This window comes from Zootermopsis nevadensis, unplaced genomic scaffold, assembly GCF_977971745.1.
Source record: "Zootermopsis nevadensis isolate Lab colony 2312 unplaced genomic scaffold, Znev_1.0 Znev_ptg000094l, whole genome shotgun sequence".
Taxonomy (NCBI): Eukaryota; Metazoa; Arthropoda; class Insecta; order Blattodea; family Termopsidae; genus Zootermopsis; species Zootermopsis nevadensis.
In genome coordinates this window covers 3,648-75,736 of record NW_028259225.1, presented here as the reverse complement: position 1 = coordinate 75,736, position 72,089 = coordinate 3,648, and the positions used below count along the sequence as shown (strand labels likewise).

The window sequence follows — 72,089 nt, the reverse complement described above, 5'->3', positions numbered from 1 at the left end:
CTAGATGTCCATTTTGTGTTTTCATTTGAAGCGTTGGAAATTTGTTGCAGCATGTCTGGCTGTGTACAAGAAATGAGAAAGATTCATATAAGATGAAACTTATTTTAAAATAATTTTTAAATACATAACCTATAATTGTAATGTCCCTCCCATACCTTTGAAGAAAGGAAATTATCGTAAATTTAGTCATTTCCTATTTAGTATACTTGTGATTAGAATGTTAATAATAAAATAGTTCTGTGTTTATGCAAATGTATCATATATTCGTTAAATATTTAAGTGACATCATTTAGTTCTTATAGCAGACTTTAAAATCCATAATTCCTTGAAATGTTAGTTTATCTTCAGCTGTATTAATAACAAAACATTTTCAAAGTAGCCGCCACACTGGTGGAAGGAATTGAATAATAATACTTGTAGTTTAATAAATATGCTGAAGGAATCCATTTAGTTTTACTTATCATATTGTACATTATCTACACAGCAAGATATTTTATACTTAGGTACAAGCAATATTGCCATTGATTAATGAAAAGTAGACTTTAATAATGCCTTAACAACATACAGTTATTCAGTTCAGTGGATCTCCAAGTGGTGAATTAGACAGTTATAATATCCATGCACTAAGTAATTGTAAAGACAACACAAATTGAATGTTTACTGCATTTGTGGAATATTGTACCTGAGCATGTTCTTTTTTCTTATGAAAGCTGCATATACTTAAGTATTTTATGTTGAAATTACATATATTGATGCATTTTATTGATTTAGAACAGCACATATTCAAAATTGTATAAATGTTTTGGTGTGTAAAGTGAAGCTTTTGCAGCGACTGAAGTTAATGAAAGACTCTTGGGTTATGAGCCATGTCAGGTGGCTGAATGGTGAATAAACCATATCTTCTCCCAACATTTCGAGAGCAATCCCTGCTCTTATCCTCAGGACTGCTGCGTAACAAATCTGGTCCCTTTGGCGGTCTCGCTGATGGGAGATTGCTCTGGAAACATTGGCAGAGGATATGGTTTGTTCACCATTCAGCTACCTGGCGAGGCTTGTAACCTGAGAGTCTTTCATCAATTTATGTTTTCTTGAAGAATGTATACTTCAGTTGCACTCATTCTTATATTGTATTAAGGATGGATCACACTTGAATTTTTTTTGGTAAAATGATTTTCAATAACTTTTAACACTTTTCCACAATGTTTTTGTAGCAATATTTTGGGGGAAAGTTGTAAATCTTTGTGTTATTTGTGTCATAAAATTATAAACGTTAATAATTTACCTGTGAACTGTGGTAAGTTTTTGTCTAGTGTTGGTGCCGTGTACCATGCACGGAAAGAAATGCAGTATATAACAAATTATTTACCAAAGGCTGGTCATATTTCCTTCTGACTTTCAGAATAATTATTATAGTTTTTCTGTTGAGTGATTTAACATTATGAAATAAGTAATATTGAGGAATTTGTATATTGTATTGTCTACACTGTTAAACTGAATGGAAAAGTTAAAATAAATAAGATTTCATAATAAAATTAAATATGTTAATGTTAAAAATCTGAGGTATATGACATTCCAGGATCATGGGATTCTTTAAACCTTATGCTGTAGAACATAGTAAAATTAGAAGGTCCCTGTCTCTTCTAACATAGTAAAATGTAATAAAATTGAATTTAAAATATAATTACCTGGAATAAATTTGGCTGATGGTGCCATGCACTAGTGTTTTAAATGCAAATGGTGAAGTAGCAGAGTCAGATTACACATATATATTCTATGCATCCAACACTAGGGTGGTATTACTCTTTTAACCCTTTGATGCCAAACTCAGTAAGCCATGCTGTCTTTCTAGTCTGCAATGTGCCACTGTCAACAGTAAGGCATACTCGCTTATGAACCATCTCACTTAACCCTGTTCTTGCACATGTGCTACTGCTGTTGTTCAGAATGCAATGATGTAGCTGTGTAGGTAAGGTTTTGTTCTTGCTCTCAGAGTGTTTATATGTCTATTTAATGCATTATATTTATTTACTTGTGTATAAGTAATAAGCATGAATGAAGAAAGTTTACCATATTCTTCCATAAGTCTGCTGAAAGTAATAATTTCTTGGATGCTTCTAAAAGCACTTCATGCTTCTGTTTGGAATGACGGTGTGTTAGTCTTGTGCATAAAAATGTTACTTGCTGCTACCTCAGGGTTTCTCATAATATCATTATGAGCTATGAGATTCTGCTGTCTGGAGAACTAGGTTGGACTGTGAATTTCTGCAATTGATTTTGCAACAGTTTTACTAAAGTATTGCATTTGTAGGGTCTGAATATTTAAATACTTTCCCCCCCTCCCGTCACTTCCAGTAAGGTTTCTTTTAAATGTTTTACATCATCAAAGAGTTTAATATGAATATGTATACTGTTGTTCAAAACATACTTTGAAATTAAAGATCTTATTTTTTGCGCTGTTATACTTCATATATTTTTAAGGGAACAGATAGTCTTGTAAAATTGTTTTATTGTCAGCACATTTCAGTAAAGTATGTCTTATTTCACTAAATTGTATAGTAGTTTGGTGACCCTTTTTAGGTTTATGGCATATAATCAAATGTTTATAAAGTGTATAGAAACATTAAACAACAGACATTAGGCACTTAATTTATACATACACAATGAGAAGATTTTGAATTGGAAATTAAGACTATAAAATTATCACTTTTCTTATAACTTATACAAACTGTTTGTTCTCTGGATCATATGTTGGGAATTTCTTTTTTGATAAACTGCTGTTTTAAAAGATGAGCCTTAATTCCATTTTGTTTAAAAAAATTTCATGAGTTTTTAAAAATAATCTTTAAGTGTTGTTCCCTAGAATCTGATACAAGTTTCTGTTCTTTCTTCAAATGTGATCAGTACTGATTCCATTATGTATAATATATTTATCTTTAAGTCAAGTTTTTACAGTTCTCACTGTGTTTTTAACATTTGGTAATGTCATTATGTCCAAATTTCTTCCTAATTATATTACTGGTGCAAGCTTAAGTCTTTTTTCACGTCTCTATTTTGTTGGACACCGTATCTTTAATGATAGCTGCAACAGTTAAATACTTTTTCATGTTACAAAAATACTGTTAAAATGTTTCACAAGTGCTTCCTGATCTTTCATGTGATTCTGAGTATAGCCTGAGAACATAATACAATCTGGGAGTGTTACCTTTGTTGTATCATGAATTATCAGGCAGAATATAATGAGCCATGATGAAATACAGTGAGAGTACAGTAATTGTAATTAGATGTTAATGTGAACTAAGATTTGTGTTTAGTGTGAAAACTATGGGAAATGCTTGTTGAAATCAAAGGGATATAAAAATATTAGTACTGGTCTCATATCAGTAACATCTGATTACAGAGAAAGTCACCCCTTGTTCTAAAATTATTAGTACAACTTGGAGAAAGAAATTATGTGGTCTCAGAGTTCTCAACCAGTGGTCTGGTTACATCTTTTTAAATACTGATCATCCTGTATGATGATGAAATAGTTAAATATTTACTTTTAAGAGAATAGTTAATAAAAATAATATTTCAACAGATTCTTTAAAGGAAACAACTGAATGCTATGTGAACCTGTTTGTCTATTATTTTGAATAAATTGCCATGAAGTTTCAGTAAATTGTCTTGGTAATAACTTCATGGCCCACAAATTGATAAGAAAGTGTGAACATGGTTCCAGATCCTGAATTTTTAGAAGTTTTTAAAGATAAATTGCTGTTTAGCTAATGCATATTTAGGCATAAATTTAATTTCTGTTTCAGAACTCATGTCAAAAATTAAAGAAATGTCTCGAGAGAGCCTGTTTGTAATTTATTCTAAACATTACAGTGGTAACAGAAATAATGATAACTGACCATATCAGTTAAGAATTCTAAACAGTCTTGCCAGAGAGTTTAGAACTTACCTAAGTATGAACTTCACAGAATTTTCAAAATGAACAGCAAGAAAAAATGTCCCAGTGGAATAAATATAATATGTATTGTTGCTGAAAGAACAAATGGCTTGTATGGACATTGTTTGCTGAATATAGCTTGTGACATTCCTGGGGATGCAAATTCAAGCAGTTTTTAAATGTTAATGGCATTTCCATGGTAATATGTTCATACCCAGAGTAAAATTGAGTTACCTGGTTTGTATAAAATGTGAAGATGCTTTGATGTAGCATGTACTGATTTTCTGTTAATTTTGAGTATAGTGTTATAGGCCTAAATATCAGTATTTTAAATTATAGTACTTTGATACAAGTTCACTTAGTTGGTCTACATGGACATATTGTAGGTTTCTGTTCTGAAGAAAATCTTTTGAAAATTCATTCTCATTCAAAGATGGCTGTCTTTTGGGTTGTAGTGACATGTAGTCTGGTGACTTCCACCATACTACATGACACTTCAACCCAGAAGACAGCCATCTTTGTACTGATTACCATGAGAACCTAAAATCCTATGATTAGTACCACTTGCTGAATTGAAGTTCATTGTGAGAAGTTAAGTTTGTAGCATATAATTTACATAATTTTGCATCTTTTGTAAGGATCAGGGAAATGTTAGCTTCCAAATGAGTGATGTTGCACCTCCGTAGGTGCTTCCATTCAGTCACAATTTTAGTTAATGGAAGACGTATAGAATTCAATATAAAGAAGTGATAAATATGGTAGCAGTAAATTTGAGAGTCCATAAGACAATATTAACTAGATGATTTTAGGTGCAACTTGGGATATAATTTTCTTACTGACTTTATGATCTGTATCAGTTTTTTTAAATAAAAGAAAGATAATACAAAAACATGTATCTTAACTGCTACAAGTGTTGGTGGTGGTGGTGCTTATGATTATTTTGATGATAATTCATAAATATTTTACTTAAACAGGTAAGTGCAAAAAAGTGTAAAGAGTGATTATAAAAAGTACAAAACCCCTAATGAGCATTGCATGCATTCTAGAAATAATAGCTTCAGTTTTCTTTCATCTTACATGCTGATAAAGTCTATCATATTTAATTATAAAACATGAAAAATTGAGTAGTTATGTGAATCTAGAAGCATTTAACATTGCAGACTAGCGTTCTGTACAGGCATAGATAAACATGAATTACACTATGTCTGTGAGATTTGAGGTTCTCATGGCAAGTAGACAACAACATTCCACATGATGTTTCAGTTCAGGAGATAAGTATCTGTCTATAAGTCTATTTGTGAAGGATTATTACATAATATAAAATCAGGGTGGAACTTGGTCACATGAAATGTCAATATTGGGTCTGTGATATCATAATTTAACCAAAAATATGCAAGTTTTGTTAAAATAGAATGGCATGGATGGAATTTCAGCCTACCCAGAGTGAACTTACTGTTTTTGTTCATGAAAACTGCATTATAGATTCAATCCCCAAATTTTACTCTTAGGACCAAATTTGTAGGTTCATCTTATGAGCTGACAAACAGTAGTACAGTATTATCCAAGCTACAACATGAGTTGATTTGATTCTGAGCCCAGTGACTGACTGTTTTCCCTCCCTCAGTCCCTCCAGGCAGATATTAATATCTGAAAACATACAACGATAATGTCAATATTTACAATTTAGAGCATCCTTTTCTTTGATGTTATATAACTAATGCAATTAAAATGGTGTCAATAAATAAACCATAACTCTGATATAACTGGAGTTTCACTGTAAGGACAAAAGTTAAATACAAAATTTGGGTTTTGTTCATGTTGCTCCTTGTTGTCACTTTTTGTATGAGTTATTGAAATGTTTCAATAATAGCAAAATTCTGTAGGCAACAATAAGTCACTTTAATCACAATAATTTTATCTTTGCATTCATTTCTTATGGCTGCAGTAGGACCTGAATGTACAGAAAATTTAAACAGATACTAGAGTGTCATATAACCTCTCATTTTATGGTTGTGATGTAAACAAAAAATTAATCATGTGTGTTACAAATCAGCATCATAATTTCTGTATGTACATAAAAAGTGTTTTTAAACATTACTAATATTTCTTTTGTATACGTAATAAATGTTGGTGCAAGAAAATAATATACAGTGCTAGACATGTAAAACTATTTCTTTTTACAGTTAGTAAAATATTCACATTCAAAGATACAGATTTGAAAAGGAATTTGTAAATTATTATAGGTGGGAGGAAACAATGTTGTTGCATGAATGACATTTTTTAATTTAATGCAACTTCTATTGTGTGACGTGAAACAGCAGAATTTAATCTAATTTTATGGAAAGAACATACCCAGTGCACATAGGAAGGGATACTGAGCTTTTGTTTATGTGAATTAATTTCATCTCTATGCTTGTGTTTGGAAAAATTATGCCTTGTGCCTTCCTTAGTAATAAATGACTTCATGTTATCTTAGTTTTACACCATCATTATTTATAATAGAGTATTTATGGTACCAATCTATAGATACTAACAGTACCAGTTCCCAATGTATGTCCTATCCAGGGCATTAATATTTACATGTGTAATAGGTTTTATCATTCCATAGTTTTATACTCTTAACAGAGTATTTTATTAAGTGTCATTTTGTTCAGAAAAGTTATTTTTATTTGCTTCATCCTACTTAAGGATATTCTTTACCAGTATTCTGTAGCAAAGTAAACATAGTATTTTGCCAAAAGTCTTTGGATTTCAATAGCTCTTAAGCAAGTGTGTTGTTATTGAGCTATGAAGCTATGGCATTGTCTTGTGAATGTGACGTGTTTGTTATGAAATATTAACATCATATCTACAGCACTGCAAGGGAGAAAAATGGATGATGAGAAATGAGTGTAAGGTGAAGGATGTTGCAGTACCTCAATAGCAATACTGTTCGTAAGGCAAGGGTCTAAAATTAACCTTTAAAGTACCGAGCCTTTAAAGCACTGTATCCTGTGCTGGCCCAAATTAAATCCTACAGTTATACTATGCTCTGCTTGTTTTTTTAAAAAACAGTGAATTTGTTTCACCCACATACAACAATGAAATAAATTATACTTTGTTCAGAAGAATTTACCTTACCTTAATATTTTATAAATTGTGTGATATTAATGTATTTACCTTAAAATGTTAATGCAGCATGTAAACATTTATTTTCCATCAAACAGCTGTAGAATTTTTCTTCCCGCTATACATGCACACAAAGATAAGTTCCAACAGCTTTTCTCTCCCATAATACAGCCATTTGAGGGTCAACTTTGCTTGGTAGTTTCTAACACATAGAAGTGCATAGTCCATCACCATTGGCCTCAGAACAGTATTCACTAATGCTTAGTGGTTCATGTACATTTTCTCCAGATGGGACAAATGGGATGATTTTGGACCGATTTTTTCTGCCTTGTATTTCCATTCTATTTACACCCTGTCTTCCACTGCAAGAAAAAGGTCACAAACAAATTGTTTCGTAATTGCAAATAGGTCATTTCTCTTCATACCGCTTCTGTGTTATAAAATAATTTGTGACAATTAAAAAGTTTTTTTGTTCATTTTAAGTTATGCAAATTATGCCGCACCTCTTGCCCATCCTGTTACTTATAATAACATAGCTCCTGTGTGTTGGTAGTTTGCTTCAGAGGATTGAGTATTCAAACCAAAAATTCCCCTTGGTTACAGCTGTACCTGCCTGTGTTGTCTTTCCAACATACTGCTGTGACATTTCTGTGATCTCTACATACAGTATCTCGTTTATTTCTATTCAGGGTCCTACAACCCAAGTTTTAAGGCATTCCTTCTGTTATGCCAAACTGTCACAATAAGGAATTTTCCAGTTGTAGAGGTTATCAATTGTAGTGCACCTCAAAGTATCATGAATTAAGTACATAATCTCAGCTTTCACAGAAAGTCATGCTTTTCTTTCTAGGTGACATATAGGGGCAGGGAATGGTTGTATTATCAGCATAATATTAAAATATGAACAGAAGTGTTTTGAATAATTCCATACTAACAGCAGTACAGATTTGATTTCCCCAATAATGTGACCAGAAACTATATGAGGAAAAGTTTTTGGTATTCAGTGGAATAAGAATAAACCTTGATGCCCAACACTGCAGCTTATAAATCATTCTACCTGTCTAATATTATTACTACTGCTCTCCATGTATCACCATCTGAAAGCTATTATGATAATTTCTCTTTTGAATCAGATAAAATTTATATTTCAAAAAGTTCACTTTTCATGTACAAGCTTCTCTCCTGAATCCTGATCTAGATACAGTCTTTGTACTGTATTTTCTTCACTCAGAGACTTTACAAGGTACCTGCTCCTTTTATATTGTTAATTCATTTTGTTATGTAAATACGAAACTAATGCAAATACACAGCAGACATTTGTCCATAACAGTAGACCACACACCAATGACAAAGGTACGGTGAAATAAACCACTAACTTAGAACAGGCACATACTAGCATGCCAGTAAAGGACATGAACCCTTACAGAGTTTGTTGCTTCGATGAAATCATAAATTATACAGAAAATTAATAACAAAGTATTTAAAGAATCCCTAAGTGAAGCACACAAATGTGTGTCTTTGGAACTGCATTGTAAAAATAATGTTATAATCAGCCTACAAGTAAATAAAAAATATATTGAAATGTTTCAGTACTGCTTATCAGTGCAAAATCAGTAGTACAGTTATACCCTTTCAGATCAAGTTACTGAAACTCTTTGCAAACTTGTGCTCAGTGTTTTTTTTTTTTAAAGTTACAGAGCATAGCCAAATGTGATATAATTTCAACACTTAGCTGTTAATTGTTAAGGGAGGTTATGTAAAAAAAATTATAAAAGAAGAGAAAGGGGTCCTTTTGACATCAAAATTTATCAACATTGTACAGTCATTCTTTCAGAGTACACTGACATTACTTTCATGGATAACTCAATAGAAGATCACAATCTCATGTTACATGATGGAATGTACACCATGAATTCAAGTGTGTGGTGGGCCAACTAGGGATACCAGAGCCATTTCTTAAAAGATGCTAGGCCTTTAAAGGTTAACCATCAGTTACAGTTGGTACTATCCAGATAAAATGTAAGTTGTTTTGCCTATTACAAAATAGATTAGAACCCATATGTAAGATGAGCCTCACAGGACACATGCACACTGTTTTCAGCTCCCATTTGCTGGAGTGACATGTCAGAAGCTGAAATAGCTTTGAACGGAGAGATAAGGAAGGAATTGAAGATTTATAATGTATCCAAATGGTGATGTTAATGTTATGTAAGATCATAGTATAAATTGTTTTATTTTAAGTGTGTAAGTAACAAACTCTGGTAAATAAGTATCCTTCTGAGTTTCATCATCAGATGCACTTCTGTAGTTTAATTTCTTGTTTATATTTAATAGTAATTAGTTGCTCAGTTTCTGGAAAATACAGTTGAGTAGCTGTAGTCAGTTAAGAAGTGAACAGTTTGCAACGTAAGCCACCAAGGATCTTAATTCCTGTTTTTCTATGCAGTTTCTTATGTTATGCTTTGAAGGTGTTAAACTGTTAAACAAAAACATACGGAAAATTTGGCCTTTCAATCACGGGTATATAAAATTATGTAATTATGACTGTTCAGTAGTAATCTAGAAATGTGGACAAGTTTCCTGTTTAAAATAGACCTGTATTGTAAAAATGTTAAAATGGTACATTTGCATAAGTACAATGATTGATAAAAGTAAATTAAAAGCTGGAATTGTCTTTTACAGCAGTGTCATAGTTTTTCAGTTTGTCACTCATGATTAAAGCATTTCCAGTTTTCTCCATACATACAGTATTATTATAATAATTCATTACATTGTTGTGCTGAAATAAAATTCTTTGTTGGCATTGTGTTTCTTAATTGTAGTAAAGTTTCTAAAAGAAGATAAGGCTCATAGGATATAGTAGGCAGATTGATGATACTTGAAAGTAAAAGGATTGATCCTGATTCCATAACATTCAAATGTTTTGTTACAATCTTAATATATACCAAGAATAAATTCCTGAAATCCTGTTTTACATTTTTCCATCATTGATTGCCAGGCATGAAAACTTCCCACGGACATGCACCCTATGGCAAGTTAAAATTTAAGACCTGACTTCAATTTTGTACCATAGTTTGTGATTGTGGTCAGGTTGCATTTTAAATGGTTCTTGCTTGTAGGTATCTCAGCTTACAGATAAAGAATCCCTGCCTCAACATTATGGATGGTCATGTTAAGGGGGTAATTCATTCTACAGAACCTTAAAATATAAATATCTAAATAAAAGTGGATGATGTAATATATATATCAGTTTTTTTAAAATATGTTGTCTAAGAAATGCAGTTACAGTATCTCAGTGCAAGTGTTGACAAGGCCTTTTTTCTCACAAAGGACATCTGAATTAAGGAGTTACATAGTGTCTTATGGGAAGATTAAAATTATGGAAAAATGGAAATTGTCACTTGGTACAGGCAAAGCACTGGAAACCAGTCAGTGGAACTATTACCCACTCATGTTGATAAGGTGTTTATAATTGGCAGAAAAGTGGAAACTACTGAGTGCTAGGGAAATTTTACTTACTCAAAAATTGCTGTACAAAACTCAGCAAACTTCTCATTGTGATAGCAGCATTATCTACTCAGTTGTCTCGTTTGAGAGGGGTTTCAGAGCATTGAATATTGCAGAGAAAGAACTTTAAATTGCCATTGCAAACAAAATGTGAATAACCTAATTATGATGTGATTTTCAGCCTGCAGAAATATGTGTAACCATTGTTTTCATAGCTCATAGGAATATTCAGTACCATTAAGGGGATAACAAACTTGAATTTGGCTGAGAAGACAAGTTTACAATCAAGATCAGATACAATTATATTATATGTGGTTGGTTCTTAAATTTGTACACTTCACCTCACCTGATTACCATTGCAGTTATAGTTAGATGTGATGCAGGTAATTCCATTTTCAGATCTCTGCAATTAGAGTAGAGTAGAGTAGAGTTTATTTACATTCCATAGATCCTTCTTAGGACTCAACCAAAGGATGTAGAACATGTCATTTCATACAATATACATACACTTCAGAACTTTCAACACAAGTACAAGAACGTATTTCACATATCAATGTACATAAATTTCAGATTCTGCAATACAAGTATGAAAAATAATTTTACAAATTAATATACATAAACCTCAGAATTTTAAATATAAATACAAAACTTGCTTTACATATACATAGATTATGGATATAAAGCTTAAACATTTTCAGCAGAGATGAAATCATCTACAGAATAGAAGGAGTGAGTAAAGAGGTAATCTTTCAATGCAGGCTTGAATACCTTTATATCATAATTTAGACTTTTAATTGTTGGTGGAAGATTATTAAACAACTTGATACCTGTATAGTACACTCCTTTCTGATATTTAGTAAAGTTAGCATTTGGTACATATAGATCATGTTTACGTTTTGTATTTAAATTATGTACATCTGTATTTCTTTTAAATTTATCCATATTTTCCACCACAAATGATAGCAAGCAGAGTATAAATTCACTTGCAAGTGGAAGTATATTAAATTTACGAAATAATTTTCTACAAGATGCCCTGCTTTTGACACCGGCCATTATTCTAATTATTTTCTTTTGCATGTAAAAAACTTTATTACTGTCTGTTGAATTTCCCCAAAAGATTAATCCATATGACAATACAGAGTGAAAGTAAGCAAAGTAAACTAGCTTTAAAGTATCTATTGTCATGAGTGGTACGACTGTTCTCAAAGCAAAGCATGCAGAGCTTAATTTGGGAATAATATACTCAATGTGTTTCTTCCAATTTAAGGTACTGTTGACTTGTAAGCCAAGGAATTTGTTTGTTTCAACTTCCACAATTAATTTTTCTTCAAAACCTATATTTAATCTAGGATATGTCTTGTGCTTAGTAACAAATTTTATGAAGTTTGTTTTTTCAAAATTTAGTTCCAGTTTGTTAGCTCTAAACCATTTGTTTATGTTGGCAAAGACATCATTCATGATATTTTCAAGATAGATCAATTCTTGGTGTGCAATAATGATACTTGTATCATCAGCAAAAAGAATAGGTTTGAATATAGAGTTTATAGTTGCCGGCAGGTCATTTATATATATATGAGGAAAAGTAAGGGTCCAAGAACTGAACCTTGTGGCACTCCGTGATTTACGATACCCCAACCTGAATAGGTATTATGATTGGTATGGGGGCTTTTAATTTCTACTTTCTGCCTTCTATTATTTAGGTAGGATTTAAACCATTGTCCTGCTATACCTCAAATTCCATAAAATTTCAGTTTCATTAGTAATATTTCATGGTTAACACAATCAAATGCCTTGGCTAGGTCAGAAGATATATTACCCATGATTTAAACGCACACTGAACTAATAGACACACACTCTGTTCAAAGGACCAACTAGAGTAGCCGCCCTTTTCTCCAAACTTATATCTGATGATGGAGGCATATCCAGCCTTCGAAACATTATGGATTTTAACAAATAATGAAGATGGGCAATGCCGAAAGTAACAGTCAAGTAGATTTTTTTGTGCGTAATATAGTTTACTTGAAAAATTGACCAGTACATTTCAGGTAGGAAATGTTTGATTGATTTATTTTTATGGAAGTATTTCAGGTTATCTGCGTTTGTGTGAAAAATATTTGGGTACCAATTCGTGGTAATTCACGGGGGTTGTATCTATAATGGACGCGCGCGACATCTGTTGAAGCCGAAGGAATTGCTTGAAGAACACACTAATCACGAAAGATGTCGGTAGTCGCCTAGACCGTCGTAGACCACTTTCGCTGCCAACATTTAAAGTTGAGTTTACCGACGTATTTGTATGTTTTGGTGTTATCAGTTGGAGATGTTCTTCATTCTTTGTACTGCTGGGTAGAAGACTGTGCATATGGTACTGGTATATATGTAAAAGGAAAGTTTATGATTTATGTTTTGTAAGTTTCATCCCTTCCATAGCTTTCATTTGTCAGTACCTTCTGAATCAGTGCTTGTTATGAAATAAAATTACAGGTGTAGGAAGTCTGTCTTTGGAAAGCGTGTTCTTTCTTTTGAACTATGGTTTATTCAGCTTACTGTTCAGTAATTACAGAAGAAATCATACCTGATGCAGACAAGCCGCTAAATGTTAATTCTGAATCACCGCCAGTGAAGTCAACGAATGAGAAGAATAATGTATCGGATCCAGCAAATTGGGGTTATGATTTGTATCCAGAAAGACGTGGGGAAAAGTACAAACCAAGTTGGGCAAAAGTGATATTTCGTGGTGAAGGCAAAGAAAATTTAGACAAATTGAGATGTGAAGAAAATGTCTACAATTGTGTGAAAAACAGTACGTAATTCTCTTGTCGGTACAGTTAGGCTACCCATGTTTTTTAATATATTCACAGTTGAAACTTGCTTCAGAAGTGTGTTGTCTCAATTGCTGACATTTGAGAAATTCTCTTCCAGTCTCACATGAATAGTTAAATAATTAGAATTTTTTTACCACTGGGATGACAGTTTACAAGGAGGCACCTGCCTTCTCTCCGGACTTGAGAATATAATTTGTATATAATGCCCAGTGTTATCTGGTGCCTACTTCTGAAGTCTGGTATAATTATAATTTTACTTTCAAACTAAAATTATTTTTTTATATTTGGACAGAATTAGATATTTCCATTCTTAAAATGGTAAAGAAAGTGACAAACATGGGTAGCAAACCTTCAGTTGCTCAGTTTATTGCATCTTTGTACACAATTATAGATGTACAACAAAGAAGTTATAACATTTTTCCATTTTTGAGTAATTACACTGTTATGGTGCTTTGATTTCTTAGTGTTTTAAAGAATTTAACAGCATTCTTATTATATAATATATTTGCATATGATCCCACCACAAAATGATGCAGTGACTCAGAAATGGAAATTAAGTCCCAGCAAACCTCTCTTAGAGCCTAAAATTTAGATAAATTGTTATTTTGTTAAATAGTATTTTTGTTTAAGATTTTAATGCTTTCACAGCAATTGAATGCAGTGAAGTGGGTGATGAGCCCTATGGGAATGGAGTTAATATCCAGTTATTAACTCTGTCCTCACGTGAGTGATCACCCAAGAAGTTCTCATCTTGGGTTTGTGTTGTTACGTGTAACTTGCATGGGTTGTTAAATTGTATCAGTTATTTTCTTGGTTATCAGGAAGAATATTGTGTAATGAGATGGAGCGGTAAGGAGAACAACAGTCTGCTGTTTATGTCTGTTCACCAATGTTTAAAATACACTGGGTTTTGGCAACTTCTTTTCATGTGTCAGGAAATTATAAGAAGCTTATAACTTGCAGTGTGTACCATATGAGTCTAAAAAGATGTGAAATGAAGTAATCAAATTATGAATAGATTTGTGTCTTGTACCTTGTTCTCTCACATTACTACATTTTGGATAACACTGTTTTGGCGCTTATGTCTCACAAGAGATATCTACTAAAAATTATTTTCTTAGAAATTGTCAGTTATGAATATTTTAAAATTCTTGCAGGTATCAAGAAAGCTTTCTGGGGCACCAAAATGTCTGAGGGTTTATGGCTTGGTGATCTTTGCTACACAGTCATGTTAGTTTGGTACAGTTTGACCAGCTACTTATTTGCATTTCTAGAAATCATTTTGGTACTGGTATATTCATGTTATATTTATTCATGTGGAAATTGTTTTATTAGGTCATATCACTAAGTCACAGAATAGTACTGGGTCAACAATTTATGAGGCTGCGGTCGTGCTTGGATTGCGTGGTTGGCTGGCGCTGTGTTGATGTGGGTGGGAGTTGCGCGCGTTCTTCCGGTGGGTGACTGGAAAATCAGTTTCAGTGCCGCTAGTAACAGTGAACTACAAATATTTCTCGTCACTAATATACATGTCATTACATTAATTGTTCTTACCTTAAATCATAAAAGATGTTCAAAGTGACTTCCTTGTGCTTGCAGGCAAGCTTCACATCTCGTTAACATGTTTCAAAATACTCGACGAAGCTCTTCTGGGGTAATTGCCGAAATCAGTTGTCGAATATTTTCTTTAAGTTCTTCTTCAGTGTGCTTATTGTTTACATAAGCTTTGTTCTTCAGCATGCCTCACAGGTAAAAATCGCACGGGTTTAAGTCTGGGGAACGCGGAGGCCACTGATCGATAACTTGTTCACCAAGCACTTCTCTTAATGCTAACATCGACCGATCAGCTGTGTGAGCTGTAGCATTGTCTTGCATGAAGAAACCGTAAGTCTTTTCTTCCTCGGTCATTTCTTGGAAAAAGGGTCTAAGTATTAAATTTACATAATGTTCACAATTTATGGTTTCATTATAAAATATTGGCCCTATTATTTTCTTGGAGGTAACTGCACACCAGACTCCAACATAATATCATGAAGAAGATGTTCATGCAACTGATGTGGATTTTTGGAACTGTAGTAGCGGTTGTTTTGAGTGTTGACATATCCACTTAAATGCAGCCATGCTTCATCACTAAAAAACAATAGCTCTGAATAAACAATCCCATCATGCACTGATGCCAACAACCAATTGCAGAAATGAATCCTAACACCACTGTTAGGGTTTGTGAGTGGTCGCAATTTCAGTAGTCTCGTTGCTGTGTGAGCAGATCCCAATGACTCGCCAGATTGTGTTGCTAAACATGCCAAAGATTTCCTTGGACTTTTTTTCTAAGAAATCCCCAATTTCTCGTCCAATAATACACTCTGTTTCCTGTTCTTCTTTTCATCCAAGACTGATCCCATACTACAAAATTTTTTTACTAATCTCTCTATCATGGACTTGCTAGGAACACTTACACCAGGAAAATGTCTGCGAAATTTACGGCGGCATCTTCCATAGGATGAATATTTGGCATATGTTTCAACTAAGAACACACGTTGCTTAATACTATACATCATATTATCATCGTCAATCCGCTACGAGAGACGCAATGAAACTGATTCGCCTGTGACTCATGGGAAGAACGCGCAAATCTCCTGCCCACATCAACAGAGCGCCGTACGACCACACAATCCAAGCATGACCGCAGCCTCATAAATTGTAGACGCGGTATAAGGGAAAGTAAGTGTGTTGATTTGCTGTATCCATTACTGAAGAGCTGCCAGTTTCTGTGCATTCTTGTTGTCATTCAGATACCATTTGCTGTTACAGTCCGTAAATATTAGAATGAGCAACAGACTAACTGAATTTTGTGGTGCTGACATAAAGTAACCCATCCCTGGAAATTTTTTCAGAGATCATGTGTAGCTATAAGGCAGACAGTATTGGTAGTTGTGTTTCAGCAGCTGATTGCCTTGTGCAGTTCTGTATACCGAACTTGTTTTACTACAACATTTTGAGATAAAATACTGTGCTAGTAAATACTACAATAATTCTTTGTCTCATTGCTACCAAGTGGACACTTGTTGATATGCATGACATAAGTGGTAAGACCCTGTTCTCATAATTCCTTTGCTTTTGAGTTGATTAAGTGTTCTTCATGCTTCACCTTATGGACCCATCCATGTCTTTCCGTCTGTGGCAGTTTTCCAAGGAGGTAGGCAACCCACATGATTAATGCCATTATTATACACCAGTGGGAACTGGTCTTTTGATTGGGGCATGGGGAACAGATCTCTGTTGGAACACATTGCAATGTCATCAAACTGCATCAATGCAACCGAAATACAATGTTACACAACAGTGGGGGCCAAGGTGATTGTTGGAACATATTGTTGACAAACAGTAACCTCTGATCACAGTGCAATAGTGATCTGAGTGTTGTGGCATGAAGAACACCTTTTTAATGTCAGTATTCCAAAAAGTACACCTTTACAGTTTTTTATACATATTTTACAGTGTTAGTCTCTGTATAAAGTAGTCTGTGTTTTATTTTTCTGGTTGACCATTTACATAGTTCGGAGATTTGTGTGTTTTAAATTTCTTACATAATCAGAGTTAGTCACGAGGGGCTAAATGAGATTTAATTTCAAGTCTATTGTTATGTCAGTTCTTGTGCTCACTTGTTTGCCGGATATTTCAGCCTCTGGCACATGGCAGATAATTGGTACAGCACCCCTGTCTTATCTGTATTTCTGTGACTTCTAAGTCATTCCATGATTCTTTTGGTTTGTCATGTAAAGAAAACTTGAGGTGAATGGGTATAAATTTTTCTTTAAGTTTTGTTTATGTAAGAACACAAACATTGGCTACTCCTTATTTGTAGAATTTGAGGTTTTCATGGTGGTGAATTTGAAGATGGCTGCCTTCTGGGTTGTTGTGCCATGTAGTCAGGTTCTAAATGAGATAATAACTGGAACTCTGGAATTAAAATTCAAATGAAATACCTATTTCTCTTTGTTCAGTTGTGAATTGTTAAATTTAAAATGAAATGTAATTGAGGGAATTGTACTTTCTTGAACCAGCATGAAACTGTTACATGTCAACTGTACAGGTCAAGTGAAGACAAGGCTGATTTGTGCAGGACTTTGAAATAATAATCAGTCACTTTATTAGAATACTGTTCCTGACTCTGTTAATCTTTTATGCCACTTTTATTGATGTCAAAGGTGAATTTCAACTTTGTGGGGAATGTATGTGTTTCATTTGTAACACCAGATGACTTGTTTTCAGGTCCACTTGTGAAGTTGATGCTTGTTGCTTTGAAGAGTTCAGGATGGTAAGTTTGTGAACAAACTCTTTATCAGCATTATGTGATAGTGATGTTACCTTTCTGTGTGATATGTATGTTTCTAGATAGCCATTACATTCTGAGACAAATACAAATTTTTTTATGTTTTTAGTGATGAATAATAATAAAATAAGAAAAATTAAATCAGTGTTTCCTTGCTGAGTGAACCAAAACCTTTCCATCCATTTGTGTCTTGGCATATCTCCTAACCTGTGGTTCCATCTTCATCTTGGTCACTCTTGGACATTTTCCTTCACTTTCGTGTTTAAAGCTGCCTTTGAATTTTCTCTTCATTCATTCTTAAAACATGCCCATATAATCTTGTTCTGTTCTTGTTAGTCTTTCAGAGTGTTTAATTTTTGGCTTTCTGTAATTCTTTAGTTTTTTTTATTATATGTCATTTGGTATTTCCTTCTGTACATATTAAAAATTACATCTTGCTGCCATTAATCTACTAGCATCTGCCTTGTTCCCTATTCAAGTTTGTGCTTCACATGTGCAAGGAATACCTTTAAAATGGGCATATTTTCCCCTTAGGCATTTTCCATTTCTAAAGTATGTCCCCGTTCTCCTAAAGCCTAATCACTCATCCATCATGGGAGGTGAACAACATAAAAGTAGAGGAAAGCTTGTCAGAGCAGTATGCAGTTGGTTCCAGTCTGTGGCACCTTCATGGTTCAGTAGTTGAGTGTGTCTGAAAATGGCTGTCTTCTGGTAGAAGTTTATCAGTGTTTCAGAGGTTCTTGCTACCTCCATCATCAGGGCAATGAGTATTTATTTACTTTCTTTGCAGTGCAGTTGATTTGAGGCGACATATAGCCTGTGAAGTATGTGATCCTTCAGTTAGTGGAGGCTATGATCCGTTACTCAATCAGGTAGCTGTTTTTGAAGTTTTGTTTTTCACAGCTTTATCATTGCTTTTGTACTAAACTCATTTTAATTATTTTTATTTATTTCCCCATATAAGGCTGCATATTATCATCAGTATCCTGTTGTAATTACCAGGTGGTGGTGTGTCAGAATGTGGCCAGAAGCAAGGGAATGGTACAGGGTGTTCTGACACATGAAATGATTCATATGTTTGACTACTGCCGCAATACACTTGACTTCAGGAATGTTGATCACTTGGCATGTACAGAAATACGAGCTGCAAATCTGACTCATTGCAGTTTTCTTAGTGCATGGCATCAGGGAGATGCATCTCCATTCAGAATACAGCAACAGCATCAGGTATGATTGTAAAATATACATTTAAGTATACTTTTACCTATCTGTGTGACAAATACAATTCTCATGATTTCTGTGCTGGTTGAATACTTGAATTTTTTGTTTGGAAATAGTTTTGCAACATAAACATAAATAACAAACACTTATTCTGTTAAAACAGTTTTGATTCAGTGGATTAACTTTTTCTGTAAAAGATATCTTGGTAATTTGTCTTTATGCCACATATGTTGTCAGCCATATTTGAACTCTGCTCTCTGTTTCTTTACACCATGAAAACTGCTTTGCATATTTAGGAACGTGGTCTTTTTCACTGAAGGCTACTTGTGTTTTATTTGATGCAACTGATTTTCACTACTATGTTGTGTTCTGTGTTGTGATTTGATGGACAGAATGAAGTTGTCCTAATGGTGAAACAATCTTTGACGGTAGAGAGAGGGGCAAGAATTAAGCTAAATGTGTATTATGATATTAACTGTTTGAAATATAATGATTTTCATGCTCTAATGCTGATTTGTTTTCAAATTTATTTTCTGTTAAAAGCAGTTTATGAGTGTCCATAGTTTTATTTAGGTGTTTTGCTGTACCTTTTATACCGAAACTGAAATGTTCTCTTTGACTTCTGTAACTTTGCATGTGCCATGTTCTTTGTTGTCACTTTGAGAGTGTGATATATTGAATGTTTTTAAAGCTACCTTCCTTTAACTTTCTTGTAATTACACGAGACAGAACAGCAGAATTTCTGCTTGAAGGCACTGTAGCTGTAACTGGGTGACTAACTTTGTGCTTGGATGGCTGACCTGATTATATTCACAATGGTGGAACCATTCTTCTAAAAGTGTTCTTTTCTCTTCCAGTCTTATAGGTCAAATTACTTTATTATAATGCTGGAGAAGTTTGGATCAACGTAAGATCTGAAGTCATAATTATAGTGGTAATCACCTGTATCAAAGCAGCACTTTCTGAATGTGCATGCAGCATAGTGCACCCCCTTAAAATCAGTAAATTTTATTGACCCATGTACAGAATTATGTACATTTAGTCTGTTTTGATACCTTTTTGAATTTGTTTGGTTAGCAGGAATACTATGGGAATAAGAAACATGACTGTAAGTTAATATAGCCAGTGCTAGGCTATAGAACTTATTTGCTGTGTACTTTGAGAATTTAAAAGTGCATGAGCTATAACTTTATAGTGTTTCCTCTTCTTGCTATTAAAGGAATTAATATTTATAAATGCTGAACTGCAAGAGATCAACTGTTTGTTACCATTGTGTTGTCGTTATAAGAATTGGATGGTGATTCATAATATGTACGTGATCTTGTCAGTGTTCATATTTTGTGAGATTATCGCACTTATTTGGACTGGGCATAATTCTGTGTCATCTGATAGTTAAAATGGAGATATTTTAATATAGAATTTATGTAACAATGATGAAGTTTGTGATGGCTTATTTCTATAGTAGATACATAACAAAACATAACTGAATATGCTTTTGAAAGATAGTCCTTGAAATAATGTTATTGTTACAGGAGTGTGTGAAAACAAAGGCTGTTCAGTCAGTACTAGCTGTTCGCAATGTGACGGAGGAGGAGGCTGCGGCTGCTGTGAATCGTGTTTTTAGCAGATGTTACGATGATCTGGAACCCATTGGACGCCGCATTCGTAGGAATTCAATGGACATGTATAAAGCATACTTGGAAGCTCCTTTTTATGGTTATGATTAGTGTCACCAGAATGTCAATTGGGTCGTAAAAATTAAGTCTCCTATTGGTGCTCAGCCAAATGTTATTTATGTAAATTTTGTAAACAAAAACCATATTAAATTAGAGCAACTATTGCCCTGAGGCTTGATGTGGCCTGTGAAGAAATCACTTCAGCTAGTGACATTCAGTTTTTAATAGTAATATAACATATTGCTAATTTGTACTTTTTTGTTCATATTATATATCCTAATTTGTAATAAATTGTAATTGAAAGGAAATTGAGATTTTTGTAAACATTTATGTTTTGTTGTTTTATCAGTTACACATGTTTACTATTGTAATACTGTGTTTGTGTGAATGTTAGCCACATGCATATGTAGCTGCACCTGAATTTCAAGAAGAAATTAAAACATTGCTAGAATCTCATTTGTAGGTTACATCATGGTAACCAATCTGAGCCGACTACATTCGGCTCTGATGTTGCAACGGCGAAACTTTGAAAGGGGTGCACATGCATGTGGGGAGGTTAGGCCAGTTTAGGAGAGGGGGCTGATTTGGGGAGACCTCTTCTCGCCAGCACTCAGACGCTCACTCAGGCTGTAGCTACGGATCCGGTTGGCAACATCTCTCCGACTGGGCCCCCCCTTCGAGACGACCGTGGTTTGTATTTTATTTTCACATTGTAGTTGCCCATCCAGAAGGTATTGATTTTGTTATGTTGGTGGACGGGGCAACCACCGTGTGTTTGGGTTATTATTTTTGGTCCCTCGGGGTGGTCAAGGCCGGGGAGAAGAATTGGAGTGTTGCCGAGAGCGAGCTGAGTCGTGGGGCTTTTGTTTTGTTCTTATATGTTTTGTTTGTGAGTTTTTTTGTTTGTAATAGGGTAATCAATGACCCCGTGTAACGCGTATGTATTACAATTTGTCTGAAGGAAGTAAATGATTTTGTTTCTAATTGTACTTTGCGGTGTTTTGAGTACACTCTTTACAGGGGCGTGGGCCAAGTGAACCAATGACGTATAGAACTGAAAAGGGGAGAGTGAACCAAATAAATTTTCTGTCAAGTATGAACCAGATTTAAATATTGTTTAATTTCAAAAGACACTGGTTTTATTGTCCGCGAGGCATGAGAGTAGACCTGACATCTTTGAGGCAGTGGGGTAGAATTCCGTGCTACTAGCGGACCGAAAAACACCTGCAGCTTGTGCAGGCTGTACGTCGTGAGCTAATGTACTCTGCCTACCATAATTAATTTATTTCCTGTGAATTTTAATTTGCTAAAAATAGTGAGTAAATGCATTTATTTATTCAGACATAAAACTGCAAGAGATTTCAACACAGCGTAACTGACTGACTGATAACACAATGTTCTTAGGTAAGGAATACATCACCAGCGCATGTGCATAACCCACTTTCCCCCTGCCACATATGCAACGGCTGACAAGGCCACGTCTACTCTCGTGCCTCATAGACAGTAGTGACTTTGTTACACTCAGTAATGCTGTGCATAGTGTCGCACATTGCTTGTTGATGTCAGATTAATCTAATTTCAGGTAGAGTACAGTAGTCACTCAGTATCTGTGTCAGCAATGATGAGATAGAGGCAGAGGACTGGAAATAAGAGAGAGTGTACCAGCTTATGGTGATGCTTATCAGAACATCTGAATTTTATTGGTCAGTGGGACAAACGATGGGCACAGAACTACTGCCTATGCACGGGATAATGTTTTCACAACACAAAGTATGATAATTTGCAATTTTACTTAGTCATTAATAAATTAAGTTGGTGTGATTATTAGTTCTGAGAAAGTAAAATTTTTTGAGGTTTCCTTTATCCATTAATGATAACATCTAAGTAAACCAAATAGTCATTATATATATGCGTCATTGAATTTGACTATGGCTGTGAACATTGCTGAAGTGGTTAGCACTCCTGCTACATGCCTCTTTTGCCCCATTCTTTGGACTTCTGGATGATTTCCTGCTTTGTGTTAAGGATTATGCCTCTCATACACTTTTTATTCTTTTGAAAATCACCTTCAGGGGCCATTGTGATCAAAGCACAATCTGTAAGAGAACTCTTTCCACAACCGAAACAGGAAAATAAGAAAAGGCAGTTGAGCTCGATGTTTATAAATGGGCTTTGCTGATTGTCTGAAATTGACGACACTATGACTTTGTAAGCAATTTATTATACAGGAAAAATTAATTATGTGAGTTATTGGGGCCTATGTAAGGCAATTTATTAAACAAAAATTTGTTATGCTGGGGTCCACTGCATCTACCTACAAGTCCATGCAGCATTACAACCCAGAGATCAACACATCTTCACTGCCATAAGAATCTCAAATATGTAGTCTTTATGAAGATTTCTGTCTTCTGGGTTGTTACGCCGTGTAGTCTGGTCGATGCTAACCAACGTTTCAAAGGTCATACTGCCTCCGTCATCAGGGCCTTGATGACGGAGGCAGTATGACCTCTGAAATGTTGGTTAGCATCGACCAGACTACATGGCGCAACAACCTAGAAGACAGAAATCTTCATACTCACCGCTGTGTAAACCTCAAATCTTACATGTAGTCTTTATGTTCTCCAAGACAGTATAAGCACAATCTGTTGGCCATTGGCCCTGTAGAGAAGACAAAGCAGATATTATGCTTGGCGTAAAGACAGAAAATTTAACAATTTTGGTACGTTTGGTGCTTTGTTATATACCAGTGACATCTGTGATGCATCCACCTCTATAAAAGACAGTTATGAACAATGTCTTTCAGAGCGGAAAGAGTCTTGCATTCAAGTTACAAACTTATCTCCATTAAGTTGGCATTATGAGGTTGAACAAACTAAACTGCATGCAGATTTGGTTTGAACCATATATTGCAAAATCAGGGCTGTCCTGTTGTTCAAATCCCCTACATGTTTTCATACAGATAAAAGCTGTAAGGAGGTGGAATGTTGTAAAGCTTGTGTGGATTTGCACTTCCGCTGTAAGAACAGACAGCATGTGTTTTGTTCATGAAATTCAACTAACAACTGGGCTGTATCCAGACTAATAAATAGGCAAAGAACACTGTATCTGAATTAATTTATAAACACCACTTTTAAGCCAGCAGATATTTGTCCTCAGATGTAAAAATATTGTCTATAACTCCTCTGGCCATCTTACCCAAGGTCTCAGACTCTGAAAATGTGGTCAGTGGCATATCATTTAGTTTTTGTATCACCTGCAAAATGAACAGAGAGAGGAGTTTGTTACATTCACAGGTACCAGCCCAGATCGTCAGAGTCAGTTCAGAACGAAATGTGACCTGTAGCCAAGGTACCATAACTGTTCTTCTGCCATCAGGACTCGATGTTTCTGTCAAATCTAAAAGTATGAACTTTCTCTCATTTAGGACTCTGGCCTATTATTACCTCATGTTGCCAAGCATCATGTTCAACCTAAAGGAGTCTTTAGCTTGAGGTGAGTATGTAGAACAGTTTTTATTTTATCTGGGAGAACTCCAAAAAGGCCATTAGAATTTCTGGCAACTCCTTTCTGAAAAACGATGAAGGGTTGGTATTTTCCACATCATGCGTTCAAAGTAAGATAGTTGATTTCTGCTTTGTTACTGGTTTGATGGTACTAACATATTTGACGGTGTGTAAGACCTATCATGATTTTATAAATAGATACAGTAAACCCTCTGTTTAATGAATTATTGGGAGGGGGTGTCCAGTAATGATGATTGTCAGTTGATTTGCACAGTTGTTTAGCATTGTTAGTTTGAGCTGGCTCTGTGGTTGGGACCAGGGAGTCTTCAAAAGGGGTGCGCATGCATGCGGGGAGGTTAAGCTGGTTTTGGAGGGGGAACTGATGGGGGCTGAACCCTTCTCGCCAGAACACAGACAGTCTCTCACTTTCTCTCTGGCTGTAGCTACAAGGTCGGTCGGCAATGTTTCCTGGCTGGGCACTCCCTTCGAGGGGACATTGGTTTGTATGTGCTTCCTTGTAGTAGTTGCCCGTCCAGATTGTTACTGAATTGTTTTGTTGGTTGACGGGGCAGCCACTGTGTTGTTGAGTTATTCTCGGTCCCTCGGGGTTGTCCAGGTCGGGGAAACAAATTGTGTATTGCCGAGAGTGGGCCGTGTCGTGGGGCCTTTGTTATATTTATATCTTTTAATTAAGAGTTTTCTTAAGATAGTATAATTGCGTCATATTCTGAATCAAAATATTAAATTAATTATTCGGTTTTGTCCGTCTAATCACAATTATATTTAAAATTTAAAAGTTACAAATAAGATAATTAAATTATCATTTTATGTTCCACATCGAATAATCGATTTACATTTGGAACATTTTTACATGTTTCGGTTTCATCGAACCATCTTCAGGTGTAAAATTATATCAATAAACTTAAAACTCAACTACAATTTCTGTTGTGTAGCTTTTTGGTGATGCTCATATCCATATTATTTTCACATATTGGAGTATAATATGGATATGAGCATCACCAAAAAGCTACACAACAGAAATTGTAGTTGAGTTTTAAGTTTATTGATATAATTTTGCACCTGAAGATGGTTCGATGAAACCGAAACATGTTGTAAAAATGTTCCAAATGTAAATCGATTATTCGATGTGGAACATAAAATGATAATTTAATTATCTTATTTGTAAATTTTAAATTTTAAATATAATTGTGATTAGACGGACAAAACCGAATAATTAATTTAAGAGTTTTCTTGTTTGTAATAGTTTTATTAATGGCCCCTGGTAATGTGTATATGTGGCATTTGTATTAAGAAATTAAATAGTTTTATTGCCAGTTGTATTTTGTTGTGTTTGAGTACAATCCTTGTCTGGGGCGTGGGCCAAGCGAACCTCCGACACATAGAACTGTACACCTCCTCCCCGTTTCGACTGTTGTTGAGATATTGGAGAGGGGATCAAGTTAAATTGAGGGTTTACTGATTTTACTATAGTTACATCACAAATAAGACATAGAAATTTTAGGGAGGAAATTGCATTCTAAATTTATTATATTAGGAATATCTCAAAGCCTTTTCTGTTTCTGCATCCTTGAAATGGTTATGGCACATTTGCTAGTTTTTGCGTAAGAATACTGCAGCATGGCACATTATATTAACATTTTTATATGAAAGAAACATATGGTAGCCCTGTTACACAGCCTATTCTTCATGATGATGAATTGCAATCTCTTCCTTATTGGGACATCATGATGTATGGATGGCTGGATAAATTGGTTGGTTGATTGACTTTCATTGGCATTGAAAATGAAAGATGTGAAATAATTACACCATTAATGCATTATATTCTTTTTCTTCATTCAAGTATTAAAATGTTTGTTGAAGTATATGCTGACTAAAAATTACAGTTTTCATTACAATGTAGTATACTTCATGTTTATACATTTTTAAATATAATGCTTCAAACTGTGAGCATCTTTTTATCCATGCATACGCAAGGATGAAACTTTTTATTACATATAGAGATCTGATAATGATGTAACATTATTCTTATGACTCTTGTGAGGCCTGGGAAGAAAAGCTTTCATATCTTGAAGGAGGCTCTACGTCACATGTTTAAATTAACAGAGTTTCACTTTGAGAAAGAGTGTCAAATAAGATTTCCAGTTGGCCTCAGACAAACATTGGGCTAGTGAAGATGTTCTTTTGTGTGCAATATTTCTAACCTTTTAAATTGTGCAGCCATTATACTGGCCATTATATGTAAAGTTTATAGATGTATGTGGCCAGTTAAGCCAGCCAGCCACAAGCTTAGTTGTCCCTTACTAGAACTTGGTCTAGCTGAATTGTACAGTAAAGGTTATGCAAATGTGTTTTTATGAATTACCACCAACTGTGTAGTCATCTCAGTTTACATTTACATCCTTGTAGAACCTGACAAAACAGAGTGATAAGTCAAAAATATCTTATAAAATATTTGAATATCTTGACTGTTATTTTTATGAATTTCATAAAAATGTAACTGCTTATTTGTCACTGAATAAAAGAGATTTTGTTCCCAGAAGGACAAGGAATTAGGTATATGGGAAGTCTATAGAGTGGTTTTAGCAGTTTTACAAAGCTGACATTTGATTACTTAAGTGTGTGTTCTTATACTATATGCTGCATATGTGGATGTGGTGTTTTTTGTGTTGCTTTCATAAAGGGAAGTTGCATTTTTATTGATAGTATAGCAGAGCCTCCTTCATATGTTTTAACCACAAATAATATAAATAACAGTTGCACATAAATGTAAGTGAAGTACAGTGAATTTGTACTATTAGTTTTGGCACTTGTTGGTATATATAACAATGATTAACAACTTATTAAAATTATTACAACTTAATGATGATTGTTGGCTGTGGTGCTCCAGGAGTCCCTTAACGTTAGTGTTCAAAAAGGCACAATATGGATGGTTGCATGATGATTTCTGATGGAATGTGTATTCTATATTTATTTGAATTATGCTGAAAGACAGTAGAAAATATTTTTAAATAGTAAATTGACAATTATTATTGGAAAAAATACTACAGCTAAGATAAATTTAAAGAAACTCATTTGTGAGAATCATATTATGTACACATTCAAACTTTGATGTCATATATTGTCTTAAAATTACTAAGAAAATCTGATTGAAATTTGGAAGAGACTTGTAATTTTAAATGTTGCAAAGTAATTTTAATTACTTGGTCAGAATATTTTAGAAAAGAGTTCTCTTTTTAAATAAAACATTTTACTTGCAAAATTTTAACTACTCTAGTAATGATAATGAGTTGTCTGCTTTTTACAGAACATACTGCACTTATTTTATGTCTTTGTGTAACACTTTTTTACTTATTTCAGTATTATGTTCACTGCACAGATTTCACTAATCTTATGTCAGGCTCTGATGCACAGTATTCTTGAAATTATGAAAATGAACTTCTTGTATCTTATAATGCTTAACATTTTCTGTCAAACATTTGCACGTATTCTTGATTCACTCACATATGATATCCAATATATAATTGTGAAAAGAATGAAGCAAATGGGGAAGAGTACCAAGGAAACCTGATCCACCATTCCTCGTTGTGAACCACAATAAAGAACCACAAATTCAGCTACCATCCGGAACTTCCGCCTGGCTGGTGGTTCTGGGCCTTCACCCCCAGCAGGATGTCGATCCTATAGTGATCATAAACAATGTATTATGTTTTCCAGACACAAATATGTAACTGTATTATAATTTTTTCATTTTCTGTCATATTAATCGAATATGATCTGTTTTTTCTTTCACAGTCCTTAATGAACTTCAAAGAATCTTCAGCATTTTGAAGGCTTTCTGGTCTTAATGAGAATTTATTGACTAGCTGTGTCACAATCAGCTACTTAAGAAGGACTCTTCTTCATGTAATTAGTGATGTATAATGTTTTTCTGAGTTTTAGCATCATGCCATGAATGACTGTGTGGAATGCAAAGGTAAAGTTTCACACATTGGCTATTGATACAACACACCAATGATAAAAGATGGATTATTATTATTGTTGTTGTCAGTAATGCTGTTTGTGGTGTACTGGTTAATACTTGGCTTTGTATTAAGAAGGTCTGCAGTTTGAATGTTAACTGCTAAACAGCTGTAAAAAGAGAATTTTTTTTAATTTTCAGGAAAATGCAGGGAGAGTAGCCTTAAAGTAGGTTGTAACTGCCTCTTTTCATACAGTTACTAACTCAGTTTATGATCATCTTGTCATTTCTATTTCAGTTGCCATAATGCCATTAAATAAAACAACAAAACTTCATTGTTTTGTAAATACATGCTATAGGATTAATAACAACAATAACCAATAAACTAAGTCCTTGAAAAGTTAACAGTTGTTTAAGTAATCAAAAATTTGCCTGCCCTGTATGGAACCCAGAGGTGCATACCATGTTCTTTTGTCTCTATCTGGAGCCACATGAATCCAGTCCACACCTTCCCATCTTGTTCAAACATCCATTTTAATACTATCATCCCATCTATGCCTTGAACTTTACAGTGATTTCTTCCTTTCCTATCAACATTTTGTATGCTCTCCCCATGTGTTGTATGGTGTGCTCATGTCATCCTCAAATTGTAATAATATTTAAAGAGTAAAAGTAGTGGAGCTCCCCATTATGCAATTTTCTCCAGTTTTACAACAGTGTTATTACATGTAACAAATTACATGTTTACCAGTCTAAAATAGAGGAACTCTTCGTCTGAATTTGTATTTTTATCCTACTTTCTTTAAGAAAAGATACATATACTTATATGTCTGTGTTTGCCCCCTATTTATTCCATTTCAGCTGCTCATCTAACATGTCTGCTCAATTGTTCCATTGTTTGTCACATCATAGCTGGAAGACATGAATGTCTGTTGGTAGTGTCATTAAATGTTAGATGGATTTTGGAGAAATGCTATTTGTGACAAGTGTCATAAAAACCTATATTATACAGTCTGTAGTTTATGTAATATAATACATTACATTTCTTTGAATATCATATACAATTAGAAGTATGAAATGTTCAATGACAAACACAGTTTTTCAGTAAGTCCAACCAGACACATGGTTGGAAGAAGCTTATGATTAATCAGTTTGTGTATGTACAGTTTTATATATACTGATAAAGATTGGAGCTTTATGTAAATCTAGAAAAATACCATTGTCTCTACAACTTACCCTAATTATTGTTGATCGAGGTGAGGCCATCTCTTTAGTATGGTGATCTTGCATCTCCTCCTGGGGCATAATTTTACTGCTGCCACCAAATAACTTCAAGTTATCCACTCGGTTATTAGTGGCTCGATGATGCAACAATGGAGGTAATTGTGGGGGACAATGGTGATTGTTAGCATTAGTGTTGTTACTAGATGCAGCAGCAGCTGCAGCTGCTGCTACTGCTGCTAGTGCTGGCTGAGAATTTTCATTGGGACGTTCCCAGGTTGTTGCATTTATCCTCTCTAAGTCTTGTTTCTTGTGGCGCCAGAATTTATCATAACGGATTCCGAACAACACCACAAAGTATTCCAGCAATGCGAAGAACACAAACAGTGTGCAGGATATGAGCCATACTTCAATGCATTTTAGTTCCAATGCATTTGGTGAGTTATTTCTGTGAACAAAATGTTCATAGTTAGCTCCAAATGTCATGATTCCTGAAGCAAAGGTTTTCCTTCCCTGTCCTAATTGTAGGTATGCTAATCTTTTGAATGGCAATTACAACTGTTTTGATCATTCTTGGATTTGCATTTAAACTGTACTGTGGTTTTATTGCAGTTGGTTAATAATACATTAACAGCAGCCTTAACTTAAGTAGTGTAATTTTATTGTCAGCAAACCCGTAGTAAGTTCTGCACCTGGTGTTAAGGTGAACAAATTTTCCTGTTACCCTAACTGTCTATAACAACATATCCTACAGAATAAAATTATAACAAAGAGTTATAAGAATCAGATGTTTCTTGTTTACATCAAGTACCTCAATATTTATTTCCTTTGTACCTGCAAACTCTGTAACGTCATATTTCATCTGATTCAGTGGAGATGATTATTAGTTAGATTTGCATGTATGCCTGCGTATTAAAGAAGTGTTTGCTAAAACTGTTCTTCCAAGACAGTTTTGTTGTAATAAGATTGACCATTGAGCCATTTTATTGTGCTGTTGTTCAGTTGCATCCTATTTATTGTGGTGGGAAAATTATGGTGAGGTTATGTACATTTAATGTGACAGAGCATACCATATGCATGAATCTACTCTAGCCTGGATAACCAAATTTCAGTTAAAATTAATATTAGTGTTTATTAAAAATTGTCAAAACATTTTAATTTTGATAATTGATCTTGTTGACCACTTTACATACAGGCACAAACGCTTTTTGAGGTTATCTCAAATAGAGGCAAGAAGAGTTGCATAAACTGATATACTTGCATAAAAATTAAGAGTAAGTTACATAACTTGTTTTTAGCTTAGTTCAGTAAACATTCACTACAATATTAATTAATTGAAATTGATCATTGTGGTCAAAGATTATGTCATGCCAATCAGTTTATTTGGCAACAATTTACTTTCTCCACAATGCCTGTTTACCAGTGCCTTACTACAGTGTGTTGAAAAATATTCATTTAATAGATATTTCCTTTTGTTTCACTTCATTAAGTATAAAAATAATGTGCATTCCTCAGTAAAGAATATTCATTTTTTAAGTTTACATAACATGATTCAATGGGTAGGCCTGTTTTTATATAGGGAACCTAGTGACTGTGACTTTAGCAATTCCTGTAAATCCGTTTCTTTCATGAATTGTGTCATATCTTTCCTAACACTTGTGTTGCTCATTGCAAGGTGTAATGGCATATTCACCTTACTGTGTCAAACATGGTGACAAGGGAGAGAAGTGTGGTAACTAGGAGTACCATTCTGCCAGGCACCATGTCAGGAATCACCACAAAACTTCCCCAAGACATAATGACAAACAATGAACTTGGCAAGTAGCTCTCCAGCAAGTAACTCCGGAGCTCTCTTCTCATTATAATGTTCATTCTAGCAGTTGAATGATTGCCTATGAGAAATAAATTCAGAAGTGTTATTTATGCTGTGCACAAAACTCATATTCATTCATCTTTCCAGGACCTAGTAGTGGCACTTTCAGTGAATGGATTTTGAATAATTCTTTGTCAAAAACTGAGCAGAGTAATTTTAGTTTACGTCACTACATACTTCCTGAAACGAAAGTTTCAGTTAAAAATTATGAAACATAATGAGGCAAATATTTTATGTTGCATCCCTTATTTTTGTGAACAGTTTCAAGAAATTTGCCTTTGTACAAAAGTTATTAAAATGAAATTAGGTATATTTTTATAGAAAATGCCAAAATTTATGCAGCTCCTGTGGTGTGCTGTTTTCTTAAAGCCCACTTGAACACTGAGTACATTTGGTGCCCAAACTGCACAAAAAAGCTCTGACATGCTGAGTCTACTGGGTTTGGTTAGTCACCAAGTTTTCTTCTTCTGAATTTACAGACGCTTAGCCTGGAAAATGCTGGAATTCAGTTACTCTTAAACCATCACAATGATCAGAATGGCTTCAGTTGATTGAAAAATTGGGTTAATTTTAGCAACACTCAGTTTTGAAAACACAAAAAAAAAATTGCCCAAGCTAGATTAGGAAAGTATGATGAATGTTCTGATGCATTTGGTTTTGAACCAAAATCTTTTGCAAAGAAAGAGCTCTGTGGAAAGGTAATTTCATTCTGTAGTAAACTCCACTCACGTGGTCGAACATCCAACGCTTATTACTGAAGGTCAAATGGTTGATTGTTTGCTGTGGAGGAACAAACTTATAAACAGCAGTTCCTATGATACTAAGAAAGAAGATTGGGATTCTTCTTCTTTCTTCTTTGTCATCATCATCATCATCATCATCATCATTATTGAAGACTGTAGAATTTTGTTTCAGGGTTGTAATGAATGACTCAGGACTCAGGTCTTATGCCGCGTTCCAGTGTTTTTGGCCGCTGAACTTTGTGAATTGGAACCTCGGAGCAAGTCACTTACCAGAAGTTTGCTGGAGTGGCCATCAGCTGGGTGCCAGAACAGTAGCAGGGGTTTGTACAGTATGGTCAGTGATGGATATACAGGCAAAAAGATGCAGCCATAACCCATAATTTTCTCAAAATAAACAGGTGTTTATTCAAATTATGTACAAGTCAGAGCATGTATATTTTAAGGATGTCTGTAACTTTTATAGAAGATTTCTTCAGTCAGACTGATGCTTAGTGAGAACGCCCAAAAGCAAAGTAGAACTTCATATGAAGTAAATGAAACTCGCATATGATACTTTACCGAAATCTGCCAGAAAGATCAAAATTATATGTAGAAGTTCATTTTGCCTCTTGAGTGAAGCAATGTTTAAAAATTAACGAAGTGAATGAATTGCATATATAGTGAAAGTTATGTGGTAGAAGTACTGTTGGCCTATATCGAGTCATCAAAATATGTGGAGTAAATTGAAAGAACATAAATACGTATGTAAGAAGTTAATGTTTGCTGTTAAAACATGACAAAGCATATTACAACAAAATGAAAATGGCTTGGCAGAATTTAATGTAGGTGTTACACTGATTTTTGTTTAGATCGTCACGTATCTTAGGTCCTGGACAGACTTGCCACTATAGGTGGTTCTCAACATCTTTTGAAACACTCCAGAAGTAGTAACTGATCACTAAAATAGTATTGAAACACAAGAGATCTTCAAAGATGTGGTAATATTATTTCAGTACGTATGCACATACCCTCGCCGTAATGTATAATCTGGTTCTTGTCTTCCGTGGTAAAGGATACGACATACTTCGGTAGTCGATAACCATCTCCAAAGTCACTTGGCAAACTGAGTGGTGGCGAGTGCCAGCTGAAATTCATGTCCGTCATGGTGTATTTATCTGAAAAAAACAAAAATATTTCTACGTGAGATTTTCACGGTGGCAAAACCCACATGTACATCACCATCCTCACCGCTTCGTAAACAAGAAGTCTTACACAGTAAACCCCTATGGGGAAGAACAGAATAGGGTCCAGTTGCGGGCGGTAATGAACCTTCCGGTTCCATAGTAGGAAGTTTCTTACCCGGTTGAGCAATTATCTCTTCCCGGATTTATGTTAATGGTGTATTTAACGGTGTGCTCAGTGGTTCAGACGATAGGCTTGTAGTAGAATCGAATGATTGGATAATCAATTAACAGGAAGGAATATGAAAGGAAGCCGTTGAACTCAATGTTAATGCTTCATCTTGGTATTTGCCTGGATGGTGAGAAGAACCATTAAAGCCTCAGTCAGTATATTCGATCTCTCGACCGACATTTGAATCCGGGATCTTCCGAATAAAATGCAGGGGTGCTAGACACTAGGCCGTGATATATGTAATCTCAACGAGTACTCTGTTCTGTCTGTGGAGTAACACAATTAGTATAGTTACTAATTTATTATTTTTACTGTGTAGTGTATGAGGAAGGAAGCATTTGAGTTTCTGTTTTCCAAAACAACTTTTTAATAATATATCATTTTGATATCACTGCTTGTGTATTCATTTTAAGTTGGTTCACATCCCACAGAATTGTTTTTAAGATACTTAATTGTTATACCGCGTGGGTAACTATCCTTTAAAACAGTGGTATTCAACCTGGGGTACGCGAAGACATAGTAGGGGGTACGTGAAATTTAAAAAAAATATATTATTTTATGATAAACACTGAATAATCAGGGCTAGATTTAGGGTTAGCCACATGAGAACCGGACGTAAGAATATTCGATTTGTGAGATTATATACTATGTATAACTTGAATTATACACCAACGACTTTGGGGGTACGAAGTTGAAGAGAAATTATATCTGGGGGTACGCGAACAAAAAAGGTTGAATACCACAGCTTTAAAATACCTAGAAAGCTAAAGCGTTTTAGTGACTGTTGTGCCTAGACACTCACAGATAGGTCCGCACAAGTTTATCGCATATTTTTGTTCTAATTATAAACTAGTATGTGTACGATGAAACGCTGTTTTACTCAGAGAGCTGTACGATGGAATTGGTAAGAACAAGACAGATGCGTACTTAGATACATATACTATTATATAATATGCTTTAAGTCTATAAATAACTCAAGCATTTCCATTTTGCTTCAGTGTATAGCTGATGCAGATTATCTGATCAGTACTTGAAGTTTTACGTCGGAGTTCACACTGACAAGCATCAGTAAATTTCGTGTATGTAAGGAGATAACTTTAAAAGAAATATGTTCGATAAAATGTTCTCTGAAAATTAAAAGAGTGGTATTACTGAAAAATTACGAAAGTCATTTTTATTAACCGTTTTGTAAAATATATTATATCACTGTTGGCTATTCATGCTTCCTTATTCCAAACCAAACGAATGTTTGTGGTTCTCAAAACCCAACCCTTTGCCTCCTGCTTTAACACGTTATGCCAGAATTTGACTAGTACCTGTTATTATAATTTCTGTATTTTCAACTTTTCAGTCTCCAAAAGAAAATTGTAGGTTGTACTGACTCAGGTATAGACTACGCATTTCACTCTGGTTAACATCATTATCTTCATGTACATCTAATAGGTAACTTAAGTAACGTTTACTCTCACTGAAAACAAAGCGGTTATCAATTGCTTTAAACTTTCTTGAACTTCGTCATCATTTAACGAATTTTAGTAAAACGGAGGACTTTTGAGTACTTACGCTCATTGCACGTTAGACTACTAAGACCTCACAGGTCTTATTTAACCCTTTGAATCCCAGTGGTAACAAAATGTACCATCTGCTCTAACAATAAGTTGTTGTGTTTTGAATTTATAGGTTTTGTATGATTCTAAAAATGAACAGTGATAATTTTTTTTAAACAGCGTTAACTAGTTGATCTTAGTAATGGTGAATTGTGGCGTTATTTACGGTACGGACTGAACTCTTAAATCTAATTTAGATGAGCTTTGGCCACAGAGGGTTAACATTCGTCTTTGTAATTCTGGACCATATGCATATTTTATAATGATCTGATATCCATTGCTTCTAGTATTAACTAGAAAGATGAATGTCTGTTTATCCAGCGTGTGTGTTTGGTATGGTAATGAAGTGTACTTACAACTACTAAAATCCACAGCACACTTCTGTACATCCAAGGGGTAAAGGACGAAATCCATATCACACTTGATGATTACAGAGGCACTGAAACAAAGGAAGAGTTTTCTTTACGTTAATTTTCTCAGTCTCAACACGAATCGTACTGATTATTTCCGACTGGCATTAAGCTCGGTGTTTAATCTTACATCCATTTTGATTCAGTTTACTAAAGAAATGTGGGATTTGTAGTCGACAATTCAGTGGAGCCGAATTTTTGTCGAGTGCGTCGGTTTCCTCATTCCGAAGTTACTCACTCGACACTCAATACAATCGCCTGTTCCGTGTGACCAGTTCCGCCTTTTGGCACTTTATCACGGATATGATGTCATAATTCACCGTGTTTAATTACGTCATTGAAACTGACAATCATTATTCTGGACCAGGGGTCGGAAAATTACGGCCCGCGGGCCAAATCCGGCCAGCCGCCTCTTTTTGTATGGCCCGCGAGCTAAGAACGGATTCTACATATTTAAATTCTTTGAAATTTCAAAGTACGCGCCATAACGAAACGGCCGAGTTGAGTAGTTGAGAGAAAGAATTATATAAATGTCTTCCAAGCGATGAATACGGTCAATTAAGATCATATGCTCGGGGATTTATGTCTGTATTTGGCAGCACCTGCCTGTGTGAAAAGACATTTTCAAAGATGAAATATGTGAAATCTCAATACAGGTCAGCATTAACGGATGAACATTTACAATCAATTTTGATGATAGGAAGTACTGAATTTAAACCTCAGTTTGATGAAATGTCATCTCATAACAGGCAATTCCATTCTTCTCATTAGTAGAGCTATATTTCAAACAATTGTAGTCTACTTAATATTATTACGTTACATTTTGTTCAATAAATTTGTTAAAACTTGGTTTTTTCTTGTTACATAAGTAGGTTTACCTATATAAATATCCTCGAGTTTGCCTCTTGGCCCGCAGAGCCTAAAATATTTACTATCTGGTCCTTTAGAAAAATGTTTGCCGACCCCTGTTCTGGACTCTTCAGCTAATAGGTGTTAAAAATACCGCAAACGAGTGGTGAAAGTAGAATTTTATTTCTACCGGTACTCTAGCATTCTCTATCGGGGTATGGAAACTGGGTTATCTCGGAGCACTATGCCGGAAAAAAAGGTCTGAACGAATATTTTCACATTATATTACAATAATTTTTAATACAAGTTTGTTCTTTCACAAGGACCATTAAAAGAGGAGAAAGATGTCACTTTTATAATAATGATTATGTTTATGAAAAACTGATTCAAATTTATCCTAGTTAAATCTGAAAATATAAAAAAGTAATTTAGTTTAAATACAAAAACCTTGAAGTTAAAAAGTAATTTATTAAATAATTTCATTTGATATACTCACAAAAAAATCACAACAGATCTACTGGACAAATAACGAATGAATGGACAAATGCGCATTATAAGCACGACGTACAAAGTACGCGAAAGCAGGCCACAGTCTCTGGCTATAGACACTTCAGGAAAGACATGCACCTCGAAGAAGCTCTAATTGGCTTTGGTAAGGAGGTTGGTCTAGAAGTAAACGCAGAGATGGGTGTGGAATTTGGTCTCTGACACTGGGGGAAGAACATAGACTGGGGGTGTATGAGAACAGGGTGCTAAGAACGATGAAATACTAGGAGGATGGAGAACGGTGCATACTGAGGATCTTTCTAAGTTTTACTCTTCGCCAAATATAATTATACTGATCATGTAAAGGAGGATGAGGCTAGCAGGGAATGTAGCTCGCTTTGAAGAAAAAGAGGAATGCATACAGGGTTTCGGTGGGCAAACCAGAAGGAAAGAGACCACTAGGAAGACATAGACGTAGTTGCGAGAATATTGTTAAAATTTATATTAGAGAAACAGGATTGGGTGGTATGGACTGGATTCATATGGCTGAGGATAGGGACCAGTGGTGGGCTTTTGTGAACACGGTAATGAACCTTCGGGTTCCATAAAATGTTGGGAATTTCTTGGGTGGCTGAGGGAATGTTTGCTTCTCAGGAAGGACTCCGCTCCATGGAATAAATAAATAAGTACTGTTTTTTCAGAACCCCAATACAGCAAAACAATAAAAATTTAAAAGAGTTGCTGCTACCTAGACACAAATTCGACAACTTTCGGACGGTTATTTATCTGCAATCTACGTTTATCAGAAGGACTAACGTTCAGAGCCGGCAAAAATCCATTAACCCTCCGTGCAAACGTAGTGTTTCTCTACCTCTCCACTTTTCCTCCCCTCCCTCTTTTTTTAGGAAACCCACACACAAAGACCAAAATGGCTTCATAAAATTCAGATCGTGGGGTTTACCTTGTAATAGTAGTCCACAAAGATGATAGTTATCGGTTTGCGTGCTATCACTGACGAACTACCGGTAATAAATTAGGTAGGTCTGTATTAACGTGTGGCGTTACGATGTACACACAGTAATTAATCTGTATTTTCCTTCCGAAAAAAAGGTTACCAGACACAATGTTGCATCCATTTTTGTTCGTCATACAATAACAAAGGTTTGGTATGGTGTGTGCTAAATCGACTTCGTTGCATGATTGCTAATTCAAGTGTATTCGGTCTAGTTAATGATGCTGTCACACGGGACAAAAATGAAAAATGAAAAACCGAGAACAACAATAGAACTAAAGAGTGAAAGCAAGTGTCTTATTCGGAGAACGAAGTTTAATTTAAAATAGTGACAACTTTTGAAATGAAATTACAAACTCCAAAACTTGTAACTTTCCGTGTTTTACCAAAGGAACAACCACAACAAACATACACGAGCTTCACAACGAAATTAATGAAATGTTTTCAATCCGTCTGTTTTAATATAATTTGTAGGTTACGTCTTGTGACAGGTCTTTGCTTTTGGTGACCGATGTACATTAAATATGTCTGGAAACAATGCGACAAAAGTATTTTTACTTATTATTAAAGATTACTCGATTGGGGAAGTGGATATAATCACATCAGAAAGCCGTCATTTCTGTGTCCACAATAGGCTGTTGTCGGGACCTATTTAGAGGCAACTGAATTCAGTCCACAACCTTATACACACTGTTTCGTTAAGATCGATTTTAATATTATCCCCTCATCTACGCTTAGTTTTCCTGAGATATTCTCTTGAATGTTTGTGACGTTTAAAATACAAAGAGAGTTCTATTCAAAGTACATTGGTTCATGATCTATTTCAGTAACAGGGCAGTTTCAATGTCGATCAGACGGAAAGCTGAATATCGATTACAAAACGTTGCCTTGGCCTCTCACGTGTTACTGTGAGGGTGTAATATTGGTGATTATGAATCAAAAAGCAAAAACGTTGGGTAGCATTCAGTGCCACAATGTTTATACCAAGTTCTTAAAATTCAATCCCTTGGTTCGAAAGCTATTAAATATGTCAGGCGGAGGGAAACACTCAGAAATAATACAGGAAGCCTGTCTTTCTCTATAACTATCTACATGTAACAGCCCTTCTTAAAAAAGCTAATAGTCATTCAACTGGTCAAGAATATCTCCCCGTCTCTTTATGGTCCTCTAAGGTTAATTACCATGTTCACAAGAGCTCGTTACTGGACCATATTTTGAGCCAGACGAATCCATCGTACGTCCTCACATCGTATTTATTTAAGATCCATTTTAAAGTTGTCCTTGCAAAATAAGGAAAGGACCGAAAGGTTTACGTCTGAAATGACGAAAGCTGAGATCGTATCATTAATGAGACTCTGGCGGGTCTTCACAGTTGTCCACTAAATCGCCATTGCTGCATTCACAGGGCTCAGGATAGCGTCCTCTTCACTCAGCTGAACAGTAGAACAGTTCGTCTCATATACCATTAACCTTATATTCTAACCCACAGAAATGTTTAATGCATTACTCCTTCAAACCCCCTCCCCTTCCCATTAGATTCTATAAGGCTATAAGCAAGCCCCATACAAAAAACCAGTGGCTAAGGATATAATTCAGTTCAGTGATTGTGTATCGACAGCCAACTTCTTTTCGATATTGAATTGCAAGTTGATAAAGACCATAGGACGTCGAAAGTTGGAAAGTGATTTCAGATTAAATGTCAAGCACTTGCCGAATGCAAGGGTTTCACTACAAACGGTGCTAATTGATTTGCTTTACCTCCCTGTAATCAACATGTGAAACGCATTTTATTTGAATGAGACCCACAAATAGCCTATGCCGCGGCGGCGTAATTACTACGACTGCTTCTAATTCGGAAGTTCCAGGGTTAAAATCTCGGTCAGGAAGCCGGCTGTCCTGAGCTAAGTTCTTAGTCGTTTTCCTCTGGTGCCTCTAGGAAAACACCATGTCAGTGCATTAAACAGGCCACGACCGCTTCTTTCAACAACCTGTATAATTCAGTATTCATTAAACATTTCATTATTCGACGCTATGGACCGATGGCCTCAGCTTCCGACAGCTTCATTAAATAAGCTGTCAGTAAACAATAGATAGCTAGTCTATGTTTGAAGGTTTTTGATGATGGTGCGCTGTAATATGCAAAACTGTTTTCTTTTCACTTTGTCCATCGTATAAATTATAAAATTTTAAAAACTATAACGTTTCGGGAGCTCGACCTGACCTGAGGCTAACTCAATCAGGGGACCAACATAGGCTTTCCGTCCCTTTTACCCCCTCCCCCCATTTTTTCCCTGAAGACGGAATCAGAATCCAGATTTATATATATATATATATATATATATATATATATATATGTATTTATTATTGACTGCAAATGGGTTTATACCCGGTGGCAGTGATCTACAATAAGATACAAAACAATGAGACACAACAGAACAATGAGATACATCAACACAGAGACAGAACAAAACAACAACAAAAAATGACACAACAAAAACAATAAGACACAACAAACAATGAGATACATCAACACAGAGACAGAACAAAACAATAAAAAAAGGCACAACAAAAACAATAAGACACAACAAACAATGAGATACATCAACACAGAGTCAGAACAAAACAATTAAAAAACACAACAAAAACAAAAAGACACAACAAACAATAAGATACATCAACACAGAGACAGAACAAAACAATAAAAAGGACACAACAAAAACAATAAGACACAACAAAAAAACATCCCACTCAAAATCAACCAATTCATAAATTACAAAACCATCCAACCTAAAGTACTTAACTTAACTTAACTTAAAAAAAATTAATAATAATAATAATAATACCACCTAGACATAAGACAATAACTGTAATGTATTACAAACGTCATGAACTGATGCACTCACACAACAATACAATGAGACACAAAAATACAACATACCACACTCAAAATAAAACATCTGACACACCATACAAAATACACATCCACTAATTAATCACAATACTTAGAGTAGAATATAAAGTCCGCTCTCAGCACATGAAAATTTTATCCCAAAAAAAAAAACTACAGCCCTTCATCACTTGGAGACTAAAACACTTCACTTCCCTTCTCACCATTTATTCCCAACTTAATAACCCTTAGCTTGTAACTACTTTTCTGACCCTCTTTCTAAAGGTGCCTAATTTACAGGGGAAAGACTCTAGCACGCCTGGAGGTAATTGGTTCCAGCTTCTTATGGTTCAATTTACAAAGGAATATTTGCCTACATCCGTTCTTTGTTTCCTAGTCCTAATTTTCCGAGTATGATCTTCCCTGCCCAGGTACCATGGCTTTAATAATCTATCCTCTATCATTTTCCAAGCCCCCCCCCCCCCCGTGTATGCTTTGAAAAGGGCGCACATTCGGGCTATCAATCTACGCTGTGCCAATGTTTCCCAACCAGATTCGTTCGTGAAATTTGCAAATTTAGCCGCTCTCTTCTGCACCCGATTTAGGGCTCTTACCTGTCCTTCCCTGTAAGGGTCCCAACACACAGCTCCATATTCAAGTATCGGTCTCACTAGCGACGTATAAGCTAAACGTTTCGTATTGTTATTTCCCTTTTTTAGTATACGCATTACGAAATGGAGAGCCTTCCATGCTTTAATTAGTGTATAATTCACATGATCTGCCCAGCTCAGATCACTGCGAATAAGTATTCCTAAGTACTTAAAGCTATTTGCCTCTGGAATTAATTGATCCCCAAAAAAGTAACTCAGCTTATCCTTCACCCTAGCTCTATTGAAGCTGACTGCTTTACTTTTACCTGGATTTATCTTCATTTCATTTTCTACCGCCCATTCCCATAATCTATTCATATCTGTCTGTAACTTATCAATGTCACTACTATCCATTATTTTCCTGTATACTATACAATCATCAGCGAAAAGCCGTATATTTGAATCAATGTTTTTCCAAATATCATTAACATAAGCTAGGAATAGTAAGGGACCTAATACGCTCCCTTGCGGCACTCCTGACGTTACCCTGACTTCATTGGATAGTTGCCCGTCCACTCTTACTCTTTGCGAGCGTCCTAAGAGAAATTCCTTTACCCATAACACTACCCTCAAGTCCACACCGGTTGCAGCAATTTTTGTAATCAGCCTATCGTGTGGGACTAAATCGAATGCCTTTGAGAAATCTATTATAACCGCATCAGTCCTGATTCCCTCGTCCAATGACTCAGCAACATCTTGACAAACCGTGACTACTTGACTTTCGCATGAGTACCCAGGTCTAAACCCATGTTGCCCCTCATATAACCACTCACTCCTTTCCCAGACTTGCCTTAGATACCCTGCTATAACGTGCTCCATTTGCTTACAAACCACCGAGGTTAAACTGACCGGTCTATAGTTCCCAACTACCGATCGATCTCCCCCTTTATAAATAGGGACCACTATAGCCTTCTTCCAGTCCCCTGGTATAGAATTGTTGTTCATCGTTACCTCCAGCAGACGCGCAAGGTATGGAATCATTGCTTCCCCACCTAACTTTAAAATTTCCCCGGGGATGCCATCTGGTCCGACGGATTTATTTTTCCCGATTGCTGCTATCCGTTTCCTTATGATATTGATACTAATGGTAAACGTTTTATCTGAATCTGCTGATTGGATTAGCTGGTTATTTAGCGAAATTATCCGTTCGCAACTGAATACCGACGCATAATAAGCGTTTAGGGAGTTGGCCTTTTCCATTTGATCTGTGATGAGGTTTCCTTTAACGCCCTTGATTGCAGGAATAGTTTCTCTATTACCTTTACGTCTTTTAACAGATTTGTAAAACTCTGTCCAGCTTCTCCCTTCGCTTTGCAAGACCGAAGTTAAGAATGCCTCCTGAGCCTTCTTTTTTCTTAGGTTATTTGTACCCACGTGAATAATAACAGTTTCTGGACTGCCTAGATCCGTCTCTTCTATTCTTCTGCGCAACTGATCCGTTCTAATCCCCGGAAAACATTCCACCGTCATATCTGTGTGCTCTACTCCAACATTGCGCACCATTGAGTCTCCCAGCACCATGCACGTTGCAGCCTTTCGCTTTTCCGGCACTATTACCGTCTTCCCAGCTCCCGCCATTCGCAACTTTTCTTCAAGTTCATTGTTTCTCATCATCAGTTCATCAATTTGCCGCAGCGCGTTATTTAGCTGATCCTGAAGCATTCGAACACTTGCAGCCCTGCACTTACCACAGCTCCAGTTCTCCCTTTCAGCTGCTTGAGACTTCACATTCCCACAACTATAATGGAACCAGCGTCCACATGACTCACATTGGATTCCGGATCTTAGGTTCCTGCCGCAGCCAGTACATAAAAGTTTCACAGAACTATCCCCTTCCGCAACAGGACCGGGATTTCTTTCTACTCCTCCGATTACCAGTAATACAGCTATAACCAAGGAATTCAACATCGTCAACCCCAAGCAGTGACCAGTAGTTTGATTAGCGTCACCATGCCTAGGCAATCCACGCCACAAGCATCTACCTGCCCAGCTACCCACTCTCGCCCGATAATCCTCCAGGTAACATCCCATTTTCAACCCTTATACAGGGGCTCACCACAAACACGTCTGAACACAACAACAGAAAGTGAGAGAGATTTGTAAACGTCGTAGTTTTACAAACCATTCCAAAGCGAGAGGTGCGTCCGTACTAGCCTCGATGTTAAGTAAATTTATCCATTACTCTGCACAGCTGGTTCACAACGCGGCGACCAGTAACCATTGTCATATTCTGTTCTTTGTTCCCAATGACTTGGTCTCGCTACATGAGAGTAGTGATTGGGCATGTAAGAAAATTATTGACTCACTTCGTTAATCCGTTTTATAATTTTACAGAGGTGAGATCTTGCCATTGTTTTCCACGTGGTTTTAATTTTAACATTCTCTATTTGTCTATCGGCGTCCTCTGAACACAGGTGACTTCCATTATACACGGAAGTTGTGTTCCTGCAAATAGCCGTGTATAAAAAGACGTGTGAAACGTGAAAGGTTTTACAGTCGCTTTTATAAGCCTTAAGTTGGGGAGAATAGTGTCTGAAACATTAGCCATAAATGTGCTTTAAAATTTAGCTCTTCACAAAGCTCATAATCTAAACCGCGAGTCAGAATTAACTGACATAAAAAGGCAGATTTTTATATTCGTGAGTAATTGTCTTCAGAAAAAGACTCAGAATTTCAAACATTTGGACTGGGAGATTAAAATGTTATGCATAATCTGTACTTTATGTTCATAAGGATTTGAAATACCAAAATGGATATAAATTACAGTGATACAAAATTTCACTTTTTAATTCTAGAAAAGTATTTTTCGTGTTTGGTTTCCAGAAGTGTTCAGAATACAAACGAAATATGGGCCGGTATTCGTTAAAGTGAAAAAAAAAAATAATTTTCATTTCACCTTACACGATAACATAATTCTTAACTCGTCCCTTGCTAAACAAAACCTTGCAATTACTAGAACTTCGTTAAATAGCCCGAACAAACATAAATACTGTCTCTTGGTTTTGTTACGTGGTTATGTGGGTCATGGTGTATAAACTAGACAACGCCTAAGAATTTTCTTGCCCTGTTTGTTGCCACCGGAAAGCAGAGGTTTAATGCTTACAACACGTAGTCACGCCAAGGCTCAGGGTTGTTGCATTACACTGATCCACCGTATTCCTGTCTTTGGCTCTGCCCCGCTAAGACACATCAAACCAAAAATGAAGGGTATAAAGGAATTTCTACCCAACGTCGCGGCTGACTGAATAGCACTTGACAGTTCTCGAGTTAAGATATCGGCCATGAGATCGACTATCCTGAGAGGTCCTTTGTGATTTTCCTCAGTCCTTATAAGTAAATGCCGTGACTCAAACCTAAATTATCTCACGTCACGACCGCTTCCTTCCATATCACTTACGGTATTCGTTAAACATCCCTTCATTCGATGCTATGCAGTACGAGGTCTGACAGTGTCGTAAAATAAAACACAAATAAATATATAACATTAATTTCTGAGGACGTCTCCGAAATTAATGTGCGATGAAGCGGGGGGGGTCAAGCCCCGGGTTAGTGTAGCGGTTATATTAACTTGATACTTGGTTATCGACAGTATTTCATCAATAAACTCTATGACAGAAATAATAGAACTGAGAATGTGATGGATAAATAATTAGGAATGGTGACTAGGTAAGGATTTTGTACGAGGTGATTGTCCCCAATTTTAAGGAATTTTTTGGGCATTTGCCCAGAAATACTGAGGAAACCCATGAAATGTCCCCAGGTGAGTAGAAAACGCGGCCGAGATTGAACGCAGTATTTCCAAACACAGTTCCAGTGCTAATCTTTATAATTAGCCATTTAACAATTTTTGGGTGCGCCCTATGTAACGTTTCTCGTGAGCCTCGTCATTTTATCGACCACTCGTCCGTCTCGAGGGTAAAACTAATTTCTAATCCCTGTTCTAGGCTTGTAGGTGGTCATCATCGTTTTGGAGGCATGTATCACCTTTATACACTGAAGATGGAGGCGATACTTTATGTCGGGTTACAGCCTATAAGACAAAAGTCGCTAAATGTAGGCCAACTTTATTTGTTATGATTTTTATGCTGTATCTTGAAGTCACACCAATTTGTTTTGCCTAATTTAAATGCCCATATTCTTATTTTAATCTTCGTAAACAAATAAGAAGTCCCATTTTATCTGTTACAAACGTACGTAGTAATCTTCGCTATTGTGTCTTAATAACAAAAACTTAGCGACGCAACTTTGGGCAGTGTTCGATTACTCGTTCCCGAAAGGCCCTGTGCGTTGGCAGAACGCGATTTGGTGCCGTGAGTGAGGTCGCTGGTGTCTTTAGGCCATTCCAGTTGTTTCTTCGGGCAGTAACGAAGTACTGAAAGTCAAGCCCTTAAAGAGCATTTTCTATTTGCTTCTCCTCCCTCCCCTGTTTCACCCCAAATGACCTTCGCTTCCTTTTCGTCTTCTGTCACAGAACTTGTTGATGTGTTTTTTATAGTCAGTGCTTGGCAATGCGTTGCACGTTATGCGTCGTGAGTGTTTTGTTCTGTGTGGTTGGTTATGTGACTTCCTTGCAGTTTACGTGTCATCGAGCGCTTGCTGGAAGGTGAGTATAATTATGTTACAGGTTAGGCTATGTTTATTATTATACATACATATGGTCGTGTATTATAATCTCTTTTTAAGGGATGGGCAGGCTGAGAATTTGTGAAAACGAAGTACTTGACGGAAGGTAGGAGGCAATGGGGAAAATTGTATAAGGGTCTTTACAATTTATATTTTTAATCGAATATTAAGTTGAGGAAAATTAATTGGCCTGCACATGTGCAGGATAATATGAAAGCAAGGGACTACTTGGAACATACGTAGGCGGGAGGATATTAATAAAATTAATCTTAAAGTATGAAGTTTGTTGATCAATTTTGAAACTATCTGCTTTTCAAGACCCTACTTATCGAAATTTATTGTAGCAGTGTTTATGTATTACGTTACATTGAACTCAACAGGTCTTAAATGTATAAAGTCAAATTTTGCATTTCGAGAGGCTTTCCTGTTTAAAGAACTTTAGTATAATCGCGTCATAATGTTTACAAATATTTGCATATTCGAAGCTGATTCATAAATTAATGCCCCTTTATACACTGCTCCTTTAAACTAAAACCTGTGTAGTTAAAACTACACTATCTTTACTCTGAGACCAGCCAAGATGAAGCCCCCAACCATTTTAACTCAGTGTTCTTACAACACTGAAATGTTTAACTCTGCGTGCCCACTGAACGATGACAGGGATTTATGCCGCTGATGACTAAACAGACTGTACAGTTGAATGGGGCCGCTTCTAAATAACTGTTGATGGTAGCCTTGTAGTTCTACGTTTGTGACTTGGGTTGAAATATTTTTATTCAATTTTCTGTTCATTTGCAAATGATGTTAGCTAGAAATTCTCTTACAATGAGCACGCTTTTAATAAAATGCGAATCCCATCTGTAAATAATAATTTACAAATGTCCGCCAGTCCGTTTGTTATAATCAGGAATTTACTAATGATTTCGTATTTTCTCATTATCTCCAGGCGCGTTCTTAGATATTACATTGAAATAGGCTACGACTGCTTTTCCTGCCGTTCTTTCCTATTATAATATTTCCATTCGACGCAACATAACTATCGTAATTAATGCAGCGTCGTTAAATGTTTCTCGAACCCTAAGGAAATGTATGTAAATTATGGGACGAATTCCAGTAAATTTTACTGATGAAGGTCAAAATGTGTAAAAAATAAAGTAGTTGCTGTTACTCCTCCCTGTATGTAAAGTACATAAGAACGCGAGTTTTCTTATCAACCTGTTGTTTCCCTTTCATGCCACTCCAGTATTGAGGAATAATTTAAGTTTCAGTTAGCCCACATATGTATCCTGCGTGCATTCTGCGACACGGCACCCCCGAAATTAATCGGCGATGGACGTACCAAATCGGATCTCGCTATCGAGATAGAGTAAAGTAATCAGCTAATGGCTGCAGATAGACTATATAGAAATATTTTGACTTAAACGGTAGCTTCGTCTAGATAATAACGTCCGCTAGCATTTTCATACATGACAGCTTGTGTTGATTTATGGAGAACTGTTGATTTCGCACAGCGATATTATGATAAGCAAGCTAATAATGGAGCATTTTGGTTAATAAATAGAACCTCGATTTACCTGAGTTTCGTTACAGTTGAGATTGTGTGTATAATTTATTCGATAAGTAGCCCACTGTTGCATTCGCAATGAAATGAAACTGAATTAAATTCGCGGTTTGTTTGCTACAATGCAGTTAAGATCTTTTGTCTTCTCGTCAGCCGTCTGATATCGCAGAGATTAAATATGGCACAACTGTAATTGTACCTGTCATTTTGTGTGGGTGTAAAGATTGGTATCTCACATTGTGGGAAAAACACATCTTGAGGATTTTTAAGAACAGAGTGCTGAGGAAATTATCTGGACCTAAACGGGTTTAACTGACACGAAGGTGGAGAAAATTGCATGATGAACTCGTCATCAGATATTATTAGGATGCTAAAATCAAGGAGGATGAGATGGGCGGTGTATGTAGCATACACTGCAGGATGAGACATGCGTAAAATTTGGAAGGGGACTCTGAAGGGAAGAGAAAAATTCTGAAATCTACTCCAGGTGACAAGGTAGTAAAAACTGGATCTCAGGGAAATAGATGTGGAGGATTGGATTTGATTGGCTCAGGATATGGACAGATGGTGAGCTTTTGTGAAAACGATAATGAATATTCAGGTTCTACAAAATACGGGAATTTTCTTGACTAGCTGGCCATATTAACAGCTTCTGTATGAGGACTCTTCTACATGAATAGTGTATTGATGTATCGAACGATATGTAAACACAACGTTTCTCCAAACTGTACAGCGTTTTTTAACAATTACCCCTATTTTTACTGTAAATTAATCTTTTGATTCTCTAAAAGTGTGACAATAGCTGACTTGAATGTTTCTGAAAGTGGTTAATTGATTAATTTTAAAATTGTGTGTTTTGTACGTACATTCTATGAGGTATATTAATGCGCATGACGTTTCGGTGGTTGGTTCTACTTCCATCTTCAAGTTATGATTGTTGTTACACGAACAAACTTTTATGTTTTGTTTACTTTTAATATTAGTTTTTCCTATGGGACTCTAACTCTGTGCTCTAGTATTAAGCGTACTAGCCTAGCATTTGAAAGAATACGCTTTAGACTTCAACCGTCGCCAGTAATATTAAAAAAAGAAAGCCCTAAAGAACCTTCAGTAAAATAACATCCATTCACCCGAGTGGTCTATTGCCTGCTATTACTTAAAATAAGTCCAACTCACCCGATGCTAACCCGAAAAGTGTTGTTCCGATACAAGCGGATGGAAGTCATTTCTTGGAAGAGCGAAAGCACTTTCATATCACGAAGCTGTCGAATATAAAGGTCAGGTATCCAAATTTTGTGGCGGTCTTCCCAAGTGATTTCCACGTATTCATCTGATATGTTGACGTCATTATCGATGAAGACTCGTACATCCTCCCAGTACACATTCATGAACACATCCAGCGAGATCTCCTGGAACAAACTCAAGGTTTTACAATCCGATACCCACGTAGACATCACATGCGCAAAATCACACTCGTTCATTAATCGGAACAATCTAGGATTGTGACGCTGTGCGGTCTTGTAGGTGGTAATCAACGTTTCGGAACAAAGAATTGTCTCTGTCTTCAAGATGGTTACCAAAATAACTCCGAATTGTTAGTAACTACATGCAAGACTACGTGGCGTCACAGTTCAGAAGACCACAATCAGATCTTCACCGCCTACAGAACCTCATATCTCATTTTTCTGTATGTGGTACGTGTATAGGCTGATGAAATTACTCTTCTAGATACAAATAATAGCTCTGAAATTATTTTGCAAGGCAATAAATAACCACAGATAAAGAAAATTATATGACTACTTTATACATCGTAAAAACGCTATAAGTTATAAATAAGAAACAAAAACTCAGAAGCCATTTGTAAATATTTACAAATTTAAATTCCTGAAAACAGAAGTAAGAAATAAAAACAAAATTCCCCTTAAGTTAAGAAAAGTTTTTATCAGTTTATTCTCTTCTTCATTTCAGACAGTAAACATTAAGATAAACTGAAAATAATTTAGAATAATGCTTCGTGTGCTACTCTTGAAATAAGATTTATTACTCTCTGTTACGAATGAGTACTCGAAACTAAATTCCAAAGGAAAATATTTACATCCGTGGCAGATTAATTAATCCTTTAAATCCACGTGATAACTATATGTCTCAGCTGCTTCAGTAATAAATAAATCTATATTTCTTATTGTGTTTTACGTGATTCCTTGTTTAAACAGGAATTATTTCGTTAAATATCAATAACAAATTAATCTTTATCATGGCGAAAAGTGGTGTTTTCTTTGCGGTAAGTAAAGTAAAGCTGTCCCACTATACGCCATGTAGGCGCTTGGGAGGAGTGGAGGTATAGCTCCTACTCATTCTTGACCTCGGCACTAGATGGGGGTGAGTGGTCAGCATCACGCCCCGCCCGGCTTTACCCCCGGGAAAGTATCCCGGTACCCATTGTAGAGGAGGCTGGGTGGGCCCGGTCTGGACGCAGAGGCTAGAGGAAAAATCCTCTGTCCTCGTCGGGGATCGAACCCCGGTCGCCCAGTCCGTAGCTAGTCACTATACTGACTGAGCTACACCGGCTGTACCGTCTGAATTATTAAATATCGTTTATGCAAAATTAGGATTTAAAGGGTTAAATTGAAAATGGGAATTGTAATTAGGACACTTTGCTTGGCATTGTTGTGATTATAAAATCGGGCAATATACGGTCGGTTGAATCATTGACTCATTTGGAAGACACAAATACAAAATTTTGATGTGATAGTCTGATCAATAGTCGACACTTTTAAAACTAGAAAAAGAAGGGTGGATAGTATTGAAATGGGTAATATAAAACATGTTATGAAAATGTGAACTGGATTAAACTTACTCAGGAGCTAGTCAAATGAAGTGTGTAGGGCTGAACAAAATCACACATTAGGAGAAACGCAATTTAGCGAGTTAACTCAGCGTTAGCGGACTGACTTGCTTTCGGGGTGCACGGCCTACATAGAATTGTTGTGGATTTCCAAAGTCTCTTCTAAAAATGTCAGTATATAATCTTATAATAAGCCACGACTGCTTTTTCCACATCAGTTTATTAATTCATTATCATACTACGCTATTTAATTGTGAGTCGTGCAACTTCAGCAGTTGATGAAGTTCCAAAATATGAACTACTCAGTTAAGCTAAGAGAGAATAATCTACAAGCGAAATCTGCTATAAATATGTTATAATCTTATCTAAATCTCTAAAAGTAGTAAATTTGGTATTAAATAAAGTAGATTATCGCCTGTATCAGACATTTTAACAGGAAATATAGCGCTTCTGCAATGTGGGCATTAGCAAATTAAAAGCCAATTGCTAATTTGATTGTATACAGCGTTTATATAAATAATATAATGGAGTAAAGTCTCGTTCAGAAATTGAGGTGTGAAATAAGGCAGGGATAAAGAAACAGAAAACATAAATAACACGTGCCTCAGCACGAAATAAAGACTGATTTTTTCATGTAATAGTGTGCATCGATTGTGCGACATTGAACAACCTAAAACATTCGAAGACATGAAACGTTCGACGCCTTCCTTACTGTCTTGACTCATGTAATGTCACATATTTTACTGTAAATAAATATCAGTCATGAAACTGCATGTTTCAAGGTCACAGTAAGATCGTACAACGTTTCAACACGAACAGTATAACCCAGGCGAGTGAAGGCAGTTGAGAACTTGCAGCGTAGCAAATCTAGCAACGTTGAAGCCCTTGCGTGGTCTTAAACCGTGCTCTTTGGTGACGGCTACTTAAGTTTTAGGACACCCTGCGGACCAATCACTGTTATGCCGATAATTTGATAGAGCGGTGTTACGGGATGAGGTTTACTTCATGTAAAGTCATCGTCCAAAATCCCCACGGGAAAATTTTAACAGAGAGAAGGAGAGTACAGTGCTCTAATGGGACAGGCTTCTTGAGTGAGTTTACAAAACCCAAGATACAGTAAACGTTTGGTAATTTGTGATTATTTTACCTTGAAATATGCAGTCCGTGTTGAATTAAAACAGTTAATTTTATTCCATAAAATATACTCGTGTAGAGCACAGTTATTATGGTTATTATTAAATACATCGAGTGTTTTCTGCATGCAGTTCATAATTATTCACCTTTTAAAATATTCTCTAGTCTTAATGGTGTCTGTAGGTTCATAATACAATCGATGAACGCGTCAGAGTGGTTAGCACACTTACTTCGTATTGGGAAGTCCCAAGTTAATATCTACCCCTGGAGACGGCATATCCTGACTGAGAGTTTTGTTGTTTTCCTCAGTTCCTCCAGGTAAATGTTTGAATAGTAAGCTTACCTTAAATTATGTTACAGTCGCTTTTCATCTCTTCCAGTTCATTATCCATTAATTAGCCTGGCATTCGACGCTGTAGGCTATTCTTTGAGCTACTAACAGCAAATCACAAAAGCGCCATTGGGTCCTACACATCATTCAGTTAATTTAATTTAATATCTACACAAATTATTATATTTCATTTTTGCCGAATGGCTTCATTATTATATTCCAGATTCTTATTTAATCTTTATTAGCATCAGCAGCTTTAATATCTTATGATTTATAAGATAAGATCTTTTCGGTTCTACTGGACCATCTTTGATGCATCCCGCAAAATGTTGCTGTCCACGATATCCGATCGTGTTAAATTATTGTTCTTATGCACTGCACAAAACATGTTACTAAATTAAGGTCTTATTCTCTTTCTCATAGAGCATCTAAAATTTACAGTTTACGTTATACGTGCTTTTTATTTCAATTATGGAAGATGTTATTAGTGATTTTGCTGAAGTCAAACAAAATAATTTTATTTTATATTATTTTCATTTTCCAAAGATGATTAAAGAATATTAAGAATATTAAGTAATAATTAATTTAAGATTATGTGTAGCAAATAAATATTTACATTGTTTTATTAAGTATTTTGTTTAAGAAATTCAGGCAAGGACAAACAATTTTATCTAAGTTAATAAAAATAATAAATGGCTTCGAGAATATTTGAAGACAACGCAGATGAATTCCATCCCACCAAGCGATTGGCTTAAATACATCTAAGCAATATATACTGAAAACTGTGAAGAGACTGGAGAGTTTAGAACATGATATTTTGTGAGAACGGGACACAAAAAAGGTGAAACATATTTTAAAAAAGGGGGAAACTATGTAAACTGTAAATATATGATGATTTAATTCTGTGCACACGGTAGGTTTTAAAATATTAGCAATGGACTCGGAAATCCTCCATAAAAATTATTCGCATTTTGTCTTAGTAAATCTCGGTATGTCTGTAATTAAGGTAATTAGAGCTCTCCCCCTAACGTTTACAGATTTCAGTGCAGGGTTCACAGAATGCGTCACTTCGAATCACAACAGCTACTCACCTCTTTGCTTTCGTCCACTGCAGAAACACGATTAATGAACAGCGATATAAACACGTCCGTTCGTTTTCCCGTAAATTTCCCTGCAACAAACAAATCTTGTTAATTGATATTTGAGGCTACATTTACAAAGAAATATATTTCTTTAAAATTTCTTATTTTTTAAAATTCTGATGTAAGCATTTTATTATAGACGTTATGCCTTTGCTCAAATATCGTGCAAATCGATTCAATAAAAAGTTATTCAGATTTGTCAGTCATATTCGAAAATTTTATACTGGAATGACAATTTATATTTCCCACTTTCTGGACACACATGAGTATATATAACTATATATACTTGGTTATTGGACAGAACGGCCTAAGTGAAACATAATTTGTATTAAGCCGTTTTTACCGATCATAAGCCCGGGGCCATAGGAGAACTCGGTTATTTAGCAAAATACTTAAAAATACAAAGAGGGAAAATAAGTTTTAAATTGTGTATTTATGATCTCAAGTGTTGGAATTTTTTCATGGAACGATCTGTTATGTCAACGTGGCATCTCGTTATCATTTTAGATTTAATAACGTAAAGAGTGTAGCGCCCTGATACCTCGTCCCAGATAAAAATTTCATTATCTGAGATCAGAAAATTTACCTCTTTATATTTTTTTCTGTATTTAGCCAAATTGCAGTTCTCCTGTGACCCAATGGGGCGTTTTACGTGTTCGGTCGTACACTAAAAGCAGAGAGGCTAAATTTATGTATGTGCTGACAGTCAGTGTAAGGTAGCCCCAACATTAATAGACACTAAAATATAATTAATTGTTACTCAGATATGACTGTATGACTTAAAGCGAATATTTTTGTTAGATTAGTGTATGAAGGACAATGTAAAAGTGGCAAGAATCACGGAAGGTAATTAAGGTAAGACTTAAGTGAATGTCGACTACTCTGCGTTTTTTGATAAAAATTTATGAAGCTGAGGTAAATGTCAAAAGTTCGTGTTTTTCTAACGAAAGGCCCTTATCTCGTTTGCTTATTTATGAAGAAAATGTTCACAAAAATGGAATATTTCTGCTCACTGTAGTATTAACTTAGCCATACAGATTGAAGTTTCAATAGTTGGATCTCTTGGGAATATACTTGAGAAGGTGAAGTTTGGTACACTTTAGTAAACTTATATAATCTTTCATAGACGTAGAAAATTGTATTTAACGTAACGTAGTAACAGAATCAACTCTTAACTTTTTTACGAGTACTTAAATCAGAATTTACTCGAAATAAAATATGTGGAATCAATATTATTGGTTCAAATTTAGGCCATTGCAGATTCATGATTCTGATCCGTACCCGGTCTTAACATGGAATGGTGGCTTTGAACGCAGGTACGTACATTTCCAGCTGCAATTAATATATACGTTCATAACTGCTTTGATGTCCTGAGTGCGGGGTGAATTGTACCTACTTAGTTTGGCTGGCTATCAGTCGTTTTCGGTTTCTTGTAATAGGAGTTCCATGGAATGAAATTCGATAAAAGGGTTTTAATGTAGTTAACCAAATAGGAAATTTTATCGAAACTGGTGCAACCGTTTCTAAGATGAAACTTTGGAAAGATACTACCTCCCTATTCGGCGTTTATTTTATGCGTTTTACTGAAAATAAAACAAATAAAAGTTACAAATTCAATAACGGCATGGTCCTTCGAGGTAATGCCCGAATGATAAGGACAAAGAAACGCTTGAAAAGCAGAAATTTTTCACAAAGACGGATTTTAGAATGAATAGACTGTTACTTATTACTTCCGGTTAACGTCTGCTTTCAGTTGGAAACATTTAAAGGATTGTGGGTGATACAATTTCTCCAATCTTATTTTTTAGAAAATGGATAAAGGCAAAATGACCTTATTTCGATAAGACTTCAGGTTCTCACAGCGACGTGTATGAAGACGGAGAATTGACTCGACCTTGAAATCATGTCGTCATGCTGAATGCTGTCCTGTAAACATTGCCGCTTACTATAAATGTTTCACTGTTGGAGCAGTTTACATGATATTTGATGCTATGGGCGTTTTACGAGTTATCCGACCTAACAGACAGAGAACAGAACGTAGTATATATATATATATATATATATATATATATATATATATACATACTAAAAATAAAAGAATGAGACGAGACAATGGAAAGATATAATATTAATGCGTAACTGAGAGTCGAGGGGTGCTTCTTTTGGCATATTAGAAAGACTGTGCGCCTGCGCAGATAGATGTTTCTGTTTGAATTTCAAATCAATTTCCCGTTCATGTAGTAGTTTGGTAGATGTTCAATCTGAAGATGAAAACAGTAAGCTCCTCTGAAATGTCGGTCAGTATCTGCCAGACTACACGGTATAACAACATCCCAGAAAACAGCCATGTTTCTACCTTAGTTAGGTACGGAGCCATGCGTGAGTACGAATGGCGTGGATTGAAACTCCGCGCGTCACTTCCCCGGTTAACTGATTTAAGGTTAGGTTAGGTTAGGTTAGGTTCACCTTCAGGCCTTCTTTCGACCCAGGAAAGAGTCCTCCGACATCCACTGAACAATAACTAAACTGGGTGTGAATGTCTTGACATACTGGGAACTTCAGTGAAGTGAGTGTTCTTAATACAAAATTCCGTTCATAAACTTTATGTTCAAATCAATTTAAATTTGTTTGTCTTCCATAGTTGTCTCCGCTCCGTATGGAAATGTCCTACTCGAGTTTCTCTAAGAATGATAAATTAAGTTACCAACTTGATGTTTCCTATGCTTACGGATATAATACTACAAATTTTATTTCCAACACTTCAGGTTGTATAACAATTTGGGCGTTAGTAAAATATGTTTAATTTTCGCTCCTGCTTTTATGCAAAGCCCAGCACTTATCAGACCACAAGGCCACTCTTGCAATCCTTTGCCCATTTTACAGCACATCGGTAGTATTTGCCATTCGACCACACTGACGACATCACCAACACTAACTTCATGGAGCAGAATATTTCTTGAGACAATGATAATCCCTGCCCTTATGGAACCCCAAGTTTAATTGCAGCTATTGGAACCTGTCCTGACCCTGCTGATTCCAGTCCACAATATCACACACTTTTCCAACAAGACCCTAACTTTAATATTATCCTTTCATCTATGAATATGTCTCCGAGTTTGTGTCTTTTTCATAGATTCTCTTGCTAACATTTTGCATGCATTTTTCTACCCTTGTTTGGTTTATTCACCCATTGAAATATACTAATATTATTTTCATGTGTCACATAAATAATTTATCTAACGCACGTTCTAATTCCTTGTCAAAGCTATTCCTTTACATCATAATTGTCACTTCTATCCTTAGTTTTGGCATGCATGCTGAGCATTGTGTCACACAAACGGCCACTTAATAGTCAAATGTGGAGTCCAAATTAGACATTTTGGTGTTGAATCCTCAGGGATCAGTCCGCGTCATAGTTCATGTGGTTAATCGTCGTCTTACACCACACAGACGCAGGATCATTTCCAGAACAGTCCATGCGGTATATCTGCTGGCACTAGGGTAAGGTCTAACCCCTGCATCTCAGTGTTCTCTCAGACGATCTTAATTCTGACATGCTCCACCACATTCATCTACCACTGTTCTCTTAGTGTGCTGCAGGACTTGGTACACAAAACTTCCCGAATATTTATGTATTGCTATTAAATTTATTTCAGGCAATGTGCAGATTCCAACCAGACATCTCAGTAAAGTACCATTGCCACAAATCGCCTAAAAATCAGCACATTGAATCTCATTTTGGGCATTTTTCTTCTTGGGGGGGGGGGGGGGTATTTGTATGAAGTAAAAGATGGTGAGTTTGGCGGGGCATGTAGCAAGCACATAAACGTTTATCAGACTATATAGAGGTAAGAGACCACTTTGGAGGTCAAAAACCTTAAAATACATCTTGGATGATGTAGGTGTGTGGTTCAGACAGGATTCGTCTAGTTCACGCTAGGGAGCAGTCGCTGTCTTCTGTGAAGGCGATAATGAAAAATGAATTTCCATAAGAGGAGGAGAATTTCTTAACAGTATTGATTGGCTGTTTATCAGTGTCTCTACTCTATGGAGTTAGTTTTATAAGTGCATCGTATGAAATTAGGTTCCGAAGGAGACTATGACAACCATCTTTTAACAGCACGCAGTGACCACTTTTATTGTTTCTGTGACGATCTTCCGGGTATTATAACAGCAGGGAGTTTTGTTGAGAGATTCTCATCTGTCTTTCCGCCTTCCTCCCCTTAACTTCTATCTCATGTCGCATGATGTAACACTCTCCTGGGCACGCTTATTTGCAATATAGCTTATGAAGAACTTCAAGTTTCTGACTTCCGAGTGCTAATGTGGCTCCGACAAGTGACAGAGCCGGGTTTTATGACTTGTTCTTGTATGAAAAGAGCATGTGGTTTATATAACTACTTTCTGAAGTAATTCATCTTAGTTGCTCGAAGTCGGGTCGTAGGACTTGTTGAATGTGAAGAAGGAAGCCCTTACTGGGCCGAAAACTTCCGCTTCACAACGACGTAGGGCACAGAATTATGGTATTCGTATTTCTCCTCTTAATGTTTTAAAAGAGTAGAAGCTTGTATTTCTCGTGTCTGAGAGATCACGAAAAAATCATAACATAGCCACTATTATTAGGCAAAATTAATATAATGTGACTTCACTCAAATACTTCAACAACAAAATATAGCCTACTTATGATAAATTAAGAGCTTAATATTTTTCGGAAATACATGGCACCGTTAAGTTCAAAATCTCTTACTCTCTAATTTAAAATACATACAGACCAAAACGTATAAAACTTAGTAGGATTTCATGTTTTCACAGCGGTGAGACGAAAGATGACTGCCTTATGATTTATTGCGCCGTGTAGTCTGGTAGAAGTTTACCGACGTTTCAGAGGTACTTGCTGCCTCCATCATCAGAGCAATGAGTCGTCCTGATGATGGAAGAACTTAGAAAACAGCCATTTTTGAACTTACCTCCGTGAAATCCACAAATCCTACAAGCCCTTGATCATTTTTAAGTCGTCCAGTCCTATCATTGGAGATTCGAAATGACATTCGTGTTGGTCAACTTTTGGATGCATTTAGACTCAACTGTCTGGGATATGAAACAAATAATCGATATGCGATTCAGTGAGTAAGATTTAACATTTATGAAATACGTACCTTCTTTCAATGTGTTTCCTGTATTTTTTTTTAATTTTCACAGTTGTCACGTTTTAATTTTAAAGATTATTTAGAACCTTCATCACTCACTCCTATGTAAGTCAAGTTCAGAAGTTTTATTTTTCATTTCCTTCACGGAACTGGAGTAGAATGAGAAGCGAGATTATGTCCTAGCTTTTGCTTCGAACATTGTCACGTAAAGTGTGACCTTTAGGAACTTACAACTGTGTCATGAACGCAGGAGCCCAGCAAGTCTTGCAGGCAACATTGAAGCGAGTTTTTATTACCGGCTACGTGTTTGTGTGCAAGGTCAAGTGCTAACCGATTTTCTGTTTTGCCGGAAAAAACATGTATAAGGTAAAAACTTTGTTATCAGATTGAAAATGTGATAAGTGGAGTTTGATGTCGTGCTGTGAAGACTGCGAGGCTGACTGGTGATTTTGTCTCTCGGATTTGCACACTGAAAGTGGCCTTCTTCCTGAATTGGACGAGTCGTCAGCAGTGGTTATATGTGTGTGCAATTTCAGGTTCTTACGGCGGTGATAATGACGATGATCTGTGCTTTGATGCCATGTAGACTCGTAGGTAGAAACCGACTGTTCGGATAAACATACTGGCTTTATCTTCAGGGCTGAAGTGAAGATGGATAAAGTGTGTAAGATTTGAGGTTTTCACAGCGGTGAGTATGAAGATTTCTGTCTTCTGGGTTGTTGCGCTGTGTAGTCTGGTCGATGTTTACCAACGTTTCGGAGGTCATACTGCCTCCGTCATCAGGGCGATGAGTATGAAGATTTCTGTCTTCTGGGTTGTTGCGCTGTGTAGTCTGGTCGATGTTAACCAACGTTTCAGAGGTCATACTGCCTCCGTCATCAGGGCGATCGCCCTGATGACGGAGAAGACAGAAATCTTCATACTCACCGCCGTGATAACCTCAAATCTCACACAAAGAATTAATTGGTTCTTAAAATGGACTGACAGTATTTATTACTTACGTAGTCTAAACTACTCAGTTAAGCTTGTAACAAGGTCTCAATATTTTATTAATCTCATTGATGCTGCAGTTTGGACATGCGTACGAAACAAATTAGTTCCGTTAGTAGTGGTCGCTGAGAATGGTGACTATGGGCTACATGACCCTGGTTTAATTTTTTAAGAAGGATCTTAAAACTTTGTATACTGTGTAGTGTATTAGAACGTAAAATAAGCAAACAAACAAATTATTAACACTATAAAAAGACACTAGTGCCATGTGGCACTAGTGACACTAGTGTCTTTTTATATTGTTAATAGTTTGTTTGTTTGCTTATTTTATGTTTTTTAAGAAGTAATCATCTAACGAAGCAAAGAGTATCAGTTGATGGTGAAGATTACGAAACTATGAGGCTCTTAAATAAGTAATTTTGTCCATTTCCTCCTATGTCATCAATTTAGCAGCACTTCGTTTACAAAAACTTTAATTTTTTTATTTCTGCTTTAGTAGGAAAACTAATAGCTTAGTTTTATGAAACTCGATTTAAGTAAAATTTTTGACTTTTAATAAATTAAAAGATATTTAGATTGCCTTGAATAAGCTGTTTCCAATTATATAAATGGAAAGGTGAGAGTATGTGGCATTCTGAATAATAAGAATCCTCCAGAGAATTGTCTGTGGTTCGTGTCTACTTGTGGGAAATTTGGGTTACAATATGCGAAATGACAAGACGCCATTCAACTGGGTGTGGTCCCAGCGATTTGTAATCAGGAAAATCAACTATCTAGCTATGGCGTAATTGACCTAGTTGTAATGGAAAGGGCAGGTTGTCATAGAAAATCGTGTTTTCATAAACTACGATTCATTTGTTTCAGTACAACGTGCCTCTTGTTCTGCAGTCGAGTTCCGAAATCCATTAAGCGGTGGAACCAAACCATTAGCGAGACACTTGACAGCTTGTGGCATGAATGAATGGAGCCCTCATAGAAACAGCCACAGAAAAGTTTGTTAAGTTAAGGGTTAATTTAGTTGCTTTATCGGGAATTAGATGAATACATTCAAATTTTGTTTTGAAAGTTTTAAGTAAAAGTCCACTCTGAACAGGTATTCGTAGTTGGGAATATAATGTTAAAATGAGAGATCTGATTAATTTGGCTTATGAAAGAAGTTGGTGGACTCTTTTGAAGACGGTAATGAATCTTCGGACCTCATAAAATGTGGAAAGATTTCTGAGTAGTTTAGCAACTTTCAGCTTCTCAAGAATGAATCTACTCCATGGAATGTTTAAATACCTGCGTTATAGAGAGCCTCATTTGTTGTGTGCAGACTACTTAAAATGGGGCTGGTGTCTTAAATTTGAATGTGGATTCAAAAATTCATCTGCATTACTTGAGTCCGCAAACGCTTCACAGCTGAGTGCCATCGCCATTGAGGGTTGTCGACGACGCTGGCAAAACGAAGCACATATTCGATTTCATATACAGGTGTCCGTAAAATAATGGTGGGGTAACAAAACAGTCATAGTTTTGGAACAAAGCATGATAGAGACATGAAATAAACGTCAAAATAAAGAAAAACTCTCCAAGAATCTTACCTGTTCAGTAGATTTCGATATGCGCTCCTTTAGTTGCCCTGCAGACATCAAGACAACATCCGGTGTGATAGATGAAACAGGTTAAGTGATCCGTTCTTTCAAATGGTCCAAATTTATTATGAGAACACTTGTTGCTTCACATAACCCCACAAATAAAAGTCCACAGGGGTAAGATCTGGAGAGCGTGGAAGCCAGGCTATCCACCCTCCTCGTTCTACCCATCGCTGAGGAAATGTGTGGTTTAGGTAATCCCTCACGGATGTGGCAAAATCTGGAGGAGCCCTTCTAACTGGAGAATGAAATTCTCCAGTATTTGGGGCACTGAAATTCAGGTGTTACATAAAATTTATCCATAGGACAAAATTAAACGATTCGAATTTGCTACAGACATTCTGGATAGGTTAGATTATGATGGGGAATTTTTAGACAAGTTTATGTTCAGTGATGAAGCTACGTTTCATGTTTCGGGACGAGTTCATCGGCATAATGTTAAAATATGGGATAATGAACCTCCATATGTGATTATGGAACATCAACGTGATAGCCCAAAAGTTAATGTGTGGTGCGCAATTGGACGAGAGAGAGTTATTGGCCCCTTCTTTTTTGCTGAACAAACTGTGATGGGAAAGAACTTCCTGGATATGTTAGAAGGGTTTGCAGCGCCCCAAATACTGGAGAATTTAATTCTCCAGTTAGATGGACCTCCTCCACATTTTGCCACATTCGTGCGGGAATACCTAAACCAAACATTTCCTCAGTGATGGGTCGGACGAGGAGGGTGGATAGCCTGGCCTCTACGCTCTCCAGATCTTACCCCTATGGATTTTTATTTGTAGCAACAAGTGTTCTCTGTTCAAATAACAAATTTGGACCATTTGAAAGAACGGATCACTGAAGCTGTTTCATCTATCACACCGGATGTTCTCGGTTGTGTATGGCAAGAGCTTGAATATCGTCTTGATGTCTGCAGGGCAACGAAAGGAGGGCATATCGAAATCTACTGAACAGGTAAGATTCTTGAAGATTTTCTCCTTGTTTTGAAGTTTATTTCATGCCTCTATCGTGCTTTGTTCCAAAACTATGACTGTTTGTTATCCAACCATTATTTTACGGACATACTGTACGTGCCCAAAAACGCACGTTATGCGGTGTGAAATACCTGGACTAGCATGGGTTTAGCTTTCCTTCAAGCCGCATTATATAAATGGCACCTAGAGTAAATGTTATGGGTCGAGGTCAGGCGATCTAGGTGGCAGTGCAGGGAACGATTCTCCTGCTCGCGAGTTCGACAATATCTGATCAGTTGCCGCGGAAGTGCGTTCAGGCAATGTAAAATGTAGCGTAGAACTTCGTGTGTGTAGCGGTCCCCTCCCTCCATCCTTAGCGTCTTGATATCTGGGTCAGGCGCATTTGCTGCTGGGTCCCTAACATCGAAATAGATGGAGGTCTACACAAAAATGGTTGGATTTAAATTTGGTTTCCACCGCCATAGTGTAACCTCTTCTTAATTTCATTAATTTTATAAAAAAATTACTCAACGTATAAGAAATTCCTTGCACAACTTAAAATATGGATCGCTTCGAAATTACATTTTTTATTTTAAACATATTTCAGTGTGTTGAACATTTAACAAAATACGATGCAATCTAATTTTGATTCTGTGTTGCAACAGTTCGTTTGTACCTGCAATAAATGCCCACCAAGTCGAATGAGGTAAGCAGAAGAGAAAGTGAAGGATTTTGAAAATATGGCAACTCCGGCGGAATACACCGTTCAGCTTTTTGTTTCTTGTAAAGAAATAACTACCAGGCAAATTATTCAACTGACCTCTCTATTAAAGTCACTTATTAACATATATTTTATAAGGAAATTGAAAATTGTCAATAATGTGATTGTTCATGATATACAATAAACACTTTAGATTCCTTCGACTGCAATTATTACAAAGGAAGTGTGCTTCAACACTTTATTCTTGCGGAAATTGGTGTAAAAGATGAACACATTCAACCATTTTGCTTCTCACGAACTGCCTGCAGCTAATAATAATGCAATAATATTACGATAAAATTTTTCTTTCTCATAATTTGTTCTGTCGCACGTATGAATTACAAGTGTAAATTTCTGTGTAGCCTTATAGATGTTGACGTCACGTGTATTTACAGACTGTTTTACTCTGCTATTGTAATGTCAAGAGATTGACTGTATAATGCTGAAAGTTGGACAGTTAGATGTAACTTACTGGCTAAATGAGTAACTGAGCGATAAGCGTACTACTTTGTTAATATAACCGGAAGTTCAACACCGCGTATGTCAAAGGCGGTCTCTCACACTCAATAATTTCCTGACTTTTAGCATTTTGGGGTTGCGGATAGTGTAGATGGGCTCCAGAGGTAATAGTTCGCGATTATGTTTAATTAAAAGTTCAGGAATATTTACAAAGGATGGTATTCAGCTGGAATTAGGCGTGGGATAACAGTAAATATTGCTGTGTTATAATATTATGCTTAAATACTATTAAATGACGATCTCCTCGGCACTATGGGGAATCATAATAGTGAAATATGAACTCAGAACTACTAAACCATGTGACAATATGTAATTACATATATGATATTTTGAAATCGATATTGTGCGCGTGAATTATCTTACTGAATTTTATGCTGTTAAGATTGACTTTCAGCGATCGTGTAGTCTGACAGTAACGAAGCTCAGATGCGCTGAACAGCAACATGGGGACAATATGTTCTAACGAAATGTCGGTAACCACACGCAAGACCACAAAATGTCACACCCAAGAGGATCACAATCTAAACACTCCCATTCATGAAGACCTCGAATCTCATTTTTCAATAAAACCATTGCAGACTTGCTTCAGAAACTATTGCACGTAGACATTAATTTCTCTGTTGTCTGATATCTCCTGAGAATGTCTCTTGCTAAAGATAATAAACCCGACTGTCTCTGAAAAACTGTGGCTTAAAGCGGACGATTTTGGTGTATAACCCATCAAGCATCCACGTTATTAGTCTACAGGATAAGATGTTATCCAGTAGGCCTCCGGCCACTTTTATGCCATATTTATGTCAAGTAAAGTGTGGAAGGTCAAAGGTCACCCATGTGTCATAGGACTGGAAGCGCATGACTGCAACGTCATAAAGATCAAGGAGGCGCGTTACACATGCATGTCAGTGTACACAGGCTAGTTACATATTTGCGAAGTGCTTTGAGGGATGGAGGGAGAAGAGTGATGTTTAATCGCTTCTATTCCTAGACGTAATTAAGAATAATGATTCTGTAAACACTTGTCTGCATTAATGTCATCCATTAATGCAATTATGAAAGAAGTGAGTTTAAAACTTTTTATACTGAATGAAGTGACACAGATCTAATGCACTTGTTTCGTTAAAGTTAGTGCTCGATTTAAATAGCATCAAAAGACAGCTTTTGCTCAATCATGTGTTGTGAATTTCTTAAAATTCCGAGATACTGTCTTAATATAGACCGTCAACTTTTCTATATTCTTCCAAATTCGTAAAATAACACAGAAAAAATTATTAACAAAAAAAAACGCATTACTGTAGTGATTATACGTCTTCCTCGTAGGTAATCGAGCTCGTAAGCTGGGTCTTCGACTCCACGCATTTGCATTGCAGGTATTCAACCATCTGCAGTCCGTTTTGTCTGCAAGTCCGCACCGATACTGAATCTGCTGTCATTAATTCAAGGCTCTGCAGGTAGACTGGTCGAAATGTTATTCTCAGAGTATGCAGCGATTTTATAAGACTTTAAGCTTTCACGGCGAATAAATTCAATAAAATCTTTACGGGTGACAAGCCGTGTCATTTGTGAACAAATACCAAACTTTTCAGAGTTCATCTCCACCTCCATCATCAGGGAAAATAGATAAACATATTTATTTATTATGCCTAACAAATAACAATTTTTGTATTAATAAAAGAATTGCCTGTGATACAGGCTGCTAAAAATATTGTGGAGGGAATGTTAGGTTTATCGCAAAACATATTACAATGAAAATGTCGTTTGATAAACACAAGCATAATTGCAAATGCTGTACAATGTGTAGAGCTTAATGACGGTGTTCTGTGCTGTTCTCAATGCTCAGGATATTACCATCCTGTCTGCTTCATCGTAAGTCATCCTAGCGTGGTATTAATGTAGGCCGTTCGCTGGCTGCTTGTCTTCGTTCGTGTAGCGACAAATGCTGTATTTAGCCCACACCACACTTAACGCTGTTATGCCGACACAGACAGATTATATTTCGTCATATAATCAGCCGTAGCTGAATAAAACATTTATTTCGGTTGAAGGGGGTATTTAGTATCGAATGAAACTGAAAGATAATTATGAATGGTGAATTTTTTTTATTATTAGTGTTCTGTCTGAAGACAGGTCCGTTTCCTCGGCAATTATAATTCAGAAGTGGTTTGCCATTGCCTTCTTCTGTATGTAAATGATGATGAATGTGAAGTAATTGTTGGGATGCCACAGAGAAACCGGGGAAGCCCCGGAGGAAAACTCCGAGATACCTGGACCACGGCCTTGCCCAACACAAGTTATAAATTTGGACACCACCAGGAATCGAATCGAACTCGGGACCCCAGGATTACAAGGCCAGCGTTATAACCGCTAGACCACCGTGGCGGTGCATTCACATTATATGTTTCAATATCGCAATTTCTTAGTTTCAGTCAGCTGAAGCAATCCAATATATTTGTTTAATTTTTTAAATATTTTCGACCACCAGTGTCAAAGACATCTGCAGTTTTAGCCTTTCTTAATTAGTAACAGCTGTAGTAGCAAGTAGCAGATCTAGTATCGACTCTAAATAACAAATGAATATATAAATTACATGGTGAGGTTTTAGGTTTTCACGGCGGCGAGCGTGAAGATGACTGTCTTCCGAGATGTTGCACCATTCTCATGAATACTCACCGTCATGTCACGGAGTCAATAAAACACCTCTGAAACGTTGGTAAACGTCTACCAGACTATACGATGCAACATCCCAGAAGACAGTTACAGTCGTACGTATGACAAGGCTGTAAGAATTTTAAGGATGTTTCTATGTTTCTCGTGCATAAGACCACTCACTGCTTGCAGATACGAACAGTTCATGGTTAATTAATATTTAGGATTCTTATCTATTGTCCGAGCAGTTCATACCATCCTGTAAATTTATTTGTAAATTCGTGAAAGAGATGCAATTTTTGAATACGTAATCGCCGTGTAATGCGGCAACTTCTCCGACACTACTGTACTACACGTAGTCTGATCATGTCAGTGCAGGCGTATACTGATTGATGCAACGACACTACTTTTCTGAAATGTTTGGAGTAGTGACTGGAACAGACACGGGAAGGAAAAAAGTTACATTCAGAAGGTCTCAGATTCGAGACACGTTGGATCCACTAGATATTCTTCAAATGGAATGGCGCAGAATGTCAGCTTCCCATCTTGAACCTGATCTCGTTCGAAAATCGCTCTAACGGACTCTTCATGGTCATGGACGGAAGGCAAAATGGAGTTCCCACAACAGGCTGTCCTACTCGGATCATTCTTTCACTCAGAAAAACGAGAATAAGCAAGGAATGTAAAATACTATTGAAGTCACAAGATACAAGCAAGAAAGATGAGATCTGACAACATAGTAACTTTGTGGTCGAGTGGTTGGCGCCACTGCGTTATATTCTGGAGCTCCCGGGTTCAGATTTTGGCCCGGTGACCTGCTGTCCTTGGTGAGGATTTTCGCGATTTTCTTTAGTCCATCCATGCAAGTTCGGGGATAGTATTTTAAATTATGCAACAACCGCTTCCTCTCACATCCCTAACAATTAATTATTTACTAATCATTTTATCTTTTGATGATACATAATTTGAGAATTGAAGGCGACATAAACTAAACCACGATTAATAACATTAAGAATTATCGTTCTGTTTGCCAACTAGAAATTTTTTCGTCATGCTTTTCTATGCATTGCTATTCATTGTATCTTCATAGATAGTATTTATATGTCTCTAAATGTTCATAAAAAATATCAGCGGGTTATCTCAATTGTAGCGCTTCCGATATCCATTAACAAGGCACAAGACAGAACCTCATGAACTTAATTTATGTTCTGTAAACACAAGACAGGTTTCATCTGATCTACTTATCTTTAGATCTACGTTTAGTAGTGAACTAATGGAGATATTGTTAAGATACGGAATTCTGTAAACACCGCAAATCATGTTGAACTAACTCAATATGTCAATACAACAGTAAATAAATGAAAGTCTACGTATAAGCGGTAGCAAAGAATATGTATGCAATCTGTTGCTGGTAGCATACATAGTGTAATTAATTCAGCGGACGATGTTTCTCAGAGGCATAAGCAGTTCGTCAGTGCTGTATGTACGGATGTTTTGAAAGTCATGTAAAGTTAAATCGGAGCAAAGCTTCATTAATCGAGGCGAATGGTATCGATTATGTCCCGGAGGCACAGTTATCAAATCTACGCTAACGTTTATTAGGCGAACTTCAATTTTGTTCCAGTGGATAAAAAATACCACCCATTTTACATGAAGGTAAAATATAATTTTATGCATTTTTTTAAAAAAAAAGTATTGTGTTACTAAAATTGTTTAATGTATAAGCCTCATTCACATCTACAACTTTCATTTGTAACTGTTTTTGATATCGTGAATATTAGTGACATAATTTTTTAAAAAAAATAATACAACCGAAAATGTCTGTCTTCTGGGTTGAAGGAATACCATTGCTCTGAAAATGGAGGGAATATGCTCTCTGAAATTTCGGTCAGTATCTACCAGACTACGCGGCGCAACGTCTCAGAAGATAGCCATCTTCATATAAGTCGTGTTTTATTAATTGATTTCCTCCATTAGCTGTTAGCAAGTTATCTAAACTCTAAATTTAATACATTATAAATAAAATTATGAAATAATTTCTTAAATTAAAAAAGTAATACTCACAATTTTTTAACATTGATAGAATGAGACCAATAAATGTTATGTGGCTACATTTATCTTAGTGATCTGGGTTACCTACACACATTGCATACATTGCCCTATTCCAGGTCAGCGACGTGTCGTAATTAAAGCCCCGGATGCATCGCCAGTTAACTAACAAGTAAGTAGTCAGAATGTAAATAAATCAAATAATTAAATTATTTTTGTATATTTTATGAATGGTTTGTTATTTGAAAGGGAAATTTATATATTGTAAACTACCTGAGTCATATAGGCTATGAACGACTATTAGAGACGACAGTTGACTCCGGTTAATCGATACGACAATTCTGTGAAGAGTCAGGCTTACGTTTCCAGCGTAATTAACTGGAAGAAAAAATTACTCTCATTCATTTTTAAGTGCTTGGAAACCATAACTCCGTTTATCGGACAGGCGAACATGATAGCTGCGTAATTCAAAGTAAAGTATCACGCGATGTTCAAGACAAAATTGTATTAATTGAACAATTGAGAAGTTTATATTTAGAATTACAACATTTCAATATAACTTACATTTAAGTACGAATTGTAATACAACTAAATGCAACACTTGCATTTTGAGACTGAATTTAATTACTGTAACCGGGCGGACCTTGCTTTGATGTCCGAGCGCTTATTCCACATCAATTTGGTGATATCTGGCATATGTTTGTGGTTTGTAACTGGCAAGATTGAGGAGTTTTACATGTACCGATTGTTGATTTCTTTTGAGGTGTTTGTGTATTTTAGTTGTTATTTTGAGGAGGGCCGCGTGAGGAAGTCGTGGTTTTGTTTTCTCGGATTAGTAGACAAGGTGTATACGTGTTGAGAAACACCCAGCTGTTGAGATTTCTGTGTGAATCCCTTTAAGTGACCCTTGAGAAAAACCCCTGAGCAGCCGAGCAAACTACATAGAGAAGGTGGGTCGGTTATATTACATATCTGAGAAATATAGAAGCTGTCGTTCGCCATGATCTTCCATCTTCTTGCTGCCGTTTGCCGGCTACAATCATCTTTAAGTTGAAGATTTCTGTCTTCTGGGTTGTTGCGCTGTGTAGTCTGGTAGATGTTTACCAACGTTTCAGAGGTCATACCGCCTCCGTCATCGCCCTGATGACGGAGGCAGTATGATCAGCCTAGATTAGAACCCGAGATATTCAGCCACACAAAAACAGCGATCTGATTTCAATACAAGCGTTTCCGATATCGATAGAGAAACCTTAAGCCTTCAACAAACTTATTACGATCATACATGTAAGACACGGCGTTTTGTCTTTGCCACCGCGTATGGAGTGGTCCCGAGATCATTTCTATAATCTGGCTGATGAATATTGGGGACGCTTTTCCGGGATTCAAGCATTCTCAGCGCGAAGCTTGACATCACACAGGACCGAGGTGTTCGAGTGGGTGGAGCATGTAATCCACATCCCCATACACCATCATGTGTTGATGGCGGGCAAGAGTAAAGTCTTTTAATTGAGATTTCAGATTCTCACAGTGTCGAGTACGAAGATGGCTGTAATCTGGTTTGTTGCGCCATGTTGTCTGATAAACGTTTACCGACATTTCCTAGGTGGTTTTTGTCTTCCTCATCAACGTCCTGACGATGGAGGCAACAAGCACGTCTGAAAAGTCGGACCACACGTTGTAATATTCCCTAGGTCATTCCTCTACACACTCGTCGCAGTGAAAACCTTAGATATCAGCAGTTCATGTTTTTGTTTCTTATGAGATTTCTTGACAGCGATTTCTATGAATGATGCAAGTTTATAATGCAATTGTTATCTTGTAGAAGTGTGAAGTAAGAGGTCGCTGCAGAATGGGCAACGTTGTTCGACTTTTATTTATTGTTTCAGCACATTGTAAATGTTTTTAAATGAAGGTAAGGTTGGTTTGTCATTGGACAAATAAACATGTAAATTACAGGTGCCACTGACTCTACAGAGCCATATGAATCGAGGTAAATAGTGTCCGGACACGCCTTGCTTAGCAATTCGTATTGATCTAATCCTTCTTCAGTGTCGCTATTTACTGATGCAGTCTACGTACGAGAAACAGGCAGATAGGAATTATGTGCCAGTGTTAGCATCTGCAGACATATGACAATTTTTGTTCGTATTTTTGCAGATAGAGATTAAATCAGACCAAAAAAGAATTTTAATAAGCTACACAAACTTTAAAATTTAGCTGCAACCGAATAATTGGCTTTAATAAAGACGGGAAGATAGACAGATGAAATAAATTAAAGTAAAGAGTAAATAAGAGCCGATGAAGGATGGGCGGATGAAATGGAGGAAGGGATAAAAATAATCGGAAGAGTAAAGTGACTGATATGCTTGTCGTGTTTTCCACCCACTAGTCTTCCTCTGTGCTTTTTCGAAGCTATTAATAGCTGTGCGGTCTATGCATACCTCGTTCCACGTGGCGGTGGGAATCGTGTGGATATTAAGTATTCATAAAGTTTCAAAACTGCTAACACGGAATGGACTTCAAAATTCTCACAGATACTGACGAACGTATGGGAAGCAAAAGGGAAAGTCAACAGTTTCTGGGACGAAACTAAGTAACAGTTATGCAGGCTTTTATCTATAAAATTCTTTCACGGTCTCATGACCTCCAGAATACTTCGCTCTGTGTTTCTAATCAACCTCTTATGTAAATGGACAGATATGCATTTGCAAGAGACTATGTTAGCATATGACAAAATCCCACCCAGAATCTGTTTGAATCTTAACCGGATGACTTAAAGATAAACGACATTTGGCAATACTCGACGTGATGCAAAAACCTTAACAAATTCTGCTTTCATTTTAAATTGATTTATTGTTTTACTTCTATATTGCACGAGGATGTAAGATGATCTCGTGGGTGGTATGTTCCTCTGAACCAGACTACACGGCATTACAACCCAGAAGACAGCCATCTTTGTGTGAATGTCCAATTCTATTTACAAGACTTCATGGCGTCTTAACTCTGATGAATACAATCCACAATTTTACCTCCATGAAAGTCTCATTTCTCTTATTTTTTATCATGACAAGTCGTAAGCTATTTTCAGAAGTTTGTAGTTATTTTATTTTCGAACTGATTTTAATTAATCAAAATGTATATGATAACATTTTTAAGTTAAAAAAAGAAGAAAATAAATACCCAGTAAAGTTCATCAGCTGTTTGCTGTGCAGAAATATTTCTGGAGTGCAGTGAAGACTGACCACAGTCGCTTGACATTCTATAGAGTTGTGATGCAGTTTTCTTTTTGCGTCGGCGAGTTAGCGAATCGGCAGAGCTTTTATCACTAGATAACACTGAACTATGTGTGGCAAAGCTTCAGGGTCTTACGAAGGTAAGCAGTCTGGTGCTTATCACATCCACCACAACTGTAGGACAATTCATTTTGAGGGACGCATGAATGCTGGAAGATACCTCGAAATGTAACGAGATAGTTTGCCAGTCATGGCTGAGTGAGAAAACTTGTGTGCCGAAACAGAATACATCGCCTTCAATGTATGGAGTTGCGGCTGCAATATTGTGGTGCTCTTCAGAGTTCCTAACGACCCCAACCTGGCACGGCCAGGAGTAATGAAGCACGATCTCTCCCTTTTAGCGTCTTTGTTAATTGTTGAGGTTTGCCGTTTCGTGCTTTGATATTCATCTCGCATCAGAGCTGTTGGTGTTATATTCATATCCCGTCCACTCACGTATATGCAACGTGGCCTCTCCACTTTGTAATTTCTGACTAAAATACTACAAGTTTATCTCCTCTCAATGAGCGTGCCTTATGTCTCGCACATTACATGCTCATTCATTTGAACACCTTAATAATAAGTGAAGAGTTCAAATTAAGATTGCGAATTAAGGTTGCATTTCCAAATTGTTGGTCACAATAAACGAGTTTCATTCTAGCAGACTTAAACGTAATTATGGAATGACAGTATACATGAGTAATGCATTTAGGGTGTTATTACCTTGACATTCCCCTTACAATCCAAAATATTGTATTAAGGTTCAAGGGTAAAATTTTATTTTTTCACATTCTGTTGCTGTGATAGTTTAATAAAGTGATAGGTTACGAAATGGACGGCTGAGATTTGATTCCTGGAAATAAGCTTGGGGTCTTCTCTTTAGCACCAATTCTAGGAAGGCTATGTGACGAGCCTGCTCTTCAATTGGAAACTTCGGAACTGTACCGTCGGTAATAGCGGCCGGTGACTTTAACTGTATCTGTATTAGAACGTGGAGGCTTACTTCTGTGACCCACATATACTTTTATAGCGTGATACCTAAGAACATTGATTATTGTATTTTAATTCATTTCTTATCCACTTACCATCTATCTCGTTTACGTAGTCTTAAAGTTTACTTCGCTCAATGCTCAGTATATTCATTTTTACGCACAATAGCAAAACTAAGGTCTAGGTAAGGCAATTTATGTATTTTATACGACGTGAAGCTTTGTGATACAGGTCTATCCATACATTAGAAAATGAATTTGCATATTCTGGCTTGGCAGTA

The 72,089-nt window shown here is 36.3% G+C and overlaps 3 protein-coding genes across 5 annotated transcripts in view; 2 read left to right on the top strand and 1 right to left on the bottom strand.

Moving 5' to 3' along the window:
• Window positions 1-9,842, top strand: part of rl (Mitogen-activated protein kinase rl) — a 124,791-nt gene extending 114,949 nt beyond the window's left edge. For both annotated transcript variants that reach the window (XM_022059221.2, XM_022059220.2), the window contains exon 8: window positions 1-9,842. This exon is cut by the window's left edge. The gene's annotated coding sequence lies outside the window, so the exon portion shown is untranslated.
• Window positions 9,843-12,796: 2,954 nt separating this feature from the next.
• LOC110827504 (mitochondrial inner membrane protease ATP23 homolog) lies at window positions 12,797-22,428 on the top strand. 2 transcript variants are annotated; one of them, XM_022059225.2, is made up of 6 exons: window positions 12,797-12,954; window positions 13,101-13,349; window positions 17,644-17,689; window positions 18,495-18,576; window positions 18,707-18,931; window positions 20,458-22,428. In XM_022059225.2, the coding sequence occupies exons 1-6, from the start codon at window positions 12,948-12,950 to the stop codon at window positions 20,650-20,652; spliced, it is 804 nt and encodes a 267-aa protein (XP_021914917.1). In that variant the 5' UTR covers window positions 12,797-12,947; the 3' UTR covers window positions 20,653-22,428. The 2 variants fall into 2 exon arrangements, with proteins under 2 accessions (XP_021914917.1, XP_021914915.1); XM_022059223.2 differs by having other exon boundaries at window positions 12,821-12,917; window positions 13,031-13,349.
• Window positions 22,429-25,922: 3,494 nt separating this feature from the next.
• On the bottom strand, window positions 25,923-52,873 carry LOC110827493 (gamma-aminobutyric acid receptor subunit beta-like). The gene is made up of 7 exons (XM_087341863.1): window positions 52,799-52,873; window positions 48,574-48,806; window positions 35,276-35,358; window positions 32,928-33,074; window positions 30,998-31,196; window positions 29,320-29,752; window positions 25,923-27,803 (listed from the first exon to the last, which is right to left on the bottom strand). Exons 2-7 carry the CDS (start codon window positions 48,783-48,785, stop codon window positions 27,594-27,596), a joined length of 1,284 nt encoding a protein of 427 aa, XP_087197989.1. The 5' UTR covers window positions 48,786-48,806; window positions 52,799-52,873; the 3' UTR covers window positions 25,923-27,593.
• Window positions 52,874-72,089: the final 19,216 nt, after the last annotated feature.

Excerpts from the sequence above, each read along its gene's own strand:
- LOC110827493 (XM_087341863.1), bottom strand. The coding sequence starts at position 48,785 with ATGAATGTGTACTGGGAGGATGTACGAGTCTTCATCGATAATGACGTC. Across the intron at positions 35,359-48,573 it reads ACTTTTCGGGTTAGCATCGG|TGCCTCTGTAATCATCAAGT; the intron begins GTGAGTTGGACT and ends CCTTTGTTTCAG. Across the intron at positions 27,804-29,319 it reads CTCGATCAACAATAATTAGG|GATCGACATCCTGCTGGGGG; the intron begins GTAAGTTGTAGA and ends TGATCACTATAG.
- LOC110827504 (XM_022059223.2), top strand. The coding sequence starts at position 13,076 with ATGGTTTATTCAGCTTACTGTTCAGTAATTACAGAAGAAATCATACCT. Across the intron at positions 17,690-18,494 it reads GCTTTGAAGAGTTCAGGATG|TGCAGTTGATTTGAGGCGAC; the intron begins GTAAGTTTGTGA and ends CTTTCTTTGCAG. Across the intron at positions 18,577-18,706 it reads ATGATCCGTTACTCAATCAG|GTGGTGGTGTGTCAGAATGT; the intron begins GTAGCTGTTTTT and ends TGTAATTACCAG.